Source organism: Lutra lutra, chromosome 2 (genome assembly GCF_902655055.1).
Source record: "Lutra lutra chromosome 2, mLutLut1.2, whole genome shotgun sequence".
Lineage (NCBI taxonomy): Eukaryota > Metazoa > Chordata > Mammalia > Carnivora > Mustelidae > Lutra > Lutra lutra.
Genome location: NC_062279.1, coordinates 29,510,934 through 29,583,022, shown reverse-complemented (window position 1 = coordinate 29,583,022; position 72,089 = coordinate 29,510,934).

Here is a 72,089-nt window from a genome sequence, read left to right as displayed (position 1 = left end):
AAGAGACCCAGGGTCCAGAACAATTTAGACACAATTAACAAGAAGCCAGGCTTGAGCAAAGAGCAAGTCAAATGAAATGGTGAATTCTCCACCCATAGAAGCCACCCAGGGGAAGCAATGTGGCGAAATTGAAGAGTGGCTAGAAAATTAAGTTTCATTAAGTGCCAGGTGCAAAATGAGTCTTCAAGACCTGGGGCAAACACCGTGAGTCACAGGCACTGGGGGGCCCTGGTCACCTCTACCCACTCATCCATCCATCATCCTTCTATCTGTGTATTTAATTCCATAATTTAAAAATGGCAATACTATGTGGCCATGAAAATTTCTGCTCTGAAAAAACTCAGAACTCAGGGCATATATATTTTTTTTAATTTGCATACTTTGGTCTGACAGGAAATCCTATAGGTTTCACATAGTTCAGCCCAGTTGAGAGGAAAGAAAGAGAATGAAACCAAGAGGATTTTCTGATTGCTTTTTTGTGATTCAAGACAACCAGGGAACTCTGTGTCAGGTATGCAATCCGGAAGTCCCATTTAGGTTCACTTCCTTACCCCAAAGAAGCAACAGCCTTCCCTAGGCAACCAAGAGATGAACATTTCTTGGACATTTGCCTTGGGCAATATATGTAAAGTCTGGAGACATATTCCAATTCTTCTGTTTATCAGCCCTATAACTTTATGACAATTCATGAATTTTCTGAGCCTATTTTCTTATTTACTAAATAAGCATAGTGTGCTTTATTTCACAGGACACTTGCAAGAATTAAAGCAGCTTAGGGTGCCTGGGTGGCTCAGTGGGTTAAGCATCAGACTCTTGAATCTGACTCAGGTCATGATCCCAGGGTCATGAGATCAAGCTCAGCACAGAGCCTGCTTAAAATTCTTTCTCTCCCTCCCCCTCTGCCCTCCCCTTCCCCCTTCCTGCCCCTTATGCCCTCTCTCTTTCAAAAAAATAAAAAATAAAATGGCTTAGTACACATGAAAATCTTTAAAATTTCATTTATGCAAAATACAAAGTGATCAAATGATATCTTGCTCTCTAGAATCTTCCAAACTAGTAATGAAGGTGGCACATTTTGGAAATTGCCTTTAAGTTGGTTATATGTCTACTTAAATGCCTTTATTGTCAGAAGCTCATGATTTCCCAGGGACACTTATTCCTTTATTAGACATATCTGACCATTTGAAAGTGCTTTTCTATAATAGGCTGTAAGACACTTATTTAAAACCTAGTCATATAATGCAAACTTCAATTCTCTGGTGTGCACATTTGTTATACCACTGTTTGTCTAGACTGAGTCAGCCATGACTGCTGCTCTGGGGCTGGCAATCCTGTCCGATTGTCCGATCATCTCTCCCACGTGTTTGCATGAGTTCCTGATTTTTTTTTTTTTTTGACCGGGGCAGGGTTGGGGGGAGGTATTACCTTTTTTTGTTGGGGTGTGTGTGTTTGTGTGTTCTGAAGGACAAAGGAGGGACCTGGGGAAGAAACAGAGAAGGGAGGAGGATGGAAAACAGGATGGTATGAGATGTATTTATTCCCCAGGCTAGCTCAAAACAGGGGCTCCTCTTCACAGGGACAGAATCAAAAGTAAAAGTTGAAATGGTCATCGTGATAAAGAGCACGGTAGAACTCAAAGGCACACACTGTGCATGTCACTTTAAAACGCAAGTGAAAAAGGAAAAAAAGTAATGTGGGAAGGGAGACTGCTTTCTGTTTCTCCGAAGAAGGAGCACCAAGGTAATGGAAAACAGCCAGCTATGGGAATGTCATTGCACTTGTCAGAGAAGTGGGGGAACAGCACCTCTTTACAGAAGATAGGACAGAAGAATAGCAGATTTAGTTCCCATGGGAGAGCAGCAGCCCTCCTGGTGGGAATTCCCAGCCATTACCATAGCACACTTTGGAAGAGCTGGTGGGGCCATGTGGATATTAGGCTATAACCCTGTAATTATACCCATGGGCGCTAATGAGCTAGAAATATAGGAATCAATGTTAATATGACTTCCTCGGTACCCTCCTTGGGGTACTTTACATAAATTTCTAATTGGCAGTGTTGATAAAAGTCTCAGAATGGAAGAAAGCCTGCTGCTAGGATGAGGAGTGTAGGAGCCTAAAAACTAAGAACAGGTAATAAAAGAGATCAGAGCAAGAGAAGTCATTAACTTCATGCCCTACTGGTAGGTTCTACATCCGTTTTTTACTAGATCTACTCATGAAAGAGTGGTAGAAATAAATATTTTATTACTCACTCCCTAACCTGGGGTGCCATGTTAGAACATCATAAACTTTCTCTTTTAGATTATGCTCTGAATCAGAAACACATCAAAATGTTAGGAAAGAATTCTGGATATCTAACCCAAAGTTCTTAATTTTATAAATGGTGAGAAGGTTCAGAAAAAAGTTTTCCTTTCCCAGGATCATTAAGTTGGTTGCTTTCAGAAGTAGGTTTAGAACTGAGGGTCCGGCTCTTCCAACTCTGTGCTTTGCCTATGGGCCTCCACAGTTTTTACCAAAAGCCCGGTCAAGCCTTCTTAAAAAGCTGGTAGCCTAGACTTTTAAAACCATTTCTGAAAGTGAGAGCATGCCAAACCTTAGCGCCTTAGAAGTGCTGCGTCTCAGCACCCAGAATGTGAAGTTCACCATCACAAAGGTTTCCTCTTACAGACGCAGGAGGTCAGCCACTAAGCCAGCATGAAGCAGCCTCCCCTGTCACTTCTCCTAAGAATAGTATTCCCCCAAAATAAGACGTAGCTTTCTATTTGTTGTCCCTGTTTATTGAATGTGTCATTTTTCCACAGCTAAGATCTCCCCTGTTGGAAGAAGCAAGCCCAATTTTGGATATAAAAGTTAAAGTCTTTTCTATCATCTTTTCCTGGAATGCCTTCATGATGGTCCAAAACCATACGAGTTTTCTCGGGGTAAAATCCAGAACTGGCCCCTATATGTGCAGGGAAAAGAGAGACTACAGAAAGACTACAGAAAGAGGCATACCACTACACACTGGGAAGTGGCAATTTTAAAAAGCAAGGGAACTCACACAGGAGGCTTGTCTTGGGCAGCCACAAGACAAGTAGATTTCTGCACCCACCTACCATAATCTTGAGAGTTAATTCATTTTAAGATTTTATTTATTTATTTGACAGAGAGAGCACAAGCAGGAGTGGAAGGCAAAGAGAGAGGGAGAAGCAAACTCCCCACTGAGCCCCTTATCAGGCTCCATCCCAGGACCCTAGGATCATGACTTGAGCAGAAGGCGGACGTTTAACCAACTGAGCCAACCAGGCACCCCTCTTGAGAGTTTACATAGAGGCCTTAACTGGGTCCAGTCACATATACAGCCAAGATGGTCTCAATAATACATGACTCTCTCAAGGCTGGGTCCTTTAGGTGGCTCCTAGTGCAGGAACAGTAAGCCGAATATACAATCCAAGGTCAGAGGAAGGGGTGGGGAGCCTCTGATTGCCCACATCAGCTCACTGGTCAACCAGTGGTCACATCTTCTCCATCACCTCCATCACCTCCAACAATCAGAAGACAAATACACAATGACTCACCAAAAATATGAAATATAATTACAGATAGATATAAAGTCTAAATGAAGTCATAATGCCTGATCCAAAATAAAAATAAACGAGTCTGTTAAGCTGTGTATTTTATTGTATAGGATATGTTCTCTGAGTGATAAGGCCGAAGATATTATTGTGGATATTGCTAATCTTTAAGTGAGACTAATGAGCCCTTGCATGCCAAGTATATCTACTATTCATGGCCAGATCTCCAGTGGCACTGGAACACATGAATTTGAAGCCTTTTCCAATGTTTACAAGCCACATTAATTCTTCTCCCTGGAATTCTATTTCTAAACTTAGTCATATTCTCATTAGAATCTATAATAAAGGAAACACCCTGTGGAACAACAGTAGTTTTAAACATAAACTCTATAGCCAAATTTTCAAGGTTCAACCCCCCTACTAGCTACTTAACCTTAGACAAGTTGGTTAACCTCTTCATACCTCAGTTTCAATACCTATAAAATAAAGACAATAACAATAGCTACCTTATAATTACTAAGTTAATTCAGTTAATGTGCAAGAAACATGCAGAAAAGTGCCTAGCACTTTTATACTTATATACCATATACTTATATACCACTAGTAAGTGGTATATAAGTTACTACCATTTTATTCTTACTTTTGAGCACAATGACAACTACCTTTGAGTACCTTTGTATATGTGCAGGACAAAGACAATGTTTGAATAAATGATGCACAAATGAAGATCATATTAATGACTTAAAAAAACATGGATTTTGATTGCATGGAGCACTGGGTGTGGTGCAAAAATAATGAATACTGTTATGCTGAAAAAATAAAAAAATTAAAAAAAAAAAACATGGATTTTAGTATAGATAGTAAGTCATTCCCAATAGACTGAAACCCAAACATTGATTCTTCAGGGAAGGAACCCACCAACTCCTTAACATCATGCTCTGGGCACCATATCCTCAAAGAGCTCCTTTAAGAGTCAGCAAAATAACCCTAATTCATAACCTGTTCCCGTGTACTCAGTTTATTGAACAGTCTGAACCTGGTGGAAATGACTTTATTTTTCTCCAGTCATTGCCTTTAAGCAAGCATGTGCTGCTGAATCTCCATCTCTTGGTCCTTATTTCAGACAGACCCCATAGTCTCGAGAGTCTTTGAGGTGTACGAAAAAGCCCCATTTCCTTCATGGTGACTCCCATACAGGGATTAAAAGTGCCTAGTCCAATCTAAATCTGATCTCATATCGAATTTGAAGCCTCACCCAAATTGCCTTCACTCAGGGCTGAGTGGGGGTAAGGAGACTAGCCTACCCCCACCCCAACAACTTCTTTTCTCCCCATCATTCCCCTCCTACTTCTGGCTTTTCCAGAGTCTGAGTTGAGAAGATGAGATTAAATGAAAGGTATAGATATGTTTTTCTTTGCTTCATTACTTTGCATTTTGATTCTCCCTTGATTAATACTGGCTGGCCATCGGTGACCTTCTTGGGGCAGATGCCCAAATGCGAGCACTTTTGTGAGGTTCAGGGGAAGCTTCTTTGGGATTTTTTGTAGGTGCTCCATGGTGCACAGTTCCCGGACAAAAGTAATCCAGGTTTTGGCTCTCTCTTAAAATTCTCCCTATCCCTAAGGGAATATTTCCTCCCATCCTAATCTATTGCTGCAGTGTTCTCTTGCCTCAGCAAGGTACCTCTTGGGGCAAGGTGCTTTTGAGATAGCTTCTACCTTTCGCAGCATTCTCTTAAACCATGGCACATGCAAACATCTTCTCCATGCCAGATGAGGGCAAGGCAGGCTCGTCCCTGGTGCCTGCTCATTTTGTTCTGTTATTATGAGCACTCCATGTGTCGGCCTGCCTTCAAAATCCTCCAGGTAACAAGTGAGCCCCAGTCCCCACTTCCATGGATACCTCAGAGGTCAGGGAGAACCAGGCTACTCTCTCAAGCTCTCCTGCCCTTCTACCGCTCTGGCAGTCCCAGAGAAGGCATAAGAGCTTGTCATTCAGCCAACTTCTAGCTAACAAGAGAGATGCCAATTTCCTCTGATTTCAGATACGCTCAATATCTCCTTGCAGATTCCTTGCAGCCCTCCCAGTTGGCTTGAAGGAGGTGTTGCCCCCGTACCTGATGAATGGGGAATTGCCATGGTCCTCCCCACGAAGCCAACAGCTCACTACCTGTATGCCTTCCCCGTTTCCTCTGGGGCCTGGGATGAGTCACAAGGTGATGAAGCCAAGGAGTAAAGATCCCAGGACAAGACTGGCCACAGTTTAGTAAGTGCACAAAGTATCTCACTGCTTATATTGTCTCTGTGCCAGGCATGAAATTGGGGCAACATCACATAATCAGCAAGGTTAGTATCTGAAATGTTCTATAAAGGAAAGGAGCCTTTACAGGAAAGGACCTCTTTACAGAGGTCAGTAATACAATACGAAAGCTGAGCCAAAAACTCATTCTGGTAAATAGGATTGAACATGTCTATGAACCCCTTTCATCCACAGCAAAAGTCAATCTGCCAAGAATAAACATTTGGGAAAATACTGAAGCAGTAAGTGATTTTACCTTGATATTAAAGATACGGATACAATGCATATTTAATTAATTAAAATTGAGTTTGATAGACTGACCTTTACTATATTATTATGAGCATTCAATTATATGCACTATTACTTCTGGAATTTTAGAGAATGGTCAGCTCTTCAGTTATTTTTCTCTTCATTAAGTTAAATTAATATACAATTCTTAGGTTTCTTCCTCTGCCCCAAGGCAAAAATTCTTAATTATTAAGAATTTTAATTTAGAAAGTTACAGCATAGGGGAATATAGTCAGTAGTATTGTAATAGTGTTGTATGGTAATGGATGGGAGCGACACTTGCGGGGAACACAGCATAATGCACAGACTTGTCAAATCACCACATTGTACACCTGAAACTAATGTAACATTGTGTGTCAACTATACTTCAATAAAAAATATTAATAAAAAAACTTTTTTTTTTATTTTTAATTTTTTTATTTTTTTCAGCATAACAGTATTCATTATTTTTGCACCACACCCAGTGCTCCATGCAATCCGTGCCCTCTACAATACCCACCACCTGGTGCCCCCAACCTCCCACCCCCCACCCCTTCAAAATTCTCAGATCGTTTTTCAGAGTCCATAGTCTCTCATGGTTCACCTCCCCTTCCAATTTCCCTCAACTCCCTTCTCCTCTCCATCTCCCCTTGTCCTCCATGCTATTTGTTATGCTCCACAAATAAGTGAAACCATATGATAATTGACTCTCTCTGCTTGACTTATTTCACTCAGCATAATCTCTTCCAGTCCCGTCCATGTTGCTACAAAACTTGGGGATTCATCCTTTCTTTCTTTCTTTCTTTTTTTTTTTTTTTTTTTTTTTTACAGCTTTATAAACATATATTTTTATCCCCAGGGGTACAGGTCTGCGAATCGCCAGGTTTACACACTTCACAACACTCACCATAGCACATACCCTCCCCAATATCCATAACCCCACCCCCTCTCCCAACCCCCTCCCCCCATCAACCCTCAGTTTGTTTTGTGAGATTAAGAGTCACTTATGGTTTGTCTCCCTCCCAATCCCATCTTGTTTCATTTACTCTTCTCCTACCCCCTCGACCCCCCATGTTGCATCTCCTCTCCCTCATCTCAGGGAGATCATATGATAGTTGTCTTTCTCCGATTGACTTATTTCGCTAAGCATGATACCCTCTAGTTCCATCCACGTCGTCGCAAATGGCAAGATTTCATTTCTTTTGATGGCTGCATAGTATTCCATTGTGTATATATACCACATCTTCTTTATCCATTCGTCTGTAGATGGACATCTAGGTTCTTTCCATAGTTTGGCTATTGTAGACATTGCTGCTATAAACATTCGGGTGCACGTGCCCCTTCGGATCACTATGTTTGTATCTTTAGGGTAAATACCCAGCAGTGCAATTGCTGGGTCATAGGGTAGTTCTATTTTCAACATTTTGAGGAACCTCCATGCTGTTTTCCAGAGTGGTTGCACCAGCTTGCATTCCCACCAACAGTGTAGGAGGGTTCCCCTTTCTCCACATCCTCGCCAGCATCTGTCATTTCCTGACTTGTTAATTTTAGCCATTCTGACTGGTGTGAGGTGATATCTCATGGTGGTTTTGATTTGTATTTCCCTGATGCCGAGTGATATGGAGCACTTTTTCATGTGTCTGTTGGCCATCTGGATGTCTTCTTTGCAGAAATGTCTGTTCATGTCCTCTGCCCATTTCTTGTCCTAGCCTCAGCAATCAGACAACAAAAGGAAATTAAAGGCATCCAAATCGGCAAAGAAGAAGTCAAACTATCACTCTTTGCAGATGATATGATAGTATATGTGGAAAACCCAAAAGACTCCACTCCAAAACTGCTAGAACTTGTACAGGAATTCAGTAAAGTGTCAGGATATAAAATCAATGCACAGAAATCAGTTGCATTTCTCTACACCAACAACAAGACAGAAGAAAGAGAAATTAAGGAGTCCATCCCATTTACAATTGCACCCAAAACTATAAGATACCTAGGAATAAACCTAACCAAAGAGACTAAGAATCTATACTCAGAAAACTATAAAGTACTCATGAAAGAAATTGAGGAAGACACAAAGAAATGGAAAAATGTTCCATGCTCCTGGATTGGAAGAATAAATATTGTGAAAATGTCTATGTTACCTAAAGCAATCTACACATTTAATGCAATTCCTATCAAAGTACCATCCATTTTTTTCAAAGAAATGGAACAAATAATCCTAAAATTTATATGGAACCAGAAAAGACCTCGAATAGCCAAAGGAATATTGAAAAAGAAAGCCAAAGTTGGTGGCATCACAATTCCGGACTTCAAGCTCTATTACAAAGCTGTCATCATCAAGACAGCATGGTACTGGCACAAAAACAGACACATAGATCAATGGAACAGAATAGAGAGCCCAGAAATGGACCCTCAACTCTATGGTCAACTCATCTTCGACAAAGCAGGAAAGAATGTCCAATGGAACAAAGACAGCCTCTTCAATAAATGGTGTTGGGAAAATTGGACAGCCACATGCAGAAAAATGAAATTGGATCATTTCCTTACACCACACACGAAAATAGACTCAAAATGGATGAAGGATCTCAATGTGAGAAAGGAATCCATCAAAATCCTCGAGGAAAACACAGGCAGCAACCTCTTCGACGTCAGCCGCAGCAACATCTTCCTAGGAACATCACCAAAGGCAAGGGAAGCAAGGGCAAAAATGAACTTTTGGGATTTTATCAAGATCAAAAGCTTTTGCACAGCAAAGGAAACAGTGAACAAAACCAAAAGACAACTGACAGAATGGGAGAAGATATTTGCAAATGACATATCAGATAAAGGGCTAGTGTCCAAAATCTATAAAGAACTTAGCAAACTCAACACCCAAAGAACAAATAATCCAATAAAAAAACTTTTGAAAAGAATTTTAGAAATTATATTTTTACCACCTCAACTTTACGTTATTCTCTCATTACCAATGAAATTTCAAAACATTCATTGATAAAAGTTTTTGTTACATTGACCAGATATCAAAATGATATATAGGCAGTTTCTGATTTATATAAGCTCAATGTATTTGTAGAAGCTCAAAATATTGTTAAGCCAAATGCCATGCCAAGTGACCAAAGAACTCTCTTTCTTCTTCTTCTTCTTTATTTTTTAATCTCTTTCCTTCTGATTTCCTTTTGGAGATTCCATTTTCCTGATCTCTTCAAAATGTTGCTGCCTAGAAATGCTCCTAATTGTATCTTTATTCTCTTTTCACCTAGGAACTAGATAAAATAAGATTCAAAATGGGGTCTAGATCCCATAGTTTTTCTACAGGAGGCATTAAAAGAAAAGTGAATTTCCACTGCTACAATTTATTCTTAATAGCAATATCTGGGTGTTATACATAACTAATGAATTATTGAACACTACATATGAAACTAATGATATATTATATGTTGGCTAATTGAATTAAAATTTTAAAAAAATTAAAAATAACTAGCCATACTCTTCTGCCCTTAAAAACATCTCTATCCCTGAGCCTACCTCCTCATCACCCCTTTGTAATTTCTGGTACAAAAGTATGATCACAAATATTCCTGATGGCCCAATATGAATGCATATTTGAATTTTTCCATGGAAACACTGTTCAGTTCAGTGCTGTTGTGGAGACCAGAGACATCGGGGTGGGGGGAGGCCTTGTGGATTCAACCACTTGTAATTATTTCTATAGGAAGCAGAATAAAGATACAGTTAGGAGCATTTCTCCCACATACATGCACACTCCTCCAACCCTAGTAGTGTTAAATCAAACTTTTGGTTTTTTTGTAGTCTTTTCATTCTAAAAAAGTATATCCTTATGTTTTAAGAAGTAATCTTGAATTGTTTGGTTGATGAATTCCTCCTTGCCACTTCTCTGGAATCTGTTTCTGAAACTCCGTGACTTTCAACTAGTGTTCTGATGCTTTCACCTTTTCTCTCTTATTTTCCACTTCTGTTTTTTTGGCTTGGTTTGGTATAATGGTTTTAGAGTATTTATAGAAAGAAATTCCTTAATTTTATATCCAAATCTTATTTTGAATATTTATGTTTTCTACCATTTTTTTCTTCTTAAATTTCAAGTTCTGCTTTGTTTTTTTGGACATTGATTTTGAAGCATCTTGGTTTTTTTTAATACATAAAATATTTTCTTCCTTTTCTTTCTGGGGATTTTGATGATAATTTTTTAAAATGTTTTTCCACCAAACCACTTTTGTATTGGTGTCTTCCATTTAGAAACTTTCCTCAACTATCTGGTAATGTTTTGTGTCTTCCACATTTACAAAAGGTAGCTAAAAAGCAGATGCAACTGTATGGTGACTAACATAACATAATAAAAAAATTAATTATTTTTTTTAAAAAGCAGATGGAAGTTGTAAGCTTAAAGGCAGAACTTTGGTATCAAGAATGTTATGGTGGAAAGAAATGGAGGGCTGTTTATTCAGCATGTTCAATAGTCTCTTTAGGTCTTTTCCCTCTTAAATTGGTCAGATTCCGTAGAGATTCTTCCTGGTTCATGCCTGGAAGGTAAAAGCCTGACCACCTTTGTTTCTGGAGCCCATGAAGGAAGTAGCCATGAGGAAGCAACAGTGTACATATATGCAATTAGCTCCCTGTTTTTAGGATGCCTCAACTCTCCAATAGGCTGTTCCCCCAGGCCAGAGACCATCTATTTTACTCTCTCCAAGGAATAAACCTCCAGTATTACATGTGGAGAAGGAACAGAAATATGAGATCAAGGTGTGGGATGGGTGGATCTAGATATCTACTTCTAAACAGGTTTCAAATAGTTCTTCTATTTAACTCTTACTATAGTATTTATGATAGTATTTATAATAGTATTTCTATAACATCCTTTTTAGGGCTATCTAGTATTCCATTTATACCATAATTTATTTAATCATTCTTCTGTTTATGGATATTTAGGTTTTTTAGTTTTTGTGATATTGGGAACAAACATATAAAGAACAGCCTAATAAGCTAAATCTCTGTGTATACTCTCAATTATTTACTAAGTATAAATTCCCAGTGAGGAATTACTAGATTTATATATACATATATTTACATATTTATATGTATGTGTATGTCTGTGTGTATGTGTGCGTGTGTGTGTGTGTGTGTGTATACACACGTATATATATGTGTGTATATATATATATAAAATCAGGTCCACTACTATATTTGTGAGAAAGCAAACTACTTTTGATGTTATCCAAGACCAAACATGATCTGTATCTGAACCCCCTTAACTCTTTGAACACTTTCCAACATTTCCTGTTCTCACACCTTATTCTGGCCTTGGTATGTACCATTGTTTTCCATCTCAGGGTATTTGCACATTCTGTTTCTTCTATTTTCTGCCCCCCTCCTCTGTCTGATACTTGCCTATTCATCTTTTCAGTCTCAGCTCAAGTGTCTCCCCTGTGAAAACTTCCCTGATTCAACCAATCTGTGTCAATCATTCCCTTTTATCATGCCACTGCTGTCTCGTATTTCTATTATGGATCATATAACACTATATTGCATTATCTGCCTCATTTACAAAATTATATGAGCTATTCAAACTCAAAGACAATGTTTCATTTCACTACTAAATATTCTTCTGATCCACAGAGGAACTGACTTCTTATATTATTCTGAATGCTTTATATACTCTCATTAAACCTTACAATCCAATGAGAAATGCGTCATAATTTCTATTCTGCAGATGAGGAAACCTATCCTTAGAGAGGTTGAAGTATTTCTGCAGGACACACAGTTGATCAGCAGCAGAGCTGGGATTCAACCCCAGGCCTACCAGTTTTCAAAGATAGTGTCCTTTCTTCTTTGCTTTTAAATAAATCAATGTGCCCATCCTCCATGCACATTTCTTCCCATATCTCCTATATTGGTTTTCTATGACTGCTGTAACAAATTACAACAAATCTGGTGGGTGAAAAAAACAGAAATTAATTCTCACATCATTCTGGATGCCAGAAGTCTGAAATTAAAGTATCCATGGGGCACCACTCCCTTCCTAGGTTCTAGGGACAATCTCTTCCTTGCTTCTTCCAGCTTCTGGTAGCCAGGTACCTGGCTATGGCTGCATCATTCATATCTCTGTCTCTACCTCACAAGGCCTTCTCTCCTTCTCTATCTCCCCTGTGTGTCTCTTATAAGGACACTTGTTGTCAGATTGAGGACCCATTCAGATAATCGAGGATGATCTCATTTTTAGATTATTAATTACATCTGCAAAGACCCTTTTTACAAATAAATTCACATTCACCAGTTCTAGGACTTGGACATATCTTGTCGGGACAACCGTTCAATCTACTACAACTCTACCCTCTTATTACTCCTTTGAAAGGGACAGGATTGTTTGGAAGAAAGACCTTGGGTTTGAAACAGATGGACTTGGATTCTAATTCTAGCTCTGCCTCCTACTGCCTTGTGACCTTTGATCAGTAACCGAAAACCATGAGGCTTTTCTTCACCTTTAAAATGGAAATACTATTTGTTGCATAGACTGGCTTGAAGATTAAGTGAAGTAAATCACCTAACACATATTGGAGAGAAATAACTGCTCATTCTCTCTCCACCTTTATATATAACCCCCCTCAGAGGCCAAATCACCAATTGATATGAAACTTTATTAAAAATCACTGAAAACGAAAGTTCATTTTTTAAACACGACCATTGTTTGAACTCCATGCTCTGCACTTGGTTAGTTTCTGTTTTCAATTTCCTTAGATCTGGTTCTTATTTTTATATAGGTAAAGATCACGAGGCTATGCAGTCAAAATATGAATTTTAAAGTATTCTTGCTTTTTTCTCAAATAAAACTAACGAATACTTAAGAGATTTGTATTATGTGCCAGTTTATAAGCCTCAAAAAAAAAGTGTTACTTTATAGATATACCTCGTTTTTAAACTTTTTAAGTTGTTTATGTACCTCACCCAGTGTTCCGTGCAATACGTGCCCTCCTTAATACCCACCATCAGCTCACCCAACCCCCAGCCCTTTCCCCTCCGAAACCCTCAGTTTGTTTCTCAGAGTCCACAGTCTCTCATGGTTTGTCTCCCCCTCTGATTTCCCCCAACTCACTTCTCCTCCCCATCTCCCAATGTCCTCCATGTTATTCCTTATACCTCATTTCTTAAAATCCCAAATAGCATTATCTAACTTGCTCAACAACTATATTCACCACATTTAATACTGGATTTCTTTTGGTTATTTCCAAACTGGAACTTATCTTCAAAGAATGAATATTTGCCACTCCTGAGTATTTTCAAAAGAATGTGATAAGCAGCATAGTTGGGCAAAAAAACAATTAGCAAGTGAATCGGAAGAACTCACTTCACATTCAATGTGTTATTGCCAACTATCGGACCTAAGGAAAGTCATAATCTCACTGAACTTATTTTATCTTCTACAAAATAATGATGCCAGTATCTGCCTTGTTAACTTTTAGAGTTGCTGTTAATACATGCTCCATGTAACAAAATATCACAAATCCTGGACTGGGCTAGAAATAAAATTTGAGTCTGAAGAACAGAGGCCCTGACCCTTCCAAGTGGACAGAATCAAAATAATACTGTCTTTAAAAGCATTTAAACATTGTTTAAAGTGTTATATGTTTCTGAACCCTTGTGCTCCCAGTAATGATGGCCACCCTAGAATCATGGGAAAACACAGAACCCAATCTTAAGACTCTTTCTTAACCTTATGATTAATCATGGGAGTGGGCAATGCAGCACACCTGTCTGCTCAAAAGTTAGTAAGAACTAAACCTCCCAATTCATTGCCTATGTTTCAAAATTCATTCCTAGTTCAGCAAGCCACACCCTGCATGACACCTTACTTATTAATAAATAATAATTATATTTACTTAATAAATCCTTATTATAGTGTGTAAGGGACTATCTGGAGGATATGTCTGAAGCTATTGCTCTCCTTCCAGACCTCAGTGTTTTCTGGTGGTCTGGTGGGAAACAGTGAGTTTTGCAATCAGACAGGCCTGACTCTGAGTCCCTGTTTACCACTTGCTAGATTCACGATGTTGTTTAAGTTTCTCTAAGCCTCAGGGGTTTTTTTTAATGTACAACATTGGGATATTAATAGGATCTATATCATAGTATCGCTGTTTATCTCAGTATGTAGTACATAATAAGTGCTCAATAAAAGTTAGCTGTCATTCAGTGTATATCCTTCTAGGTAAGTTTTTAAAGTTAAACTGTAAGAGTCATCATGCTGTAATGAAGTCATTCTGATTTTGCCTCCAGATAAAGGATGAGATTGTACTTCCCTTCACATCCCTTAGACTTATATGTACATACATGATTTATTCTGACCAATGGACTGTAAGTGGAAATGACATATATCATTTCCAGGTGGAAGCTTTATGAGTCAGCAGACTTTATTTAAGATGCTATCTCTTGGGGCGCCTGGGTGGTTCAGTGGGTTAAGTGTCTGACTCGGTTTCATCTCAGGTCATGATCTCAAGGTTATGGGATCAAGCCTGTCTTGGGCTCCATGCTCAGCACAGAGTCTGCTTGTCCCTCTCCCTCTGTTCCTCCCCCGACTTGTGCACATGCGCACACGTTCTCTCTCCCTCTCTGAAAAATAAACAAATAAAATTAAAAAATAAATAAACAAGTACAAATAAAATGTTCTCTCTCTCTCTTTCTCTCTCTCTTTTATTCTGCCATACCAGTGGCAGTAATCCAGCTAGTGGCTACTCTGTCAGCTTGGGTCATAGAATGAGGAAAACACCAGCCAACTCATGCTGTATATCTAGCATGACTAAGAAATAGATCCTTGTTTTAAGCAACTAGAGGTTTGAGGTTTTATTTATTACTAGCCCCTCCTGTCCTTTATGGGAACAAATATTCATATGGGTAAGTTAGTTTTTAAAACAGTTTCATTATTTTATAGCAACCTCTAATAATAATAGTTGACAATCACTGAGTACTCAATATTCCAAGAACTTCTATGTCCTTTTATGTGTTAACTCATCCATTTCCACAATAACCCAGTGAGATACCTGCAGTTTTCTTATCCCTACTTAGAATGGACAGAAGAGTTAAGTAACTTGCCCAAGGACACACAGCCAGTATATGCTGGAAGCCAGTTATTAAGACAGCCTATCTGAGTCTTGTGGCTATACTGCATCCATTGCTGCTTGAAGTGGATGATGTGGTATGCCTCCCAGGTCTGGGCTTCAGGACCTACGTTCATGCTGACAACCAGAAGCACTGACTGTCAATGGGCTAGCTCAGAACACAGTCCTTCCCTGGAAATTGCCCTCAGGCAATGAGGGTTGCCCATCCTCAGCACACCCCCTAACCAAGTGAGCTGCCCTGAAGGACTGGCAGGAAGTGCTGTCATTTGCTTGGCCATTCAATTTCCCACTTTTCTTTTTCCTCCCTTCTTCACCCCCACTGTTCCCTAAAGCATTCCCCAATAACCTTCCTCAACTGAATCTGTCTTGGTATGTTTCCCAGGGAACCAGAACAATCTTCCCTCTCTATTCCTACATGTGTACTGAAATATACACTGATTATGTATTAACTCAGTGCACAATTAATTGCCAAATGACTGTCACAGACCACGTGAATTTGGGGAAAGTGAAGATCATTAGGCTGTCAGGAATGGACTAGTATGATGAAACCTCTCCCAAGTTAATGGAGATACAGAATCTTCTACTTTCTCTATTGAATTCAGTACACTTCATTTCTCATAAATGTCACCTGTGGTTATTTAGGTCCAGGAAAAAAAAAGTCAAAAAAAAAAAAGAAACCCACATACTTTGTATATAACAAATGATAGTTGGTCTTTATTATGACATTTATTCATCCTTGTAAGTAGAAATGGAATATTGTCTCAAGGTTACATAACTCATGAGTGGGTACTCTTCATCTCTTTCATGAAGACAGATGTCTCGAGAGAGTAGAAGCCATGTATCTTTATTGTACCAAATACTACGTATCTCTGTTTCAGTTATACGTAAGAATACTGCTGAAAATGGATGTCTTAAATTGCTTCTGATTTCTAGTAATGAGTAGTATTTCTAGTATTTCTAGTAATGAGTAAAATTTAAATCATAACCCATCAGCTCTCCCCAGCACATCTTAATTTACTTGATGCCTAATTCCAATAAAAATTTAAAGTGAGCCGAGTACTACTTCTGGTGTATTTCTTTTACCACAATTGAATTTTTGTCACAATTTAAGCTCTATTACAATATCTGTGGTCTGCATTTTGTCAAAGGAGAAATGCATGTTGTAAAACTTGAAATAAATAAGCAGTTCACAGAGGTAGTTATAAAACAGGCCAAATTATAAAACCAAAAAAGTCTAAGTGGATATATGCAATTTAAGATAAACACTGTCTACTTTACTTCAGTAAATGTGTCTTATGCATTGTACATTCTGCTTAAATATTTTTACTACATATGGACATAGATTAAGGACTAATGTTATAGAAAATTCAGGAGATATTAAATTATTATATTTTCTTGTCTATTGATGATCTTAGTCTGTTCAGGCTACTGTGCATACCATTGACTAAATAGCTTAAATAATAGAAATTTACTTCTCACCATTCTGGAGATGGAAGTCCAAGATCAGGATACCAGTGTGGTCGGGTTCTGGTGAGCGCTCTCTTCCTGGTTTGCTGACGGGCATCTTCTCTGTGGATCTTCACATGGCAGAGAGAGAGAGAGAGAAAGCAAACTCTTTTGTGTCTCTTCTAAAAGGGCTCAAATCCCATGATGAAGGTTCCATCCTTATGACTTAATTACCACTCAAAGTTTCCACCTCTGAATACCATTATATGGGTATTAAAAAGGCTTCAACACATGAATTTGGGAGAGGAGAGACACACAAATACTGAGCCCTTAGACAGTATTTATTCTTATTCTTCACTTAACCAAAGAAGCTTGAATTCACCAGTGAAAACTTTAAATAGAGTTGCTTATAGGGTCCATACAATTTTAAAAGAGTAAATCAGTGTGAAGCTTATATTTACAAAACAGGCAACAAAATCCTTTGTTACCAACAGTTCAAAATGTAAATAAGAATTATATTCCTTATAGGCTGCTTTAATTTTGCTGAATGTACATTAAATTATGTTAATGCTTCAGTGGGGACATATTTTGGCATTCATATTACTACCCATTGAACAACTGCTTTATTTTCACAGAATTACAGGTAGAAATAGAAAATATGCACCCTGCAAATTAGACAAGTACATGGGAGTAACCCCTTAGAGGAAGCAAGGAAAGAATAGTCAGAAAGAGTGGAAATACTAAACTATAGGATATTTTCAGAGAAATACAATCTTCGAAAAAAATTCCAAGTGCCTGAGACAATTCAAACTAATCAAAGAACCACCAGAGTAGGGGTTCTTATAAGATTTGGTTTAATGCCTAGAAAAGAATGATCTGAAATTAGCGTATCAATTATTTTCAGGTAAACTGTTGTTTTTTCACCAGCTGAAGGGTGCACAAAAATAATTTGTTTACTGAAATAATTTATAAATCTCCCCCTCAGCAAATTTATTTTATGTTTTAACTCAGACATATTAGAGCAAAGTTTGCTAGCTTCTTATTCCCAGGTGATATGCCTTCCACCGAGCTAAGCCACAGTTCTGTACGTTTGTGGTATCGACAGCTAAACTTCCACAGCATGTTTTTTTATCTGAAAGACATTTTATTCAGTTAATGCTTCTTCTATCAAATAAATTTTGTCATTCACATGCCTAAGCATCAATATAAAAATGTCCAATTTAAAACAAGGGTTTGTAAGACCATCAACCTGAATGGATAAATATGTGGTTCATATATACGATAGAATATTACTCAGCCATCAGAAAGGATGAATACCCAACATTTACATCGACGTGGATGGGACTGGCGGTATTACGCTGAGAGAAACAAGTCAATCAGAAAAAGACATTTATCATATGGTTTCACTCATATGGAATATAAGAAACAGTGCAGAGGACCACAGAAGAAGGGAGGAAATGCTGAATCGGAATTCATCAGAGGGAGAAAAAATCATGAGAGACTCTTAACTAAAGGAAACAAACTGAGGGTTGCTGGAGGAGACATGGGTAGGGGGATGGAGTAATTGGGTGATGGGCATTAAGGAGGGCAAGTGATGTGATGAGCACTGGGTGTTATTCACAACTGATGAATCACTGTACACTACATCTAAAAATAATGATATACTATATATGTTGGCTAACTGAATTTAAATAAAATAAATAAAATAAAATACCATCTACCTAAATAGAATAGGTATTTTCCTTACCATATTTTACATATCATTAATAATAATTACATCTTAATCTAATCCTGGGGTTGCCCAAGACAGAGTAGTTCAAATGCAGTGCAATGGACTTCTAACAGAGAATATCTCAAAACACGTTCTTGACTCTCAACCAGGTACATTCACCAATAATGAACGCCGAGACAGAACGATTGAAAGTAAGAATAGTAAGAATGACTATAGGAAATATTTTTGGTTGAAAGGAGGTATTAAACAGAAAAGTGATTTATTCTGAAAAAAAAAAGTGACAAAATAGTTTCTTCTAAAAAGAGTTATTAGCAGTGTTAAAGTTTATTAATTTTTTCAAATTGTTATAAATTCTCAATAAAAAGGGTGAATCTTCAAGATTGTATTGCAGTACACAGTATAGAAAACATGGCAATAATCAGGTGTACATCTTATTTCCTATAATAAAGTTACTCTACATAATTATTTCAGAGGATGATACGGCATATTGGTTCAGAATATAGGCTCTGGAGCCAGATAATCTGAATTCAAAACTTTTTTTTTTTAAAAAGATTTACTTATTTGAGAGACAAACCGTGTGGTAACACACATGAGTGGTGAGGGAGAGGTAGAGGAAGAGGGAAAGAATCCACTTAGTGTGGAGCCTGAGGCAGGGCTCCATCCCCTGACCCTGAGTTCATTACCTGAGCTAAAATCAAGAGTCCAGTGCTTAACTAACTGAGCCACCCAGGTGCCTCCTAAATTTCAGTCTTGACTTCACTTTCTAGCTGTGTGGCCTTGAGCCATTTACCTAACTCCCTGGAGTTAGGTAATAATTTTAGATTCCTCATCTAATAAATGGAGACGATCATAATTATAAATACCCCATAGGTATTTATACCCATAGGATTGTTACAACATTTAATGTAGTCATACTTAGAAAGCAATCGAACAGTAGTTAGCACATGGTAATTACTCAAAAAGCATTAACTACCCAGGTTTGCCAGTTAATTTTTCCATGTTGAACTTGACTTATAAATTCCCCAGATTGTGTGTCCTAGTTTAGGCAGTAATATAATCTATTATGTGTACGTGTAATGTTTTTAAAGCTTCCTACCATTGAAAAAATGTGTATATAATATCTGGACATCAAAAGAAAAAATGAGGTGATTTTTTTTTTTTGAAAGCTGGTATTATAAAGAATTGTGACCTACTTACTTTTGGTCTTTGAATAACCCAGGCTTTCATACCTGAAGTTTAGAACATAAGAAATGCCACACTGAGTTGTACCCTTGGCTCATCATTTTCAGCTCATCATTTTTTCTTTGACAATGGTACCTAGAAGAAGCCTCCAGGGAAAATAAGGCTACCCTCCATATAACCAAACTAAAACATTCAGGAAGGTATACAAACAACATTGTACTCCACTTCTTGGACACAGCAAGGATCTATCATTCATTAATTTGTGCCAGTCCTTCTTGAATCATGTTCCATTTCTAATCTATTCCATTCTATGAGGATGGCAAGCTAAATAAATGTATAGTTCTTTTTAACAATTATCCTGAAAACTCTACCCACAATCTTCACTAAGTACCTTTTCTTTCTAGAATTCCACAAATAAGGAAATTAACATTAGAGTGATAAAAGAAGAGTCATATGCGAAACATTTGAGTTGAAAGACATTCTGGATATTTTGACTTAATTCATAGAGAATTTAACTAATCTGATGAAGCCTATTGAAAAGTTTGTTATAAGACCCAGTTATAGTCACAATCCTCCTTATTCAGATCAATGAATTCTCTATCTAGCCAATAAAAATACAAGACATTTGCAGTTTATAGAAGCAGTGGATTTTTCCTGAACATTGTTTCTTATTTTATTTGCTCTAAATTCTCTATCTGCTCATCAATATATACTAATTAGCTTTATGTTTCTGTACTTGAGAGATGTTACACTAATAAATACATAAAATGGTTTTTTATTTTTACTTCCTTAAGTAAATCCATAAATCCAAACTTTTAAAAGGTTTTATTTATTTGAGAGAGCAAGAGTGACAGAGAGTTGGGGTGGGGGGGAGGCAGATGTAGAGGGACAGGCAGACTCCTGGCTGAGCAGGAAGCCTGATGTAGGGTTCAATCCCAAGAGGCTGGGATCATGACCTAAGTTGAAGGCAGATGCTCAACTGACTGAGTCACCCAGGCACCACCATAAATCTAAGTTTTTAAAATTAGTTGCAACATAGGTTCAAATATTCCTAGAAATAAATAATGTTGGGTGATAATTAGTGTTTAATGCCTATAGTTGTACTTGACATTAGTAATGGACTAGAGTATTATATAATCTGTCAAATTTAATGTGTGCTCCTTTTTTATATTTTATAAACCAAAATAAGCAGGCCATCTTCTACTTTTCCTTTGTTTTTGTAAGAGTTTATTATTTATTTGACAGACAGAGATTACAAGTAGGACAGAGAGGCAGGCAGAGAGAGAGGAGGAAGCAGGCTCCCTGCTAAGCAGAGAGTCCGATGTGGGGCTTCGATCCGGGACACTGGGATCATGACCCGAGCCTAAGGCAGAGGCCTTAACCCCTGAGCCACCCCAGGCGCCCCCATCTTCTACTTTTTTTTCCAAGTACATAAATCAAGAAAGTAGACCTTTAATAAATACTATTTATAAAGAACACTGTTAGGCCCTAATTTTTTTTTCCCAAAATCTTTCTTAAGACCGTGGGACAAAAGTTAACTTAAATTTATCATATGACCTTGCACTTATACCACCACCAGGAATTACTCAAGAGAAATGAATACATGTCCACTTAAGATTTGAACATTCATGACAAGCATTACTTTATTAAACAAAAAGTGGAAACAAGCCAAATGTTGGCCAACTGGTGAACAGTGATACAGCCATACACTGGCACACTGTTCAGCAATAAATAGGAATAACTAGCAATACATGCTACAAACATGAATGAGCCTCAAAAAATATGAGGCTAAGTAAAAAAAAAAAAAATACACAAAAGATCATATATCCAAATGATTCCATACTCACATGACTCCATTTACATGAAATGCCCATAAAAGGGAAATCTACAAGCTAGAAATTGATTAGTGATCTATTATCTGGGGTAGGGGTGAAAGTGAGGAATGACTATAAATGGACACTGAAGGGTCTTTATGGGGTATTGGGAATATTCTGAAAACTGAATTGTGGTGTTAGTTGCTCAAACCTATATATAAATTTAGCTGAAAAATCACTGAATTACATATTTAAGTAAATTTATGGTATATGGATTACATCTCTATAAAGTTATTTTTTTAGAAAAAGGTAACACGTAACACACCTGAAAATGTAAAAAGGTCTAGTTGACTTTGTCCTCAACAGCTTATGCCTGGATAGGTCTCAAAACTGCCTTCAAAGACAGGACAACGCACTAGTTGCTTTTGGTTACATGCTTGATTGAATAGGAAGAAATACAATTGGGTTTCAAGTCCAGAATGACCTAGTACTACTCTTTTCCCTGATACCGTGATAATAATCAGTTACAGCAGTCCAACCTCGGGAAATAGCCCTACCACTTCTCATCTCTGAATTTATCAAACTCCAAACACCTACATGCAAACCTTTCAATTTAGTATAAATAGCCCAATTAGTTCAACACAGGTGCAAACTACGGGTGCATTCCCAAAGGGAAACTTTCCCTCCCTGTCTCCCTCCCTTCCTTTCTTCTTTACTTCCTGTGAATATTTATTGAACACCTCTGTATTCCGGACACATTCTCAGGTTCTGGGGATACAGACAAAGTTATTTGCAGTCACGGAACTTACATTTTAGTAAATCCTTTTACTAGTTATCTATTGCTGTGCAACAGTATTACCCCACACTTAGCACCATTAGAAAACACCCATTTATCATGTCACAGATTCTTTGGGTCAGGAATGTGAGCAGAGCTTAGCTGGGTGTTCTGCCAAGCTGCAAACAAGGCGGTGGTCAAGGCTGTACTCTCATCTGAGAGTCAAGTGGGGAAGGATGTGCTTCCTTGTCCCTGGGTTGGTGGGCAGCATGCAATTCCTTGTTGACCGCTGGACTGAGGGCCTCTGTATCTCATCGTCTGTTGGCCAGAGGCTGCACTCAGTTTCTTGCCATGTGAACTCCTTCATGGGTGGCAACAGCATGGCAGCTTGTTTCTTCAAAACCAGTAAAGGTGAGAGAATTTCCTCACAGCATAAGATTGCAATCTTATATAATCACATCCATGCAATCCCCTCCATTCCATCCCTTTGCCATATTCCATTGAATAGAAGCAAGTCACAGATCCCACCCACACTTAAGGGTAAGTGACTACATAAAAGTCATAGAACTGGGGAGGTGAGGATCATGGGGGGGTACCCGACAATCTATCCACATTCCACCCTCTGGTCCCAGTGTTTTATGTTTTTTTTCCATGCATAAAATACACTATCCTATCATAAAGTCCCTCTAGAATCCCATCCCATCTGCACAAAGTTTAGACTCTCATCATCTAAATCTAGTTTAAGTGATGCTGAGGCTCTACAGGTTCATCTCTCAATCCATAAAACTAAACAGATAAGCCATCTGCCTTCCCTATATATACAACATACAATGGTTGAATAGGTATTAAAAAATTTATATACATATGAATGTTTCTGTTCAAACACAGGGCAATAGCAGGAATGAAAGTCAGTGGTCCATAGCAACTCTGAAATTCAGTCGGCCAAATGTTCAGAGTCCCCTAACCAGGTGTACAAAGTCTCTTTCACTTTGTACTCTCTCTGGCATTCCAGCCCAAACTACTCTTGTCCTGTTGTTTGGCTAACACAATTCTCTCAAACATTTTGTGGGTGGTCTGTGAATTTCATTGAAGTTCAATACACCAAGAAAAGGACATGCACTTAAGCTTCTTGGAGGCTCATGGGTTGATCAAAAAATTCCATGACACACAACTTTAACGTCTTGAAAGGCCCTTTAGTCACTGAAGATAACTTGAGTCCTCTGGTCTTTCTGAGGTTTTAGTGAAAGACTGTACAATCACATCCTTATCTTTTCTTCTAGATCTTGCATTTGTGACAGGCTTTGAGCCATTTCTCAAATATAGTGTCTTTTGCCTCTGCAGAGGCTGAACACTTCCCAAATCATCAAGCCCTGGTCCTACTTAATAGTTCTTCCCTCAGTTTATCTCCCACCTCTTTTATAATCATAAGCAGCAAGAAGAAACAAGTGATATTTTTTAAAAAATTTCTTAGTTGGATAACTAAGGGCATCTTACACTTACAAGCTCTTTTTATGACGTAATTGCAGGAGAAAATTTTGCTCCAGTTTTTGCCATTACACAACAAGGATTCCTCTTGCTCCAGTTTCTAGTAAACATACTCCCCACTTCCTGAATGAACTCTTAACCAGCAGAATTATTAAAGTCCAAATGTCTATGAACAATCAGTTGCAGGTAATTCAGGCTTTTGAGACCATGCTCCTCAACTTCTTTCCAGCCTCTACCCACTGTTCAGTTCTAAAGTCACTCCTACATTTTCAGGTTTTTTCTTTGGCATCACCCCACTCCTAGTACTAAAATCTGTTTTAATCATCTACCTATTACCAAAACCTCAATACCTTAAAAGGAAGATTATCTCACAGTTTCTGTGGGTCAGGAGTCGGGGGACAGCTTAGCTGAGTATACTGCAAGGCTACACTCAAGCTATCAGCCTGGTAATCTCATCTGGAGTTTGCATGGGGAAGGATCCACTTCTTTGCTCACATGGCTACTAGTGGTTTTCAGTAGCTTCTGTGTTGCCACCCTGAGGTCCCAGTTTCTTGCCATGTGAACTTCTTACAACAGTGTGGCTTGCCTCTTCAAAGTTAACAAGATAGAAGAGTATCTTCACAAGATAGGCATTACAAAATTATGTAATGCATGAACATGCACATAATCACATATATCCCACCACAGTTTCCATATTCCATTGGTTAGAAACAAGTCATGAGGGGCGCCTGGGTGGCTCAGTCATTAAGCATCTGCCTTCCACTCAGATCATGATCCCAGGGTCCTGGGATTGAGCCATGCATCAGGCTCTCTGCTCTGCAAGAAGCCTGCTTTTCCCTCTCCCACTCCCCCTGCTTGTGTTTCCTCTCTTGCTGTTTCTCTCTCTGTCAGATAAATAAATAACTCAATAAATAAATCTTTGTTTTTAAAAAGGAAACAAACAAACAAGTCACAGGTTATGCCCACACTCAAGGGGAGGAGACTTGGTATTCTTGATAAATACCAAGAGGTAGGTATCTTGGAATGGCTCTAGAATCTGTTCCCCACATACCAGAAGAAGGCTGGCCCAACAGAATCAATGAAACTTTAACCAGAATCTACTTTCCATTTCTTCTCAGTCCTCATTCAGTGGGGTTTCGCATGTTATTTAAAATTTCTTACATCAGTTCCCATGTTTGTGAAATAACCCTTCTCATTTTCACCTCACAGATACATCAAGGAGGATAATAAGAATAGCAAAAACTGCAATAATATTGTAAAAATTAAAAACTACCCCAAAATATCACATATTATAATTCAGAGACTTGAACCCAAGGAGAATGGGAAGAAATTCACCAGGATGAAGCAGGTATAAAAAATGGGCTAAGGACATGTATATGTAAAAGTGTCATATTGGCTTTCTTTATTTTAAAATCAATTCAATTGAGAAAATTATTAAGATAACAATAGGCAAAAAGATATTTGATGTAATTATCTTGGAAGTATATTGATTTAAAAAGAATGTTTAATATTAGTAAAATTATAAATGATAAAATAGATACTATGATAATGATGCCTATATACTTGTGCTTTCACTATTTTATTATTCATGCCTTTCCATGCTGCCTGAGGAAAAATGTTTTAATTAAACAATTTCCTACAGTTGAGATAATGCAGGTAACATCCAGCATGATTTAAGTCCGTTATACCACTGCATTAAATAGTAATGACTTTAGTGTGGTATTTTACTGTTAACTATTAAACTAAATTGCTTCTTAGTGTCCTTTTTAATGTTAAAAATATTAAATACCATGAGATAAATTTCGCTTGAGTTTGGTTTTAAAAATTATTTACCAACCATAAATAATAACTGCGTCCCATGCACTATTCTAATTGCTTTACATATATCAGCTCATTTAATCCCCACAACAACTAGATAAAGGGACATGCTATTTAATTGCCATTTTCCAGATGAGGTAACCACATACAGAGGGATTAAGGAACACGCTTAATTTCACACAGCTGATAGTGGTGAATTTGGACTCAAACCCAGGCATCTCATTTCAAAGTCCATGCTCTTAACCATGTCATAGCTGTCACTCTTAACAGGGGTTGCATAAGGATTGATTAATATTTGACGTATGTTAGGAAGATAAAAAGTGCTATACATATCCACATAGTTTTGTATTATCTATTCAGTTTCAAATGAATGAGTGAACCAGGGCACAAGTGCAGTGATTTATTTAAATAAGCCAGAAAAACAATATAAAATATTATTCACTGAAACACTGAGAAAAGGTTGCTTAAATTGGGGATCTTAGATTGCAGTCCTAGAGAACACTTGGAAGGAAAAATAATGACTAAGACAAGCTTACTCTTGGGGAGAGGAGGAATCCCACCACACAAAAAGAAAAGATCATTATCTGGTTAAGAATTTTTAATACCAAGATTTATTTTTTATAAGATTTTATTTATTTATTTGACACAAAGAGAGAGAGAAAGATCACAAGTAGGCAGAGAGGCAGGCTGAGAGAGGGGGAAGCAGGCTCCCCGCTGAGCAGATAGTCCCACATGGGGCTTGATTCCAGGACCCTGAAATCATGACCTGAGCCGAAACCAGAGGTTCAACCCACTGAGCCACCAAGGCTCCCCTAATACCAACATTTAACTTAGGACATGCTCAAAGAAATATCTAATAGAAGCATTACATTAAGAAAATATACATCTTTTTACTTTTAAAGATTTTTATTTATTTTTTGACAGAGAGCAAGAGAACAGAAGCAGGGGGAGGCGGCTGGCAAAGGGAGAAGCAGGCTCTCCACTGAGCAGGGAGCCCAATGCGGGACTTGATCCCAGGACCCTGGGATCATGACCTGAGCTGAACGCAGATGTTTAACCAACTGAGCCACTCAGGTGTCCCTGAAAATATACATTTTAAGTGGTATTTCTTAAAGTGGGATTGCATTATTTCAACTTAACTTAGAGTAAGATGGAAACTTTCTTTAATCTCATTATGTTGACTGTCTATCGATAACTTCAACAGAAGAATGAACACAAGAGTACCTGGGGGCAGACACAATGATGGTTCCCAGAATCTAGCAAATACCACAGGTTGCTTTACCTCCTGCTGCTGTGGCTAGACCCTATATCCTGCTACAATGAGTTACTCTCTTTGTTCCTCAATTTCTCAGTCTTCTTATACCAATAAGATTATTTGCAAAACCTACAACATACTCGTTATGAATTAAAAACACCTTGTAAGAATCCTACTTGCTATGTGCAAAGATTTCTACCCACCTGCACATATAACCCCCCCAAATATGAAAAAAGGAAAAAAAGAAGAAAGAAAAACAAAAAAAAAAGCAATCTAGCAGTGTCTATTTCTTACCAGGGCATTAACTGCCAACTTGACAATGTAGTAAGTTAATACGTCAGAGCTATTGAGATTAACTACAAAAATATTTTTTGTCATCTTATTCATTTTTATTTTATTTTTATTTTTATTCAGGTATAGTTAACAGAGTGTTATATTAGTTTCAGGGTACAGTATAATGATTCATCAATTCTATACATTACTCAGTGCCCATCAATATAAGTGTGCTCTTAATCCCCATTATCTATTTCACCCGTCCCCCCTCCTCTCTGGAAACCACCAGTTTGTTCTCCATATTTAACAGTCTGTTTTTCTGTTTGTCTCTTTTTTTCTTTGTTCAGTTGTTTAGTTTCTTATATTCCACATATGAGTCAAATCACAAGATATTTGTCTTTGTTTGTCTGACTTATTTCACTTAGCCTTATACCCTCTAGGTCCGTCCATGTTGTTGCAAATAACAACATCTCATTCTTTTTTAGGGCTGAGTAATATTCCATTGTTTATATACATCTTATCTTCAACCTGAAATGGTGAAACAAAAAAGGAAAACTAGTATAAAAGTCATTTAAATTAAATGTCCCTAAATTTTCCAGCCGCCTTCATAGAATCCCCCATTCCTTTAGGTTTTAGTCCCCATTTCACCTTCCACGGTTAAGTCCAGTGTCCTAATATTGCTGAGGATTCTTAGAGCAGAGCAGAATGGGAATCTGTAAGAACAGTAAAACTGCCCTACCTCTCCTTTTAGATTGCTGCCTCTGCTTAATTCGTAATTGCTACTCAGTCTCTAGGCTACATCTAGTTAGACTTTTTCCTTAAAATATTGCCCTACCTTCGACATTACCCAAATTAAAAGCAACACAAGGATATTATGTGCAAAAAATTTAACTGAATATTTAAAAATAAAAACAATAATTATAACATAGAATAGAAAACAACCTTAAATTTTATACCATACATTACTGTTCAAAAAAATTCACCTCCAATGCTGACCACAGGATATCTCTTACTAACAAACTCATCCTTACTTAGACTTTCCTTCCATTCTTCCAGGGCCCTCCTTTTAGGAAAACTTGATTCTCTTTTTCTAGTTACAATGACAACCAAAGAAACAAGCACACATTTTTAAAATATGGTTCTCTCTAAACTGTCAAAGATCAAATTCTTAGACCTCTATCCCCCACCAATTTTTGCAAACAGAATACTGGAAAGTATAAAATAATGATTTCAACTCATTAAAATCTATTTTCTTTCCTTTTCAAAACAAATGTAAGTTATGTGGGTGTTTTTCTTTACATTAGAATGTAAGAATGAAAATCCTCTCCAGATGCTCATGTGCTCATACATGTATAAACACATAAACACACACACACACGCACACACACACACACAGAGTATCCTATGATGGGAAAAAAAAATCTTCCTCCTGTAGAAAAGAAGCACAATATCTGGGAAAAGATAAATCTGGGTCCAAACCCAGCCTTTGTTACTTGCTAACTATATGGCCTTGTTTAAATTCCTAATATAATTGACTCTCACATAGAAAAACTTCTCCCTCATAGTGTTGGCTTGAAGATTATAAAAGACAATGTATGATAAGTGATTTTCCTAAGGTATTTGAGCAATAAATATCAGTCTCCTTCAGCTTTTAGGAGAAAAAGTATTAAAATATGTGTTGTCTTTGTATTACTTTTGAAGTGATTTTCCTTTCTTCTCTATTTTTTCTAAGTTCGTTTGACCAAGCCCATTGCAAAATACTATAAAAAATTTCTTAGTAATCCTAAACCTTGCTTTTGAAAACATTATGCCTCACCATAGGATGGATATCAATTTAAAAAAAAAAAAAACATGAAATTCACAAGTAAGGATAATTATAGATCCAAATATTTTTGCAATGTATGGTCACCAGACCAGAACCCATTTGTGGTATTCATTTATGTCAAACTACTGGATAACACCAGCCAAATATGAATTGAAATGTTCTTCTAAGACATCTACAGGGCAATGCAGTGAGGCTGAAAAAACATATTTCCTTGGTTCTGGGCTATTCTCTGCCAAGAGAAGCTGCTATAGAGGCTGCTTTTGTGGACTTTTTAAAGCCTTCACACTTTATCTTGACCAAAATTTATGATCTATATGTGCCAACTGGAATGGCCAAAAATTCCAGAACATTTAGTAAATAAAATAAAAACCCAAAAGTATTCACAGATGTTTAATATCAAATATAAAATAAGTGTGACCGATACTAATATTTTTAGTTGGACAAAGAATTCTATTTAAAACTTCAACTTCAAGGGTGCTGATTACATAAATTATAAAACCTGAACATTAAGGAATATTTTGCATCAATTAAAAAGAGCATTAGAAATATAAAAGCTAATAGAGAAATTTCTTCAAAATACATTAATAAAAAAGCAAGTGCAAATGGGTATAATACTCTCATACAAATTTTCCAAAATTTAGTTAAATATATAATTTGAAAGAGAGAATTTTATAATGTTTGAAATTTTATCTTGTGCCACTATTTTAAAGTAAAATAAAAATTCATCACAAATGAACTATTATGGTTACAGATATTATTACACAATAAATCAAATGGGATTTCTCATTCTGGAAACTAAGAGTAATGAGGAGTTGGATAATTTGTGGAAACTACTGATTCAGTATTTTTCAAAAAGAATTTGTGTAATTCATAAGGTTGGGCCCTTCTAGAATCAACTGAAAAGAAATATTAGGAACTTAGATTTAAATTATAGAACTCTCATAATTATCACCAAACTATCCAGAAACAAATTAAAATCCAATTTACATATTCAATATTTTCCAGAAGTAAATGCTTCGATATGTTCCCTTTTTTAAAAAAAAAAATTATTTATTTGAAAGAGAGCATGAGTCGAGGGGCAGGCAGAGGTAGAGGGAGAGGAAGAAGCAGACTCCCTACTGGGTAGGGATCCAGTTGCAGGGCTCTATCCCAGAACTCTAGGATTACAACCTGAGCAGAAGGCAGACACTTAACCAACTGAGCCCCCCCCCAGGGTGCCCCTATTTACATTTGTTTTATAATGTAAATAAAATTTCCTTAACACTCTAAAAAATATTTTTTAAAAAATGTTCTACTTTCTGTTCTGCAAACCGAGGAGACCTTTTCCATACCACTAGAAACAGTAGACAAATATCAATAAAGAACTTCTAAATCTTTGGAAAAGAGCTACAAAGATTAACATGGAACAATTATAAATCAAGATAACTTGACAACCGATTATAAAAAGCTTCCAGATTTCCATGTTCATTGTCATCTTTTCCTTTAGCTCATACCCTTCATTTATTTATTCATTCACACATGTTCAATAAAAAGTGAACAAAATAGAAAACCTGATGTCAAAGAGAGAGAAAATAAATATATATCTAAAGCCAGAGACTGAGAAGTAATGTCAAGTAAATTAAAAAGAGTGCAATATATACAAATATTAACTCATTACATTGTATACCTGTAACTATTTATAATGTTATATGTCAATTACATCTCAATTTTAAAAAACAGGAAAAAAATTTAAAAGATCAATGAAATTGCTTCTACTTCCACTGAAGAAGGGACCAGGCTTACCCTCAAATCTCTAACTTAAAACAACAGGAAAAAAAAAAAAAACAGACAAAATATATGCAATGATGGTTCTCAAAATACTGGACATCAGGTGAAGAAGGACAGTGGTCCTAGAGAGACAAAAAACAAACTAAGTAATTAATATGATTGTCCCAGATATATGACCTTAAGAGAATTTCCAGACCACAGAACAAAGAGGAAGAACCCAAGCAGAGGCTGGTGGATAACCTGGCTAGTTATGGAGCCGAGAATCCAGGGATATCAAGTAGTCTATAGTCTGTAGGATAGAGTAGTGGAGAAGGAAATGCTGAACAGAGAGAGACTCTGAGAACCTGCAGAGGATTCTCTTTTAGTACTGATCAGTATATGTGTGGATGGAAACTATCTGAGTCTAAAGAAAGCACCATTGCAAAAAATTACAAGAAATAGGTTCCAGCATGTACACAGTCCTGGAAATAGTGTCTGTCACAACCAGCCAGACTTAAAAACCTCATAATTCATGAAACACTGTGTAGGGTTTTCAAAAGGAATTCACCTCATTGTTCAGAAATAAAATAGCCCTCCCTAAATTCTATGCTGGCCCCGAATTACAAATCTTAAAAGCAAGATGCAAAAAGATCAGGTTGCTTCCAAGTAATTTAACTGCTCCCACAACAAAACTCAAGAACACTGACAGGAACATAAAAATATCCAGCACCCAACAATATAAAATTGCTATGTCTAGCATCCAATCAAACATTACCAAATATGCAAAGGAGCAGGAAAATAGGAAGCATGATGGTAAGAAAAATCCTTCAAAGTCAACCCAGAACTGGCCCACATGTCAGAATTAGCAAACAAAAACATTAAAACAGGTACTATAATTGCATTTCAGACACACAAAAGTTAAGTAAAGACACGGAAGATTAAAAAAAAACAAACCCAAATCAAATATCAAGAAGAAAACACAGTGTCTAAGATAAAATAAACCCTAGATGGGATTCATGAGAAATTAGACACTGCAGAGGAAGAGTGATGAATTTAATATAAATCATAGTAGACACTATCCAAAATGAAGTACACAAAGAAAAAAATAATTTAGAAAATAGTAAGAATAGTAGTGATCTGTGGGACTATGTTACATGCCTTATGCATGCAATTAAATTTTCTGAAGAAGAGAGTACAGGACACAAAAAATAATGGCTGAAAGTTTTTAACCCACTGAGCCACCAGGTGCCCCAATGGCTGAAAGTTTTTAAAATTAATGAAAATTAAAATCCAACAGATTCAAGAAGCTCAACAAACTATAAGCACAAGAAACATGAAGAAAACTTCACAAAGGTACATCAAATTCAAATTCCTAAAAACCAGTGATAAAAAGAAAACCTTAAAGGAGCAGGAAGAAAATAACTCATTATATAAATTGGAACAAAAATAATGATGATAGATTTCCCTTAGTAAATAATGCAAGCCAGAAGACAATGGGATAACTAGTATAAAAGAGAAAATCAAATTGTCAAATTAGAAATCTCTACCTAGAAAAAAAATTTGTTAAGTGACAACAAAAACAATGACATTTTTAGACATAAAAAAGCAGAAAGAATTCATTGCCAGCAGACCTACAGTATCAGAACGGTTAAAGGAAGTCCTTCAGGTAGAAGAAAAGTAATTACAGGTGGAAATATGGATCTACACAAAGGAAAGAACACTGGAAATGGCAATATGTGGGTAAATTAATGAAATATTTTTCCTAATATGTAAATATCTGGCTTAAATGTTTAAATATTAAATACTATTTAAGCCAAAATAACAATAATGTATTGTGCTGTTTATAACAGATGCATAAAAAAATGCATGACATCCGGGGCACTTGAGTGGCTCAGTCAGTTAAGCTTCTGCCCTTGACTCAGGTCATGATCCCAGGTTCTGGGATCAAGTCCTGCATCAGGCTCCCTGCTCAGCATGGAGCCTGCTTCTCCCTCTCCCTCTGCCTCTTCCCTCTGCTCATTCTCTCTTGTCTCTCACACAAATATAAATAAATTTTAAAAATGCATGACATCCAAAAGTATAAAGATGGAAGAAGTAGAAATAATTTTTTGTAAAGTTCTTATACTATATATACATTAAGTGGTATGATATCACTCAGACTATGATAATGTAAAATCTATAAAATAAACCCTAAGGCAACCACTAAAAAGAAAATTGTAGCTAACAAGTTAAGAAAGAATATAAAGTTAAATCATAAGAGATGTTCAGTTAATTCAAAAGAAGGTTGAAGATGTGCAAAAGGGGAATAAAGAACAGATAGGACCAGAAAACAAATGTCAAGAAGTAAGATAGAAACCTAACAATATCAGGGCACCAGGGTGGCTCAGAGGGTTAAAGCCTCTGCCTTCAGCTCAGGTCGTGGTCCCAGGGTCCTGGGATCAAGCCCCGCATCAGGCTCTCTGCTTAGCAGGGAGCCTGCTTCCCTCTCTCTCTCTGTCTGCCTCTCTGCCTACTTGTGATCTCTCTCTCTGTCAAATAAATAAATAAAATCTTAAAAAAAAAAAAGAAACCTAACAATATCAATAATCACATTAAATGTAAAGGATCTAAAAACCCCAATCAAAAGGTAGATAATCAAACTGGATTAAAATACATGACTCAGCTCTATACCATTCACAAAAAAAAAAAAAAATACTTTTAGATATAAAGACAAAAGAGGTTAAAAGTAAAAGGATGGAAGTGGATATATACTATCAAAAAAATGCTGGAGTGTCTGTGAATATAAGACAAAATATATTTTAGAGATAAAAATATCAGCAGGGATAAAGAGGGTTATTTCATAAGGTTAAAGAATATACTATTTCAGGAAGACACAGCAATCCTAAATGTTTCTGCATGCAATAACAGCTTCAAAACACATGAAGAGAAAACTTAGAGAGGTGTAAAGGGAAGTAAACAAGTCATAATTATAGTTGGATAACCTTCTTATATATTGATAGAGAAAGTGAGAAAATCATTAAGGATATAAAAGACTTGAACAACATTGTCAACCAACTAGACCTAACTGAAATTGATAAAATACTGCCAAGTCAAAAGCAGAATATGCATTCTTCTCAGGTACACATGAAATATTTACCAAAATGAACCAGTGTGGGTGATAAAACAAATCCCAATAAATTTGAAGAGTTCAAATTATACAAATAATGTTCTGACTACAATGGAATTCAATTCAAAATACATAATGGAAAGATGACTGGAAAACCCTCAAAGATTTGGAGTCTAAATAACATCCTTTTAAAGAAATACTTAAAAGAAGAAATGTTTTAAATTGTAGAAACTTCTTAACTGAATAAAATGCAAACAAAACATTAAAAAATTTGTAGGATTCCACTAAAGCATAATTAGGGGGTAAATTATACCCTAAACATCTATATTACAACAGAAGAAAGGGCTCAAATCAACCTCAGTTTCCACCTTAAGAAATGAGAAAAAGAGGGGGCCTGGGTGGCTCAGTGGGTTAAGCCTCTGCCTTCGGCTTAGGTCATGGTGTCAGGGTCCTGGGATCAAGCCCCACATCAGGCTCCCTCGCACAGCAGGGAGCCTACTTCTCCCCCCCTCTCTGCCTGCCTCTCTACCTCCTTCGGAGCTCTCTCTCTTTCAAATAAATAAAATCTTTAAAAAAGAATTTAAATAAAGGGTAAACAGAAGAAAGAAAATAATATAAATAAGAGCAGAACTCAAAGAAATACAAAACAATAAAATAAAGAAAATCAATAAAATAAAATACAAAACAATAAAATATAGAAAACCAATGAAATCAAAAGATGATTCCTTGAGAGAACCAATAAAATCAATAAAACTCTAGCCAGATTTATCAGAAAAGGAAGAAAGAAGATACTAATTGCCAAGATCAAAGATGAGGGACATGATATCACTAGAGATTCTACACATAGTAAAAGGAAAAATTATGTAAAATTATGTAAGGAAAAATTATGAATAACTATATGCCCAGAAATTGGACAATGTTGATGAAATAGACAAATGCCATGTATGGTACCAACTACAAAATTCACCCAAGAAAAATAAATAAGGCTTATAGATCTGAAGACTCAACATTGTGAAGATATTTACCCTCCCCAAATTAATCTATATATTCACTGCACTCCAGTAAAAATTATAGCAGGTTTAAAAAAAAAAGAAATTGGCAAGCTATTTCTAAAATTCATATAGAAATATAAAGAATACAGAATATCCAAAAAAAAAAAAAAAAAACCTTTGAAAAGGAAGAATAAAGTAGAAATACTAACTTTACCGGATTTTGCCTTCAAAACATATTATATTGCTACTACTGGGGCCAGCTTCATGGAGTTTGCACAGGCCCCAGTCTTAGAAGGGCCCTGTTCTGGGTATAATGTTCAGCTGTCACTGTAGTGAAATTCTTAATAATTTTTAAACAAAGAGACCCATATTTTCATTTTATACTGAATTCCACAAATATGGCTGGTCCACCTACAGAAATCAAAACAGTGTGGTATTTATGTAAAAATAAAGAAATAGGTCATTAGATCTGTGTAGAGTCGAGAAATAAACCCCATCCACAACTATTTTTTGACAAAGGTGGAAAATTACTTTAGTAAGGAAAGGATAATCTTTTTAAGCAAAGAATGCTAAAAAATTGAATATTTGTATGCCAAAAAATGAATTCTGATCCAACTCATACTACATACAAAATTAACACAAATAAGCATAGTCATAATGTAAAACCTAAAACCATAAAACCTCTAGAAAGAAATTCAGACAAAATCTGTATAACCTTGAATCAAGCAAAGATTTCTCAGCAATGACACAAAAACCAGATCCATAAAAGAAAAAAGATTGATAAAGAAAACTTAATCAAACTAAACATTTTACTCTTTGAAAAAAAAAAAAAAAAAAAAAAAAAAAAAAGAAGAGTCCAGATGAGTAATGATGGCAGACTAGTAGGGGGACACTGGGCTTGCCTTGTCCCTCAAACTCAGCTAGATCAATGTCAAATCATTTTGAACAACTAAGAAATCTATCTGAGGATTAAGAAAACAATGTGCACAACTGGAGGGAGAGAACATGGCAGATACGAAGGTTCAGAGATGGGAATTAGGGAAGAGAAAAGCCATGGTGCCATGGAGAGGAGGGAGCCCTTTTTGGGGAGAGAAGTCAGGGAAAGAGGGAGAGAGTGGGTGAGAGAGCAGCACATAGGGTTCACAAGGGAGCCATGGTGTGGGGCTCCCCTGTGTTGCACAGGGAGAAAACATTCCCCTTCCTGGAGTACATTCGGGAAAGGCTATATTTCCTCTCCAAGGACAGAAGTCCTGCAAGGTGCCACTGAGCATGTGTTCAACAGGAGGGGACAGAGGCGCACACACAAGGCAGATATTCTGGCCACAGCTTTTCACTATGCTTTCCCACAGATGCCAGGCACCTGCACAGGTATGCAATGCTTTCCTGGGACAGAATGGTGCAGGGCACAGTGCTGGGAGACTCTGTTCCAGTTGAGGGGAGTAGGTCCACACATTGCCAAGTCCTTTATGATTCAATTTTGAATCCCAGCCACTGGCCAGAAATAAACACAGGAGAACTGTTGCACTGGGGACACCAATGGCCTTGGCACAATCAGGGTGAGGACAGGGATCTAACAAAACCTGGGACAGAGGATGGGAGACTGTTCACTTTTCTGTGAGGGTTTTCTGAGCACCTGTGGCTGCCTGTTCCTCTCCCCAGGGATTACAGGGCAGGTGACACCATCTTCCACCCTCCACCCACCAGCCCCATGGGATTTCCAAGACACACAGCCCTCCAGTGGAGGCTGGAGTTGCCTACACCAAACGTCCTTCTCCCCCGCACCCCAACCCCTGCACTGACCCAGCACCCAGCAAGGACATCTTTACCAGGGCAGGTCTGACTGTGAGCCAGTGCAGCAGGCCTCTCCCTCGGAAGACCAACACAACGAAGTCTACTAATCAGAGAGTCCCCCAAAGCATCAGCTTCAGGTCAGGTGGAAATAGGACCACACTTAAAATTTTTTATTCATTTTATTTTATTATTTTTTCTTTTTTCTTTGGAATCAGGTATATAGTTTTTCGTTCACTTGTTGGTTTGTTTCCTTTTCAAGTTTTCTGAATCAGGCTTTTTTTTTTCTTTTATTTTTTTCCTTACATCTTTTTCTTTGGAGCCAGGTTTATAGTTTTTTGTCTATTTACTTGCTTTTTGTTCCATTTCCTTTTTTCTTGGACCAGGCTTTTTTTTTTTTTTTTAATCTGGCATATCTTAACAAACAAACTGAATCATACCTAGTTAAAGGTCTAAAAACTCCCTACTGTAAGCAAGGAGGAACTCTGGAGAGGACTATCCTGTGAGAAAGAGCAAACAAAACACAAGAACAGAGTGCATATGGCATACACCAGAAACACTTCCTGAAGCTTCAGGCCCTGGACAGTGTATGACTTTTTCTTAATACAGTACTATTCTTGGGGGCAGGAAACATAACAAGTTTTCATAACATGCAAAAGACAGAAACCTAGACATAATGACAAGATGGAGGAATTCTCCCCAAAAGAAAGATCAAGAAGAAACCACAGCCATGCTCAAAACAGATATAAGCAATACATCTGAACAAGGATTTAGAACAATAGTCAAAAGAATACTAGTTGGGCATGAAAGAAGCTCAGAAGACACCAGAGAAACCCCAGATGCAGAGATAAAAGACCTAAAAACTAGTCAGGCTGAAATAAAAAATGCTAGGACTGAGATGCAAAACTGACTGTACATAATCACAATGAGAATGGAAGAAGCAGAAGAACAAATAGGTACTATAGAAGATAAAATTGTGGTAAATAATGAAACTAAAAAGAAGAGGAAAAGAAAACTATTAGATCATGAATATAGACTTAAGGAACTCAGAGATTCCATGCAGCACAGTATTTATCCATATCACAGGACTTCCAGAAGAAGAAGGGCAGGAAAAAGCAGCAGAATAGGAGAGATAAAGAGTTTCTAAGACAAGCAAAAACTAAAGCAGTTCATGAATACTAAACCAGATCTGCAAGAAATATTAAAGGGGACCTTAGAGCAGGAAAGATAGCACAGAAGCAACAAAGACTAGAAAGGAACAGAGATAATCTACAGGATCAGCAACTTTGCAGGTAATACAATAGCACTAAATTCATATCTAGCAATAATTACTCTGAATGTAAATGGACTAAATGCTCCAGTTAAAAGACAGAGGGTATCAGAATGAATTAAAAAACAAGACCTATTGATATGCTGCTTAGAGACTTTGTCGTCACCCCAGGATACCTTCCAGATTGAAAGTGAAGGGGTGGAAAACCATCCGTCATGCTAATGGACAGCAAAAGAAAGCTGAAGCAGCCATCTGTATATCAGACAAACTAGATTTTAAACCAAAGACTTTAATAAGAGATGAAGAAGGGCACTATATCATAATAAAGTGGTCTATCCAACAAGAAGATCTAACAATTATAAATATTTATGCCCCCAACTTGGGAACAGCCAAATATATGAATCGATTAATAACAAACTTAAAGAAATTCATTGTTAATAATACAATAATAGTAAGGAACTTTAATACCCCTTTTGCAGCAATAGACAGATCATCTAAGCAGAAGATTAACAAAGAAACAATGGCTTTGAATGATATATTGGACCAGATAGACTTACCAGATATATTCAGAACATATCATCCTAAAGCAGCAGAATATACATTCTTTTCAAGTACACATGGAACAGTCTCCAGAATGGATCACATACTGGGTCACAAATCAAGCCCCAATGAGTACAAAGAGACCGAGATCACACCATGTATATTATCAGACCACAACGCTATGAAACTTGATAAGAAAAAATCTGGAAAGACCATAAACATATATGGAGGTTAAAGAACATCCTACTAAAGAATTAACCAGGAGTTAACCAGGAAATTAAAGAATAAATTAAAAAATACATGGACGCAAATAAAAATGAGAACATGATAGTCCAAAACCAAAGGAAGTCATAACACGAAGTATAAAGCAATACAAAGCTACCTCAAAATGCAAGAAAAGTCTCAAATATACAACCTAATCTTACACCTAATGGTGCTGGAAAAAGAACAGCAAATAAAGCCTAAAATCAGCAGAAGAAGGGAAATAAGACTACAGTAGAAATAAAATATAGAAGGGCTCCTGGGTAGCTCAATCTGTTAAGCAACTGACTCTTGGTTCAGCTCAGGTCCTGAGATCAGGGTCATGAGATCAAGACCTATATCAGGTTCTGTGCTTATCACGGAGTGCCCTTGGAACTCTTTCTCCCTCACCCTTGGCCCCCCATTCTCTATCTCTTTTTTAAAAAATAACAATAAAATCTCTTCTTTTAAAAAGAGAAATGATATAGAAATTAAAAGAAAAAACAGTATTCTCCTCTACATTCTGATGGATTCCTGTCTCACGTTGAGGTCTTTTATCCATTTTGAGTTTATCTTTGTGTATGGTGTAAGAGAATGGTCAAGAATCCACCAGAATCCTAGAGGAGAATATAGGCAGTAACCTCTTCGATATCAGCCACAGCAACTTCTTTCAAGATATGTCTCCAAAGGCAAAGGAAACAAAAGCAAAAATGAACTTTTGGGACTTCATCAAAATCAAAAACTTCTGCACAGCAAACGAAATAGTCAACAAAACAAAGAGGCAACCCATGGAATGGGAGAAGGTATTTGCAAATGACAGTGCAGACAAAAGGTTGATATCCAGGATTTATAAAGAACTCCTCAAACTCAACACACACAAAACAGACAATCATATCAAAAAATGGGCAGAAGATATGAACAGACACTTCTCCAATGAAGACATACAAATGGCTATCAGACACATGAAAAAATGTTCATCATCACTAGCCATCAGGGAGATTCAAATTAAAACCACATTGAGAGTGGTAACCTTACACCACTTAGAATGGCCAAAATTAGCAAGACAGGAAACAACATGTGTTGGAGGGGATGTGGAGAAAGGGGAACCCTCTTACACTGTTGGTGGGAATGCAAGTTGGTGCAGCCACTTTGGAGAACAGTGTGGAGATTCCTCAAGAAATTAAAAATAGAGCTTCCCTATGACCCTGCAACTGCACTACTGGGTATTTACCCCAAAGATACAGATGTAGAGAAAAGAAGGGCCTTCTGTACCCCAATGTTTATAGCAGCAATGGCCACAGTCGCCAAACTGTGGAAAGAACCAAGATGCCCTTCAACGGACGAATGGATAAGGAAGATGTGGTCCATATATACTATGGAGAATTATGCCTCCATCAGAAAGGATGAATACCCAACTTTTGTAGCAACATGGACGGGACTGGAAGAGATTATGCTGAGTGAAATAAGTCAAGCAGAGAGAGTCAATTATCATATGGTTTCACTTATTTGTGGAGCATAACAAATAGCATGGAGGACATGGGGAGATGGAGAGGAGAAGGGAGTTGAGGGAAATTGGAAGGGAAGGTGAACCACGAGAGACTACGGACTCTGAAAAACAACCTGAGGGTTTTGAAGGGGTGGGGGGGTGCGAGGTTGGGGGAACCAGGTGGTGGGTATTAGAGAGGGCACGGATTGCATGGAGCACTGGGTGTGGTGCAAAAACAATGAATACTGTTACGCTGAAAATAAATTAAAAAAAAAAAAACAATAGAACAGATCAATGAAACTAGGAGCTGGTTCTTTGAAAGAATTAACAAAATTGATAAACCCCTAGCCAGACTTATCAAAAAGAAAAGAGAAAGAACCCAAGTAAATAAAATCACGATTGAAAGAGGAGAGATCACAACAAACGCTGCATAAATTCAAACAATTATAAGAGAATACTATGAAAAATCACATGTCAACAAAGTGGATAATCTGGGAGAAATGGATAAATTCCTAGAAACACATAAACTACCAAAACTAAAAAGGAAGCAATAGAAATCCTGAACAGACCTATAATAAGCAAAGAAACTCAATCAAAGAAAAAAAAAAATCCCCAACAAAAAGGAATCCAGGGCCAGATGGCTTCCCGGGGAATTCTACCAAACATTTAAAGAAGAATTAATACCTATTCTTCTGAAGCTCTTCCAAAAAATAGAAATGAAAGGAAAACTTCCAAACTCATTCTATGAGGCCAGCAATACCTTGATTCCAAAACCAGACAAAGACCCCAATGAAAAGAATTACAGACCTGTATATCTGATGAACATGGATGCAAAAATTCTCACCAAGATGTTATCTAATCGAATCCAACAGTACATTAAAGGATTATTCACCATGACCAAGTGGGATTTATTCCTGGGCTGCAGGTACAGTTCAGTATCTGCAAATCAATCAATGTGATAAAAGACATTAATAAAAGAAGTGTAGGAGCCATTTGATCCTCTCAATAGAGGGAGAAAAGGCATTGCTGACAAAATACAGCATCCCTTCTTGATAAAAACCTTCATGAAAGTATGGATAGAAGGAATATACGTCAACATCATAAAGGCCGTATACAAAAGACCCACATCTAAAATCATCTTCAATGGGGAAAAACTGAGAGCTTTCTCCCTAAGTCAGGAACATGACGGGGTGTCCACTCCCACTGCTATTGTTCAGCAAAGCACTGGAAGTCCTAGCCTCAGCAATCAGACCACAAAAAGAAATAAAAGGCATCCAAATCAGCAAGGAGGAAGTCCAACTTTCACTCTTCGCAGATAACGTGATACTCTGTGTAGAAAACCCAAAAGACTCCACCAAAAAATTGCTAGTACTGATATAAAAGTTCAACAAAGTTACAGGATATAAAATCAGTGCACAGAAATTTGTTGAATTTCTATACACCAATAATGCAGACACAGAAAGAGAAATCAAGGAATCGATCCTATTTACAATTGATTGCACAAAAAACCATGAGATGCCTAGGAATAAACCTAACGAAAGAGGTGAAAATTTCTGTATACTGAAAATTATAGAACACTTGAGAAAGAAATTGAAGAAGACACAAAGAAATGGAAAAATATTCCATGCTTATGGACTGGAAGAACAGATATGGTTAAAATGTCTATAGTACCCAATGCAGTCTACCCATCCAATGCAGTCCCAATCAAAATAATATCAGAATTTTTCTCAGAACTAGAATGAACAATCCTAAGATTAGGGGAATAGGAAAGACCCTCAAATAGGCAAAGTCATATTGAAAAAGAAAACCAAAACTGGAGGCCTCACAATTGCAAACTTCAAGGTGTATTACAAAGCTGTAATCATTAAGACAGTATAGTACTGGGGGAAAAAAATACACATAGATCAGTGGAACAGAAGAGAGAATCCAGAAATGGACCCACAACTATATGGGTCAACTAATCTTCAACAAAACAGGAAAGAATATCCAATGGAAAAAAGACAGTCTCTTCAACACATGGTGTTGGGAAAACTGGACAGCAGTATGCATAAGAATGAAACTGGACCACTTTCTTACACCATAGACAAAAACTCAAAATGGATGAAAGACCTAAATGTGAGACAGGAAACCATCAAAATCCTGGAGAAAATAGGCAGCAACCTCTGTGACCTCAGCCACAGTAACTTCTTACTAGACAGATCTCCAAAGGCAAGGGTAACAAAAGCAAAAATGAACTATTGGAACTTCATCAAGATAAAGAGCTTATGCACAGTGAAAAACAATCAACAAAACTAAAAGGCAACTGATGGATTAGGAGAAGATATTTGCAAATGACATAACAGATAAAGGGTTGTATCCAGAATCTATAAAGAAGTCATCAGTATCTGGGGTGCCTGGGTGGCTCAGTGGGTTAAAGCCTCTGCCTTCGGCTCAGGTCATGATCCCAGCGTCCTGCAATCAAGCCCCCCATCAGGCTCTCTGCTCAGCGGGGAGCCTGCTTCTCCCACTCTCTCTGCCTGCCTCTCTGCCTACTTGTGATCTCTATCTCTCTGTGTCAAATAAATAAATAAAATCTTAAAAAAAAAAAGAAGTCATCAGTATCAATACCCCAAAAATAAATAATCCAGTTAAGAAATGGACAAAAGAGGGCGCCTGGGTGGCTCAGTGGATTAAAGCCTCTGCCTTCGCTCAGGTCATGATCCCAGGGTCCTGGGATCGAGCCCCGCATCGTGCTCTCTGCTCCGCGGGAAGCCTGCCTCCTCCTCCTCTCTCTCTCTCTGCCTACTTGTGATCTGTCTGTCAAATAAATAAATAAAATCTTTAAAAAAAAATAAAAAAAAAAAGAAATGGACAAAAGACACGTACAGACATTTCACCAAAGAAGACATACAAATAGCTAATAGGCACATGAAAAAATGCACATCGCCATCATCAGGGAAATACAAATCAAAACCACAGTTGAGATACCACCTTATGCCAGTCAGAATGGCTAAAATTAACAACCCAGGAAACAACAAATATTGGCAAGGATGTAAGAAAGAGGAACTCTTTTGCCATCTTTGTGGGAATGCAAACTGGTCCAGCCACTCTGGAAAACAGTATGGAGGTTCCTCAAAAAATTAAAATAGAGCTACTCTACAACCCAGCAACTGCACTACTAGGTATTTATCCAAAGGATATAAAAATGCTGATCTGAAGGGGGACATGCACTGCGACATTTACAACAGCACTATCAACAATAGCCAAATTATGGAAAGAGCCCAAATGTTCATCAACTGATGAATGGATAAAGAAACTGTGGTATCTATTTACAGTGGAATATTACTCGGGCATAAAAAGAAATGGAAGCTTACCATTTGCAACAATGTGGATGGAGCCTGAGTGTATGATGCTAAGCAAAATAAGTCGGTCAGAGAAAGACAAGTATCATATGATTTCACTCATGTGTGGAATTTAAGAAACCAAACAGAAGAACATAGGGCAAAGGAAGGAAAAAAGAAATAAGATAAAAACAGAGAAGGAGGCACACCATAGCTGACTCTTAACTACAGAGAACAAATAGAGGGTTGCTGGAGGGGAGGTAGACTGGTAGGATGGGCTAAATGGATGATTGGCATTAAGGAGGTCACTTGTTGAGTTATATGTAAGTGATGAATCACTAAATTCTACCATTATATTAAAAAGATGAATATGAAGCCACAGACTGGGAGAAAATATTTGCAAAGTATAAATCTGATAAAGGATTTGTATCATTATATATAAAAAACTCTCAAAATCCAGTAAGAAAACATTACCCAATTTAAAAATTGGCCAACTATTTGAATGAAAGTGTCTCCAGAAAATCCCTATGGATGTCACAGAAACGCATGAAAAGATACAACATACCATTAGTCATTAGGGAGTTGCAAATTAAGGCCTCTATGCATGGCTAAAATGAAAAAGACTCACTATACCAAGTATTGGTAAAGTCTGGAGGATTTGGAATTTTCTTTTTTTTTTTTTCAAGATGGTATGTATTTATTAGAGAGAAAGCATGAGCACGAAGTGGAGTCGGGGGAGAGGCAGATGGAGAAATGGGCTTTCCGCTGAGCATGGAGCCAGATGCAAGACTCCATCCCAGAACCCTGGGATCAGGACCAGAGCCAAAGGCAGACGCTTAACCGACTGAGCCACCCAGGCTACCCAAGGATTTGGAATATTCATGCCCTATTTGTGGTAATGTAAAAGGGCACAGCTAGGGACACCTGGGTGGTTCATTTTGTTACACATCTGCCTTTGGCTCAGGTCATGATCTCAGGGTCCTGGGATCGAGCCTGGAATTGGGCTCCATGCTCAGCAGGGAGCCTCCTTCTCCCTTTCTTTCTGCCCCTCCCCCTGCTCGTGCTCTCTCTCTCTCTCAAATAAATAAATAAAATCTTTTTAAAAAATTAAAAATAAATAAAATGGTACAACCACTTCAGAAAATATTGCAACACTTTTTCTTTTTAATTAAATATATGCCTACTATATGTTCTAGCTATTCTACACTCAGGTATTTACCCAAGAAAAAAGAAAAGCCTATATCCATACGAAGACTTGCATAAGAATCTTCACTGTAGGTTTATTTATAATTTCCAAAAACTAGAAAGAAACCAAATGTTCATCAACTTGTGACTATAAACCAAATTGAGATATACTCATATATTAGAATACCATCCTGTAATAAAAAGAAATAAACTGTTAATACAACACACAACATGTAGGAATTCTCAAAACCACTGTGAAAAGTTAAAAAAAAGTTGGCTGTAGAGGATGAATATAAAATTCTAGAGAAGGTAAAAGTATAGTCACAGAAAACAGGACAGTGGTTGCTAGGGTCCAGGATATGGTACAAAGGAGGCATGAAAGAACTTTTTTCTAATAGAAACGTTCTATAACATGATTTTGGTGATGGTTACATGACTGTATACATTCCTTGAAATTCATCATATTGTACATTTCAAATTAGCTAGTTTCAATTCATGTAAACTATATCTCAGTGAAACCGATCATTTTTAAAGTAAGCTCTACACCTACCTAATGTGGGGCTTGAACTCACAGCCCCAAAATCAAGAGTGGCATGCTCTACCAAATGAGCCAGTCAGGTACCCCAAAGCTAATAGCTTTTAAAAACTGCTTATTAGAATGCTTCTCTCAGGAGATGATGCTATTGGTTCATGAGAAAAATACAAATAAAATTCCTTTTAGGTATGTGCGTGAAAAGCTTATCTTCATAGCCTTACCTGATTTCTGATTGGAAGAGCAAAGTCTCATCCAGGCAAGAGGTAATACACAAGCTCCAGAATTTCATTTGAGTCTCCCTTGGTGTTATTTTTTATTACATTTTAAACAAAACAAAAACAGTGCCAGTATCCTTTAATTACTATCCTTCCACAGATAGTTCCAGGTTAGTGAGTGGCATGTAGAAAAATGTCCCTCTGCAAATCTTTATTACTGTCCTCCCTTGGGAGATCCAGAAGATGTTCTGCTATACTGAATATCTTAGAATCTGGACCTTTAAGGCCTGGAAGGGAAGGGGAAACAACAGGTGGGTTGGCAGGTGGAGGGAGGGGGCAGTTGTACCTGTTCCTTAATGTTATCTTGTAACACCTCCTGGTGTTTAGATACTGAAGGTTTAAATCTTGGATGCCCAAATCTATTTTTCTCTAAAACCAGAGAAACTCAGATAATTCTTTATGGTGAAAAATAAAAATATACAACAAGTGAATTTATAAACTTACAAATTATTTACAGTGCAATAAATGGAGAGATTCTTGATTTGAATCTGCCCCTTGTCTTCCAAAAGAAATAAAAATAATGCCTACTTAGAGGATATTCCTAACTTATAAAACAGCAGGAGGAACATCAAAATAAATTTTTTAACAGAGTTTTTTTAGCCATGCAGCTACCTTTAACCCCGCATGGAATGCTTTACGCAGAAAGAACTGAGCATTGTATGGAAACACAAATGTGGCCTTGCCAACAAGAACCTGGACTAACAGCCCCCAAAGAGAGATGTGAGGGCCTGTCTTATGTAAGTCGCTGTTTGGCTAGGTGCCAAATTTTCAGGTATTTTGTCATGTTTTCATTCTCTGAAAGTGATAGAATGAACCACCAAAACACAGCCTCTTTCAGCCTCCACTCGGCAACAAAATTTGGTAAAAATAACCCTTGAGTCTGAAAGAGTTGATAATGGGGGTGCCTGGGGGGCCCAGTCGGTTAAGCGGCTGCCTTCATCTCAGGTCATGATCCCAGTGTCCTGGAATCAAGCCCTACCTTGGGCTCCTTGTTCAATGGGGAGCCTGCTTCTCCCCTGCCTGCTTTTCCCCCTGCTTGTGCTCTCTCTCTCTCTCGCTCGCTCTGTGTCAAATCAATAAATAAAATATTTAAAAAAAAAGAAAAAAGAAAAACAGAGTTCATAATGATGGATGGGACATCTGTTCCCAAGTGTAGGTAATCCAGCACTGACAATAATGCTAACCCTGCCTGAGCCCGCAAGCTGGCGTCTGCAGCAGATGGACCCTCCATCTCAGACAGGTTCTGAGCAGTTATTAGGCATGGAAAAGGCTCAGGATGAGGAGGCTAACAATGATGGTTTGCAAGGAAAAGAGCATGGCAAACTCAGGCATGCTTACTTTAATGATGAGAAGCTAAATTCAATGCCTCTTTCCTCATGCCTATACACTGAGCATTCCATTTTCACTAGACTTCTGTTAAGGTCATCAACCAAAGTAGGAAATGGAAAAAAACGCACTCAGTGCATTTGCTGCATCTCAGTGACTTTGAAATAATTTGGAGATAGGGGAGATTGGAGGGATGAAAGCTAAAATGTCCCGAGATTATCTGCGGATATCATTTATCCACGCTGGCCATTACCCCAAGTCCATAGGTAATCCAAGGAGTCAACCAGAGTTCACATCTCCCCATATGGATATTGAATGGCCAGATCAAGGTGGGGAGGGGGATGGCATTTATCATTGTTACATAAAAAATAATATAGCTAATTTATTGCTAATATCTGCAGCTGTTAGGTAGCATCCTTGGTATAAACATGATAATAAGCTTGAAATTTGAAAATTAAGAAATCAGTTAAAGAGATCCTTCTACTCCAGTCGTTTCTTTTTCAGTTTCTGCTGTTTGTGTGTTATTAAAATACTTTTTTACTCTACTGGAGAAAATCAGCAGGTGCTTTTTAATTATTCAAACTCCTCTGGAAATCAAATTACTTAATGTAATTACATCTAGAATTTAAAAAAATAGTAATAAAAGCTATTTACAGTTATGAGGGAATCTGACTGACATATATATTTACCATTTTGTAAAGGAAAAAAATTGCTTTTTTGTTTTTGATCTATTTTGATTTTGTTTTTCATAAGAATTGCAGAGCAACAATCAGGAAAAGATGGTAATATTTATCTCAGATAAAATGTGCTGTTTTCCAATATGCAGATTTTATTCATAAAAAAAACATTTTGTTTTGCTGTAGTTTCACCTAGTTGCATAGATAATGAGGATTCCCATGTCACCTCTGGTATAATGAAAAAGGGAAGAATTCGTTCTTACTGGAGTAAAAGAGTATTTTAGAAGTGAAACAAAAAAGACGTAGATATCAAACATAAAAACAGCCAAGCAGGGCATGAAAGAATGTACAACTACTACTGTGCAAGAGAGAAAAGCCACAATAAGCAATAGAATTTGCATGTCTTAACTTTATTTCCTTTTTAAAAGGCCAGAGTCTTATGAAGCTGCTTTTCCAATTATCCCCTGATTTTGAATCAAAGGGTAGGTGTTCGGGATGGAAAGTTTAAGTGCAGCCGTTCGGATACGAAAACCTCCATTTTCAAACTTGAGCCAACCCATAAAGTACCCGTCAACCTTTTACAACTGTAGAAAAAACCTCGAGCTAGCATTTATGCCCGCCTCGATATGTAAAGGCTGCACTTGCCTGGGATTTGACTCTGGGGAAATTACTCTGAAAGGAGCAAGTTAGGGAGGTATAAGCACACAGACTTGTAACGCAGCAAAATCATTTGCTTTCCTGGTGCAGCGAAGCAGCAGCTGCACATTTCTCATGGCCCTCACTTCTGATCTATGCACACCAACACGACACATGAATTCTGCTTTTTATATTAGTGTTCCTACCATTGACAACCAAATCTTGTTTCAAGCAAGTAAGACCGGGCAGAAAGGAGAAATCCCATGATGCAAACAGCTAGCACAGAGGTGACCATAAAGATAAACTGTCCTTCCCAACATGGGCCTTTTTGAAAAGAATTAATTTTTAATATAAATCTTGTAGGGCTTATCATCAGTTGAACTCTTTATTCTAAGCAATTAACCCCTATTCTTAGAAATGTTATTTATTTCGAATGAGACACTTATACTGATTAAACATCCTTATGTTTCATTTAAGACTGAAATTTGCTTGCCCCAAGCACTGGTATTTTATTTTTCAACCAGTTTAGCCATTTATTCTGATGGGAGCCAATTAGAGGTTCTTCTGGATCCCTCTAGCTTATCTTTAAGAAATGGTATGTATGACTCTTGTCATACTTCTGTGAAGCTGTGTGGGAATGTTTGGGTCACAGTGCTTAAAAGTCTCAGGCACAGACATCAGACCCAGACACTGGCCCCCAAGCCAATGCCATCATGACAAATCTGACGCTGCTCTCTTGCAAAATGGAAAAAAAAAAAAAAAAAAAAGAAAACAAACAAACAAGCAAACAAACAAAAACCAAGGGGAGAAAGCACAGCTTTTTATAATACTGAATTTATTCCCTTGGGAGATCATGCTGCCTGAGAGCATGTCTTTCAATTGTTTCTACGGTTCAAAATCTGGTTCAAAGTAACGGTGATTGTAAAAGGTAATGAGTGTGAAGGTCCCTACCTGGCATGGTCAAAAGCTTTTTAAATTTCCAGATCCTGTGAATTTCTGCTGGTTATTTAAAAATCTGAACTAATCTAAACCAACAGATGTTTGACTCTCTGGGGGATGTCAATAACACAGTCACAACAGTGGTAAGTCGTGTCAGAGGTAGCTGTGCCCAAGCAGAAATGCTTCCAAGTTAGCCTGCAGATAGGAACTGCTTGAACTGACAACACTCAGTTCAACATTATGTGCTAATTACTTTTCTGATCTTAAAACTTCATTCAAGTAGCCTAAAATAATCACCTACTCTTTCAGTCTCCAAAATCTTGTGTACACTATTAGTTTGGTCATCAAACTTTAATTATAAGTAACAGGTTGCACCTCAGATACTCCCAAAACACTGTCTATCAGTGGGGTTAGAAGAAATGAATTCAGTTGGACTGGCCAAGCTTGGTTCAGGCAGGGGGACCTTAATTTCCTCAGAGAACCACTGGTCCTCACTGCAGTCCTTCCACTGGGTGACACTGAGCATCTCCTCACCTCCCTCACCTCAGATGCCTCCTGCTCTCAGCGGAGGCTACAGGAATAATGCTGACCTCCTAAGAGAATGCGAGCAGAGTTTACCTTACAAAACTGCAGTGATGTTTCTAAGGCAGAGGTCAACGTGCACAATTTAAATGGTAAAAAGGAAGAATAAGCACATCCAGGGATGGAATTCCAAAGGCAGAAGCCAGCTTAGTGCTTTGATGACTGTAGGTAGCAGGATCATGAGGGAATTTGGAAACTATTGAATGGTGACAATGAACATGGGTTTCTCCATAATCTACACTTCAAGGTGATGTAATTGATGTACTTCTACATCAGCCCACACTGTTTCTGCAAAGCCAAAAACACAACAGGAAAAACTTACATCATCAGTATTTTATTACATCTGTGGATATTTCTGTTTGCTTTGCCTCATGAGAGAGCGTTGTTGCTTTTGGATCCAAGTGTTACACATTCACTAGCAGGATTTCCTATGTTCTGCAACTCCCTGAGTAACCTCCGTTAATCTAGATTTCTCAAGAGGCTCGAAGGCCATTAGATCCTTTAAATTGGAGAGTTGTTCTTTTATGAGCCTCACAGAGAACACACATTGAATTTCTATCCATGGATTGGAGAAAAATGTTGATTTAAAACACGTGTCTTTATAGGTTATTTGGGTTTCCTCAATGCTTTGGTGTTTTTATCAGTTTACCTCTAAAGAGCAGTATCTAGACTTTTTCTTTCTCAAAACTTCCTCCGTAAGGGACAATAGCCCTCATTCTGTACTACTAGGAAAGAGTAGATAACACAGCGTTAGGAAACATACAGCCATAAATATAGTAGAGCAAATATACCTAACATTACCTCCAATGAATTGTTTAATTTTATTTTTTTTAAAGATTTTATTTATTTGAAAGAGAGAGGCACAGCGAGAGAGGGAACACAAGCAGGGGGAGTAGGAGAGGGAGAAGCAGGCTTCCCACGGAGCAGGGCACCCCGTGGGGGGCTCGATCCCAGGATCCTGGGATCATGACCTGAGAGGAAGGCAGCCGCTTAATGATTGAGCTACCCAGGTGCCCCTGTCTAATTTTAAAGTACCTGAATGCAAACTGGCTAAAAATAGGACTAATATTTTTTTTATTATTTATATTCCACACTATAATTCTAAATATTAAGAATGCCAAAATACTCCCAAACAGGTGGCAAAAATACCTAAAATCTTCATCAGTGCAGGGGCCAAGGTTTTGCAGAGGTTTTTATTACTCCCGCATTTTCCTCCCCAAATCTAAGTAAAATCACATCTTATTATGCAAAATACAGCTTCAAAACCAGTACTTGAGCCACCTCCCTGCCAGTCCTCCCCCATACTGCCTCTCCTAAGCCTCCCCGAAGAGAAACAACACTGTTTTTAAATGTAAATATAAATAAATATAAATATTTATAAATAAATATAAAACCAATTCATCTTCTCTCTCAAAATAAATGAGAGTCAGCCTCATAAACTAGAAAGAGGACGAGCCTACCATATGGAAATTTCCTTCCATATGGTCTGGCTAGGCCCCTAACAAGCTGGGGAAAGTCCTTCTACCTGTTTGGGTATCAGCTATGTGCTCACTGTAATCTAGGGCAATTAGCATGGGTAGAAAGACTCTGTGAGTCCATACCCGTCTGTTTAACTTCAGTCAGTGGCAAACCGTGAGGACACAAGCTGAACTTTACGAATCAGTATACGAAGTTTAATACCCCGGAAGACGAATAATTTCAGTGAATACTACTTACTGACTGATATCATTCAATGATGTCAGAGCATTTTAGCACTTTACACTGAAATGCTCCATAACTCATTATTTCTGCATTATTCTCTTCAAGAATATAATTTCTCTTTACTGATATTGTTATCTCTCTCTTATTAGGATAATATTTGGTCTGGCTGCTATTCCTGGTTCTGTTGCTAACTAGCTATATGCTCCTTAGCAAACCACTTAGTTTCTCAGAACTACATGTTTCTCTCACTATAAACACAGGGTTTGGGATTACATAATTTTAAAATATTTTTAACCTTTTTCATTGTAAAATAGAGTGAATGGAGAAAATCCACATTATAAAATATGTAGCTTAGTGAATCACTATAAGATTATCACCCTTGTGGGGCACCTGGGTGGCTCAGTGGGTTAAAGCCTCTGCCTTCAGCTCAGGTCATGATCCCAAGGTCCTGGGATCCAGCCCGCACCGTATCCCATTAGGCTCTCTGCTCAGCAGGGAGCCTGCTTCCCCTCCTCTCTGCCTGCCTCTCTGCCTACTTGTGATCTCTGTTTGTCAAATAAATAAATAAAATAAAAATTAAAAAAAAAAGGATTATCACCCTTGTAACCACAGCCTAGGTCAAGAACTAGAACTTTTCCAGCCACTCCTCCTGCTGCTGGAACATGGAACATATAAAAAGCAGAGGGTGTATGTGTAAAATGAATATAACTTCATGAGTTCGCACCCATAAAACCATTACCACAATCAAAACCATAAACATACCAACATGTTTCCTTCCACATTATTTACTTATTTATTCACTTATTTTATGATTAAAAACATTTAACATAAGATTTCCCCTCTTAGCAAAATTTTAGTATACAATATTGGTAAGTGTTGACACTATGCTATATAGTGTGAATAGCAGGATATATTTATAGGATATATTTATGTGTAACTGAATCTCATGTCTTTGGACCGGATCTCCCACTTCCCCTTCCCCTGGGCTTCTATGAGTCTAATTTAGATTCCCCGGACAAGTGGAATCATGTAATATTTGTTCTGCATCTGGCCTATTTCTTAGCATAATGTTCTCTAGGTTAATCCATGTTGTATCAAATGGCAGGATTTCCTTCTTTTTTTAAGGCTAAATAATATTCTACTATATGTAAACTCCACATTTTATCCAGTTATCCATTGATGGACATGTTAGGTTGTTTCCATGACTTGACCATTGTGAATAATGCTGCCATGAGGATGTAGAGAAAAGGGAATCCTTTTGCACGTTGATGATAATGTAAATTGTTGCAGCTGTTGTGGAAAACACTATGGAGGCTTCTTGAAAAATTAGTATGGAACTATCATATGACTCAGCAATCCTACTTCTGGGTATATATCCAAAGGAACTGAAATCAGTATCATGAAAAGTTATCTAAATGGCTATGTTCATGGTAATTCCTATTAAAAGGGAAAAACTGAAGTGACAGAGTTTCTAAAAAAATAATAATGATAATACAAAGATATATAGAAATAAACATTTAGTGGAAAATTCATAGACTAATCATTTTTGTGAGTCAAGAAAATGAAAGAATCTAAATAAATTGAAACCAGCACAAAAATTTATAAAAAGAATAAAAAAGTAAAAACAAAGAAAGAAAAAAAAAGGTGGAAATTAATGAGGTAGAGAATAGAAAAATAGTAGACAACAGATAAAATTCCTATAGGTTTATTTTAAAGAAACTAATAAAATAAGGGATACATCATAAATATGAAAAATAAGAAATGAGTGCAAATAACCACTCAAACATAAAAATTAAAAAAATAAGAGATTAAACTGCTGACTTCTATTCAAATAACTTTGAACACCTACATGAAATGGATTATTTCCTAGGGTAATTCAGACTAATGATATTTGACTCTATTATAGATAGGTAATATCTTCCAAAGAAGATAAAGTTATTAAGAAACCACACCACTTAAAAAGCACTTTGCACAGATAATTTTAGAAGAAATTTTTATCAAACTTTTCAAGAGTCAGAACTTCCAATGCTTTATAAATTATTCTAGAATATTGAAGATAAAGGGAAAATTCCTAATTTTTAAAGGTGTACTGCACTGATACCTAAATCTGAATTTTTTAAGCAAAAAACCCCCCACAAAACCCTATAGAGTTATACACTTATAAATATCAGTGTAAAAATACTAAAAACAACATTAGTAAAACACAATTCCACACAACACTAAGAAATAAATATGTGAAGATAACAAAAATATGAGAGAATTACTGTTTGGTGAAGTTCAAATGATTTTTTAGTATCTCTACTAATTGTTTCTCCTTTCCCTAAAATTTAAGTATTAACTCTAAAAAATATGTTTCAGAATTATCTCAAATTAATCTTTATTTCCCTTTTAAAATTTAAAGTATGTTATCATATAAATTACTACTTACAAAAGAAAATTACTTCAAAATTAATGCCAATGTTGTTTTCTAAAATGATTAAAAAAGTAATAAGGGCACATTTCCAATAACTATTGCATGAGGTCATTATATTTTATGCTATTTTTAATTATATAAAACTCACAGAATAATTTAGTTTCTCCTTGTTTCTTGTTTTTTAAAATCAAACTTCTCTTAGTTTCCCCATTTCATTAGAATCATGTTCTTACTCTATTAAATTAAATCCATGAGCGATTCCTTGCTTTAATTACTCAGACTTCAAGGCCATATTCTAAAAAATCAATGTGAAATCTTTTGGAAAAAAATATATCTCAATCTAGACTTAAAAGGACCTCAGGACACCTGGGTGGCTCAGTTGGTTAAGCACCTGCCTTTGGTTCAGGTAATGATCTCAAGGTACTGGGATCAAGGAGTCCTACGTTGGGCTCCTTGCTCAGTGGAGAGCTTGCTTCTTCCTTTGCCTGCCGCTCCCCCTGCCTGTGTGTGCCCACCCTCTCTCTCTCTCTGATAAATGAATAAAATCTTTTTTTTTTAAAGATTTTATTTATTTATTTGACAGAGAGAAATCACAAGTAAGCAGAGAGGCAGGCAGAGAGAGAGGAGGAAGCAGGCTCCCTGCTGAGCAGAAAGCCCGATGTGGGGCTCGAACCCAGGACCTGGGATCATGACCTGAGCCGAAGGCAGCGGCTTAACCCACTGAGCCACCCAGGCGCCCGATAAATGAATAAAATCTTTAAAAAAAAAAAAAAAAAAAGAACCTTTTGGGAGCTAGAAACAATCTGCAGTTGCACAGCAACGTTATTAATATGACTATCTTTTAGACTACCCAAATAGTAATCTTCTTGATTTTCCTAAGTCTAATTATAGTAGAAAGTTTTACCAACTCTACTCAATCAAATAAAATTTTTATATATTCCCTGTGTAAAAGTAACCATGTGAGTTTCAAAAACTCTCAAACAAAAAGCACTTCAAAATTTTTGCTTTTGCTTCTTTTGGATACCTTGAAAATCTTATTAACAACTATGAATATGAAAAATACAATAGAAAACAATAATAAAGCCCTTTAAACATAAATATCTAACTGAGGTCATTGTTAAACATCCAAACCCCAAACTACTGTATTTCAATGTCTGTTCTGAAAGCCTGCGCACTGTTATTATTAAATGTTACACATCATCCATTCACTGTAATCACTGACTAAAGGTATTTGTCTATGTTTCTTCTCACAGTTGTACAGATCAGATAATTTTTTCCCAAAGAGCCATGTGTCATGTAACATTGAACTACTTTGATATTGAGATTTTAATTTGCAGCCTCGTTACTATTTACTAGTAATAACATAGTAGTTTAGTAATATAGCTCTGAATTATCATCAAAATTGTTGCATCCCTTTTTACAGAATGTTTATCTTTCCATAAAGATTAAGTATTCTAGTCTCCCTTCCTATATGCCATAATGAAGCAATGTTTTTGTGCTTTTTCTATATTACTGGCCCTTTATTCCAAGCACTTTATGTTGTCTCTAATGGAATCTATTTTTGCACTGGAATATATGAGAATTGCAAAACTGGACAAAAGTTTCAGAATAGATCTGTAAATTAAATAATTTTCATTAAAAGGAAAATACCTGTACTGTCAATAACTTTATATGAAATATTTTAAAAGGTATATTTCTATGTTATAATATGTGATGAAATAAAGCTGTGACAGTTCAGATAAAGAAGAAAGAAATAAGCACATGACCAAATAGGATTTATTCTAGGAATGCAAGTTTGGTTCAATATAAAATAATCCATTAATATCATCCTCTGTGTTAACAAATCTAAGGAAAAATTTATATCTGAAAATTCCTTTAACAAAAATTCAACATCTAGTCCTGGTGAAAATATTCAAGAAAATAGAAACTGAGATTTGCTTTCTTATCATAATAAAAAATATATAGTATATATACACACATATATAATTATACTATTATTTTATAATAATTATATAATTATGTGATATCTGTGATACAATTATAATAGTATTACCTCAGAGAGGTAATAATAAATGATATTATGATAAAAGAATGATAAAATGATTCAGTTCAACCCTACTCTGTGCTGAGTGGGGAACCCAATGTGGGGCTCAATCTCATGACCCTCAGTTCATTACTTGAGCTGAAACCAAGATTCAGAAGCTTAACTGATAAAAGAATGATAAAAGAAGCTTAACCAACAGAAGAATTTAATAAAGTAAGAAGACACAAAAATAAAATGAAGAAATCAATGGCCTTCATAAAAACAAGCTAACCAGTTAAAGGTTGTGATGAGAAAACCATATTTGCAATAGCAACAAAGAAGAATCAATAAGTAGGAGTATACTTAATGAGTCCATGCACAAAACTTATATGAAGAACACTTTAAAATATCATAAAAATCTCCAAGTTCAGCCCTGAAATGTAGAGCAGAGAAGGCATCATTCCTGTCTATACAAAAAGGAAAACTGGACAATCTGAAAAAATCAATGACTATTCCTGGTCCCATAACAGAATTGAGGTTGCAAAGTAAATCAATACTCCCAAATCTTGAGAGACAGGCATGTACAGAGAGTCACAGCTAAGATTGGCCTACCTGTAATACAAGCTTCTGGAGCCATAAATTAGGAACACTTAAATGGTAAGTCTTAATTGCCAAAGACTGGGTATGCAGTAGTGTGAAAGTAAGAAATTCTTTGGGGACTAAGGTCTTAAGAGGAAGGTTTTACTTCCAGGAACCCAACCAGGTTCTCAAAAGGAGAACTGGAGAAAGATTTCCTCCTAGCATTCACAGGGAGAGGGTCAAGAGTAATCACTGTGAAATAATCCCAAGCCTTCTCCACAACAAAGGTCTACTATCACAAAATGCATTTTTTAGCCTTATCTCAGATGAGAGAAGTTCATTCCTCTAGACCCCTCTGGCCTTCCTGTCTAACCTAAGAGAAAAAAGAATATTAACAGGAGTCAGGGCTTCTGGAAATCAATCAGGAACACTGAAACCAAGGAAGGAAGCATGAGGCAAGGGGAAAACAACAACAACGACAAACCAACCACGGCACAGGACAAACAAATTGTGAAGCTTACAAAGACAAAGAGTCACAATAAGACTGAGATTTAATTTTAGGATTATAGACTGTTCCCCTTACCCACCTTCTACCATCACACCAACAGAGCTCTAGTATCGAAACAATAGACTTGCTGGAAAGAACTGCAAGCCACAAACTTTCTCTGAGGAGTATATAAAAACCCAAAGTCAAAAGAGAAACCAAAATAAGGGCACTGGAGGGATCTGAAGTCTCTGGCACCATAGCCACAACAAACATTAAACCCACATTAACATAAATTTTCTTCCTAAGGCCATTTATCAGCCTCTGGTACTCAATACAGGTTCAGTTTTCCACAAAATATTATGAGATACACCAAAAGTCAAGAAAAACAAAAATCTAAAGAGACAAAGCAATCATCAGAGTCAAACTCAGATGTGACACAGATAATGGAATTATCAGGCCAGAAACTTAAAATAACTTTGGTTAATATGTTAAGAGCTCTAGTGGAAAAAATAGACAATACACAGGAGCAAATACATAATATAAGGAGACAGATGGAAACTTCAAGAAAGACTCAAAAGGAGATGCTGGAAATAAAAAACATGGTAACAGAAGTAAAAAATGCCTCCGATGAGTTCCTCAGTAAACTTGACACAGCCAAGAAAAGAATTAGTGAGCTTGATATGCAATAGAAACTTCCCAAATTTAAATGCAAAGAGGAAAAACAAAACAAAACAAAACCAGAGAACAGAATATCCAAGAACTGTGGGACAAGGTGTAACAGATGTATAACTGCAATACCAGTAGAAGAAAGAGAATGGAGCAGAGAAAGTGTTTGATGTAAAAATGGTTGAGGTTGTTACAAATTTAATCACAGAAAGTAAAACACAGATCCAGAAAGGACAGAGAACACCAACTAGGATAAATACCAAGATAAAATTTAGAAACTTCCACACCTAGGCCTATCATATTCAAACTGTAGAAAACCAAAGACAAAGAGAAACCTTGAAGACATGCAGAAGCCAGAGAGGAAAACAAACAAACAAACAAACAAACACCTTGCCTATGCCTATAGAGAATTACAGGGACTGCTAATCAGAAACCACACAAGTAAGAAAAGAGTGGAGTGAAATATTTAAAGTGTTGAAAGAAAAGAAAAAATCCATCAACCTAGAATTCTATGTCCAGAAAAGTTATACCTTAAAATTGAATGAGAAATAAAATTTTATCAGACAAATAAACACTGAAGTAATTCATCACCATCAGACATAACGTCTAAGAAATTTTTTAAAAAGATTTTATTTAGTTATTTGACAGAGAGAGACACAGTGAGAGAGGGAAGACAAGCAGGGGGACTGGGGGAGGGAGAAGCAGGCTTCCCACTGAGCAAGGAGCTCAATGTGGGGCTTGATCCCAGGACCCTGGGATCATGACCAGGGCTGAAGGCAAATGCTTAATGACTGCGCTACCCAGGCGGCCCACTTCTAAAAATTTTAAGACAAGTTTTTTAGGCAGAAGGGCAGTTATATAGATCAGAAACCTAGGTCTTCAATAAAAGTTGGTTGGAGGAAGGATTGTATCAAGGAAGAAATAAATGAAAGTAAATTAAAATATCTTCTTGTTCTTATTCTTAGCTAAGCTAAAAGATGATGGTTTAAATTAATAAAAATAACATTTTGGGTAATTATAGCATGTGAATAACTGAAATGAATGACATCATTATAAGGGACAGGAAAGAAAAATGGAGAAAGTACTCTGTTATAAGGCAATGCTACACATGCAGTAGTTTAGCATTATGTGAAGGTGGAATCAGATTAGTTAAAAAATGAATATTGTAAACTCTAGAACTACTAAAAAATTTTTTTAAAAAAGTATAACTGATACACTAAGAGAGGAAATAAAATGGAATCATATAAATGCCTCTTTAAAAACAGAGAAGGCTGAGGGCATCTGGGTGGCTCAGTGGGTTAAGCCTCTGCCCTCAGCTCAGGTCATGGTCTCAGGGTCCTAGGATCAAGCCCCACACTGGGCTCTCTGCTTAGGAGGGAGTCTGCTTCTCCCTCTCCCCTGCTTGTCCTCTCTCTATCTTGCTCTCTCTCTGTGTCTCAAATAAGAAAATAAAAATCTTAAAACAAAAACAGAAGGCCGGGGTGCATGTGTGGCTCAGCTTCTGAATCTTGGTTTCAGCTCAGGTCATGAACTGAGGGTCATGAGATTGAGCCCCACATTGGGCTCTCCACTCAGCACAGAATAGGGTTGAGATTCTCTCCCTTTGCCCCTCCCTCCACTTGTGCATACTCTTTCTCCCTCTATCTCTCTCAAATAAATTTTAAAATCCTTAAAAAAGAAACAGAGAAGGCATAAAAAAGAGAAAAAAAGAAACAGAATATATAACAAACAAAACCATTACAAACATGGAGACATTAATCTAATTGTATCAGTAACCACTTTAAACATAAATGGTTAAAATATATCAATTAAAATACGAATTGTCAGAGTGAATAAATATCAAGACACAACCATATGCTGTCTTCAAGAAAATTGCTTTAAGTATAAAGATTCAGATAGGTTAAAAGTAAAGGGATAGAAAAGGAGATACCATACTAACATCTATCAGTTGAAAGCTGGAATAGCCACATTAATGTCAGACAATGCAAACTTCCAAACAAGGAAAATAATCAAAGATTTTAAAAAGCACTATAAAATTATAAAGGAGTCAATTTTCCAAGAAGATATGACAACCCTGAATGGGTGGTGTGCACCTAATACCAGAGTATCAAAATACATGAGTCAATAGAACTGAAAGAACTGAAGGGATAAATAGACAAAAATAGTTTATATTTGCAGACTTCAATACCCCTCTCATGTAATTGGGAGATCGAGCAGACAGAAAATTAGTGAAAATATAGATGACCTGAATTGTCAATTATTACCAATCAACTGGATCTAATTCACATTTATAAAATATTCCATGAAACACAACATAACACATATTCCTCTAAAACTTGGAACATTCACTAAGAAAGACCACATTGTGAGCCATGAAATATGCATTAACAAATGTAAAAGAGAGAAATCACAAAAAGTATATTTTCAGATCATAATGAAATTAAGTTAAAAAATCAATTAACAGAAAGCTAACTAGAAAATCCCCAGATATTTGGAATTTAAACAACACACTTATGAATAATCCATGAGTCATAGATGATACCTCAATAAAAATTTAAACACAGTTTGAAATAAATGAAAATATAATTTATCACAATTTGTGGAATGCAGTGAAGGCAGTGCTTAGAGGAAAACTTTAGCATTAAATGCATATATTAGAAAACAAGAAAGATAAAAAATCAATAACCTAATAAGTAAGTTTCTGCCTTAGGAATCTGGGGAAAAATTACTTTGTACCTAAAGCAAGCAGAAAGAAAGAAATAATAAAAATAAGAGCATAAATCAATGACTAAAAACAGGAAAACAATAAATGAAATTAGAAAATCAATAGAACCAAAAGCTAGATTTTTGTTCTTTGAAAATATCAATACAATAAGTAAATATCCAGGAAACCAAGAAAAGAAGACATTACCTATATCAAAATTAAATTATCAATATCAAAACCATAATATCACCAGATAATGCCATGGACATTAAGCGATAATAAAGAATACTAAAGAAAAGTGTATGCTCACAAACTGGATAACTTAGATGACCAATAAATTACACAAACTAACAAAATTCATGGAGAAATAGATAATCTAAAAAGCCTTGCTATCTATTAAAGAAATTAACTTGATAAAAAACAAACTTCCAAAAAAAGAAAAAAGAAGTCAGGGACAGATGGATTCACTGGTGAATTCTACTATCTATTTAAAGAAGAAATAATCCCAATCCTCCACAATTTTTTCCAGAAAATAGAAGCAGAGAGAAAAGTTCCTAACATATTCTATGAAGTCAACACTATCTTGCTAATACCCAAACCAAAGACATTACAAGATGGAAATATCTCCCATGAATATTGACTTAAAAATCCTCAACAAAATATTAGCAAATCGAATCTAACAATGTACAAAAAAGAATTATACTCCACAACCAAGTGGGATTTATTCCAGATATGCATGGCCAATTCAACATTTGAAAATCAATCATTGCTACCATATCAGCATACTAAAGAAGCAAAATCACATATTTTAAACTGAAGCAGAAAAAGCATCTGACAAAATCCAATCCCCACTCATGATAAAACCCTGAGCAAGGTAGGAATAAAAGGGAACTGCCTCATCATAGTAAAGAACATGCATAAGACCCTATACTAACATAATACTTAATGATAATGAACTGGAGACTGAGAACTCCTCCTGAGACTGTGAAGAAGGATGTCCTCCCCCACCATTCCTATTCAACATTATACTGGAAGTTCCAGCTAGTACAGTAAGACAAGAGAAAGAAATAAAGAGTGTATACATTGGGAAGCAAAAAAAAAAAAAAAAGACTTTATTCACAGATAATATGATTATCTCTGCAGAAAGTCCCAAAGAATCTAGAAAAAAGACTATTATAACCATTAAGTAAATGTAGAAAGTTCTAGGACACCAGATCAATATAAAATAGAAAGTTGCTTCTCTATATACCATCAATGAATAATAGGAATTTGAAATTTGAAAACAATACAATTTACCATAGTAGCAAAAATAATAACAAAAATACTTAGGCTTAATACTTCAGCTTAAAAAATATGTACAGGTGGAAACCTACAAAACACCAATGACAGAAATTTTTAAAAATCTAAATAAACAAAGAGATATTTCTTGTTTGTGGATTGGAAGGCTCAATATTGTCAAGATGTCAATTTTCCAGTTTTATCTATGGAGTCAATGCATTCCCAATCAAAATCCCAGCAACCTATTTTACAGATATCAACAAACTGATTCTAATTGATTGGCCTTTTTTTATGGAAAAGCAAAAGGCCTAGAATGGCCAACACAATACTGAAAAAGAGGAACAAACTTGGAGATTCACCCTACCCAATTTTAATACTTACTCTAACTACAGTATTGCTGAAAGAATAAACCTACACCAATGGAACAAAATAAACAGGTTAGAAACAGAACCATACAAATATAGTCAACTGATTTTCTTCAAAAGCATGAGGATAATTCAATGGACAAAGGAAAGTGCTTTCAAAAAAGATGGTGCTGGAAAAAGAAACTGGATACCATATGCAAACAAATCGGCCTAGATACAGACCTTACATGTTTTAAAAAAAATAACCCAAAATTGATCATAGACCTAATTGTAAAATTCAAAGTTATAAAACTACCAGATACACAGAAGAATATCTTTGTGGCTAGGGGTTTGATGAGGACTTTGATACACCGAAAGCATAATCCATGAAAGAAAAAGTTAACAACCTTAATATATCAAAATGTAAAACTTCTACTCTATGAAATACACTAAGATAATGAAAAGATAAGCCACAAACTGGGAGAAAATATACATATTTATTAAAGAATTATATCTAAAATATGTGAGCATACTTATAACTTTAAAAAAAACCTCACACAACTCAATTTAAAAATGGGCAAAAGATCTGAACATATACCTCACCAAAGAAGACACACAGATGGAAGATAAGCATATGAAAAGATATTCAATGTTAAATGTCATTAAAGAAATGAAAATTATAAATTTTGGATACTAACCCTTTATCAGAGATGTCATTTGCAAATATCTTCTCCCATTCTGTAGGTTGCCTTTTAGTTTTGTTGATTGTTTCCTTTGCTGTGCAGAAGCTTTTTATCTTGATGAAGTCCCAATAGTTCATTTTTGCTAAAGTGCATTATGCTAAGTGAAACAAGTCAGTCAGAGAAAGACAAATACCATATGATCTCACTCATATGTGGAATTTAAGAAACAAAGCAGATGAACATAGGGGAGGGGGGGGGAAGAGCAAAGCAAACCATCAGAGACTCTTAACTATAGAGAACAGAGTTGATGGAGGGGAGCTGGGCTGGGATGAGCTAAATGGGTGATGGATTAAGGAAGGTACTTGTGATGACCGCTGGGTATTAAATGTAAGTGATGAATCACTAAATTCTACTCCTAAAACCACTATTACTATATATCAACTAACTAGAATTTAAATAAAATTTGAGGGGAAAATAAAAGACAGCACAACATACCTAGTAGAGTGACTAAAATACAAAAAAATTGATGATATCAATTGCTGATGTGAAATAGCGAGAACTCTCATTCTTCGCTGGTGGGAATGGAAAGTTGTACAGACACTTTCAAAGACACTGTGACACCTTTTTGCAAAGCTGACCCTAGTTTTACCATGTAATCCTGCAATTGAACTACTAGGTATTTACTTCCTCAACTGATTTGAAAACATGTGCACACAAAACCTATGGTCTCAGAGCATCTAAAACTGCTTCCGTTTGGCTTTGGGATGCTTGTGCTGCTCACAAAAACAAATGTGTTCCATGTTCTAGAAATGTTCTCCAAACTAATGATAAATTTACCCTGCAAAGGCCTGGCCCCAGGTTGTGAGATCAAGCCTCACATCGGGCTCCACACTCAGCACAAAGTCTGCTTGGGATTCTCTTCTTTTCCCCTCTCCCTCCCTCTCTGCCCCTCTCTGGTTCACACACAGGCAACCTCATGCTCTTCATCTCTCTTTCTAATAAATAAATAAAATCTTTTTAAAAATGAAGTATTAAAAAAAGTAAAAAAGAAGATCTATTCATGATCACCCAAACCAGAAGCAACCAAGGTGTCCTTCAATGGATAAATGGCTAAATAAACTATGTATAATAGTCCTGCATTTGGAATACTATTCAGGGATAAAAAAGAATGGGCTATAAGGCCACACAAAAGCATGAATGAGATTTAAATACATAGTGGTTAAGTACAAGAAAACAGTTTGAAAAGGTTACCAATGCATGATCCCATTGATATGATCTACTGGAAAAATAAATACTGGGTAGACAGTAAACAGATCAGTTAGGGGTTTAGGAGAGAGGGAAGATTAGGTAGGTGAAGCACAGAGCATTTTTAGGGCAAGAACACTATTCTGTATGGTACTATAAGGGTAAATATGACACCATGCACTTGTTGAAACCCACAGAATTTTAAAGAACAAAGAGTGTATTTTAATATATGCAAATTTTAAAAAGTCATTTAGGAATTCAGGGGATCCCAATATGGAGTACACAATATGACAAAAGAATCTAACTGTATTTATAAATGCCTGGAACAACCTCACTGAAGGGGGAGGGAGAAGTGCTCACTTCAGCCATTTTGCAAATGAATGGAGTCCATAAGAATTCATATAAAAAATTAATTTAAAAAAAGAACTCATATAAAATCTGTACTCCACTTGACAAAGTTATTTCCGTTGGGGAATGGGTTAACATTTCTGAGACCATCTTTCATGTACACTAAAACGGAACTACTAAGTAAACTGATGGCAAGTGGTAGGAGCCAGGTTTCTCAGTCAAATTAGGAGGTTACAGGCAAACAAGAGGAAAAGGCTAGAATGATCCATGTAGTAATAGATTAGAGTTGGAGACATCACTATAAACTTGTGTTTTAGCTTAATTTAGATATAGATAGTTACATACAGAAATATTTGTAGGTATATCTATAGAGGAAGTTAGTATCTCTTTGCTCTGTCCGCTGAGAAGGCCTAGAAATAAAGATTATCCCTGTAGCAATGACCATACCTGGTGCCCAGAACTTGGTCTCTCATATCATTCTCCAGTAAAAGGAAGCAGAGCTTTTTGGGGCAAAGTGGCTTAGGCTATTATAGAAAAAATACAACATGAGCCCAGAGTGTCTTTTAGTGCTAGACAGTAAGGAAGTATTAAAACTAGCAAAAACCCACATACAATGATGGGAGAAATGTTAAGATACACATGGGCCAACTGAAGGGGCTCCGATGGCTAGAGCTGGAACAATCTCAGCAACAAAATAGAGTTGAATTAAATAACCCACATGTGGGTTATTTAATTAATACCCACACATACCCACAGTATGAGAGTATGAGTCCATATTGATATTAATAAATGACAGAATAATTAATAGGAAAAAACAGACAAATATCCCATGCAGAAGAATTCCAAATAATTTGTACAGACGTTCTGCTTTGAGTTGGGAAAGCAAAACTTCTCACTCCTCAAGGAGTGGCTTTCCATGATGACTCTTTCCAAAGAGTATAGTATGAAAAAGGACGGGAGTAATTAAATAGCAGAAAAACCTGACCAACACTACCTCAGTTGGGTTACCAAGGTCAATACCAATAGTGACATCATGTTGATAGTATGTACCTTTGGTCCAGATGGTCACCTTCCTCCCAAAACCCATACTCTCAAGCTAATCATGAGAAAAATATCAAAATAAACCCCAGTGGAGGAACATTCTACGAAATACCTGACTAGTACTCCTCTAATCTGTCAAGTTCATCAAAAACAATAAAAGGGAATATCTGCCTGGCTCAGTCAGTAGAGCATCCAACTCTTGATTTCAGGGGTCATGAGTTCAAGCCCCACACTGGGTGTAGAGATTACTCAAAAACAAGGCAAGTCTGAGAAACTGCCACAATGAAGAGGAGCCTAAGGACACATAATAATTACGTGTAACAGGGTTTCCTGAATGGAACCCTAGAACAGAAAACTATATTAGGTAAAAACTAAGGAAATCTAATTATGGGCATTAGTTCATAATGTGTAAGTATTGGTTAATTATTCATAATAAATATGATATCAGCATTAAGAGAAATCAAGTGTGTCTAAGCCCAATGTCAAGGAGTGGAACAGGTAACCCTCCCCCCTGAAGAAGACTGTAAAGTTTGGTGACAAAATTCACGGATACAAAGAGGAGAAGGCATAACCTCCTTTCAATAGGATATGTACCTTACTTAATTCATAGGTTTCCCTCCCATCTCTTTCATTTATCCTTAAAATTTACTTGATAAGGGTTGTGTTTTTGTTTTGTTTTGTTTTTTTCCTGTAAAGACCCTTAGAGTACAGATTTTGCTGGCTGAAGCCTTATGGAGTAGCTTAACATATCTGTGACTGCTGGATTACCTGTGAAATGAATGTGGCATCCAGATGCTTGATCCAATGGGGTTCCTGCCTTTGATGTGACTCTCAGTAGTGGTATGTTCTTTCAGCAGAAGGCATAGTGCCTCATCTCTCTTTTGGATACAGCAGCCACTGTTGATGCTCATTAGATCTCAAGGGGTGGCATAGTGGTGGAATTTTTGTTTGTTTGTTTTATCTTAACTCCAAAATTTTCTAAAATCAACTTTATTGAGGTATAATTTACATACAACAAAAATTAACCATTTTAAGCTGCAGGAAAAAAAAACTCTGCTAAAATAAAAATGAATGGGTTTAACAGCAACTTGGATTTCTACTATTCTATATGCAATGAAAGCATTGCATATACTCTCTCATTCTTTCCCCTTCATTTCCAAAGAACCAAATAATGACCATAAGATTTCAAGGAATCAATAAAACTAGGGGAAAATGTATCTGTTTTCATGTTCATTAACATCACTGGTAATCCTCACATAAGTAAAAGTGACCTTAACCTTCAGGTTAAAATATATATATTTCTAGATCTCTTTGACATGCATGGCTTATCACAGTTTGCAAAACCTTTTTACATTCGTTCTTCTCACTTAGTACAAATAACCACATCATAAGAAGGTCCACTGATAGTAATGCCATGAGCTATATTGAATTTGGACATAAGGGAGCTAGGGAAGAGGGAAGAAAAAGATAAGAAATAGCCATGGAAATAAAATAAACATGTATGTTAGAGAGAAGATGAAGGAGACATTCTGGCAAAGCTGATAATCTCAGAAGTTGTCAATATCAGCTCGAAAAAGCATTCAGTATTTTAAGCCTTGAAAACAGTCACATCGCCAGGACCAATAAGAACATGTGGAAGCCTATTCACAAACAAACAACAACAAACTCTCTCCATGAAAATCAGATGGAGAAATAAAAAAAAAATGAGAGAGATTTATTTTCCCAAGTGAGACTTTTACATATTTTCAGATTTATCTGCATTGGCTGAGAATAGAAAGAACACAGGCTCTTAAAGAAAAAAGATCTGGCTTTAAGTCCCAATTCTACCATGTACCTATGTGACCTTGGGTGATCTGCAAGCTTCTATGCTCTAATTACCTCATTTGAATAATGAGGAAATAATGTCTATTTCCTAGGACTGTAGAAGAGATAAAATGAAATGATACACAGAATATTCTGGGACAAGTATTATTTGTAGTGAAAGCTCAGCACCTACAATACTGTGGGGCCACAAGGGCCTAATCATTAAGGTCCTTGGGAGTGTTTTCCCTCCAGAGTTTAGAAACTGTTACCGAGCAGAGAAAAAACTCAGATTTTGATTCAACTTCAGTAACTTCTTACAAAAACAAATTAGCCAATGGGTCATGCAACTATTTGCATTTCACACTGCTATGAAATTTGACACTGGATACAATTCAGAAAAACTTACCCAATTAAAACAGGGAAAAAAATTCTTTATCATTAAAAAAAGAAGTTCCTCCTTTCTGCCAATGTTTTTCTTAGTTTGGGCTCCAAACAGGACTGCAGTGCCATCATTTTGATGTAAAGTTTATAAATGCCTTTGATTATCAAATGTTATTTATACAAGTTATACAGAAGAGATTAGTATTATAGTTATATTTTAATATAATTATACATTTTCTTTTTTTTTTAATTTACTTATTTGACAGAGATCACAAGTAGGCAGAGAGACAGGCAGAGAGAGAGAGGGGGAAGCAGGCTCCCCGCTGAGCAGAGAGCCTGATGTGGGGCTTGATCCCAGGACCCTGAGATCATGACCTGAGCAGAAGGCAGAGGCTTAACCCATTGAACCACCCAGACACCCCCAATTATACATTTTCTATAAATAAGTACCAATAGCAATAAATCATAATTTTTATTTTGGGGATCCAAAACCTCTCCCCAAAATATAACATTAAGCAGTAAAAGGAAATTATCAAATGATATGGAGGGCATAATTTCATTTACCTCCAGTTTTTTAATTTTTAAAAAATACTAGTTAGTTGTTTACCATTCATATTATATACACACACACACACAAGACAAACACCAATCTCTTCTGGGGAGGGACAGGAATAGGAATAGGAAGAGGCTTTAAATATATGTGTAATATATGTGTAATTAGGAACAAAGATGTTTATTATATTATTCACTGTGCTTTGCTGTTATGTTAATAATGTTTTAAATTATTATAATTAAAACAATGGATACACATTAAAACCACTTAAGAAATCATAAAGGATGTCTAATATAAAAATATGGAGTTTCCCAATCCATCTCTACCAGGCTCACTTGCTGAAAGTTATCACTTATGATCAAAATATGTTCTAGTTCTTCTATAGTTACCACAATAAATCTCAAACATATACCACTAGTCCTAATTTTAGACAACATCCATTAATATCCTCCCATAAAAGACAAAAGAATTAGCTCCCTGACATGACCCCTCATCCCTCTCCTCCCTCCCAATCTGTTGGTCTTTACTCAGTTACTCAGTTACCCTTTAAAAGTTTAACTGATATTACTTTTACAAGATAGTCATCAATTACGTGGCCCATCTCTACACTTCACCCTAGTTCTTGGCATTTAAAATCTTTTCTGTACTTTTTTTTTTTTTTTTTTTTTTTTACAACAATACAAATAGGAGGGTGCCTGGGTGGCTCAGAGTAAGATTAAGCCTTTGCCTTTGGCTCAAGTCATGATCTCAGGGTCCTGGATCCAGTCCCACATCTGGCTCTCTGCTCAGCAGGGAGCCTGCCCCCACCCCACCCCCGCCTGCCTCTCTGCCTACTTGTGATCATCTCTCTCTCTGTGTGTCAAATAAATAAATAAAATCTTTTTAAAAAAACAATACGAATAGGATTGGGGGAGGGAAGGAAAGTAAGTGAGCTGGAAGTTAACAGTTAACCTCTTATTATTTTTTTAAAACTGTGGTAAAATGCACATCAAATTGATCAGTGTAACCGTTTTTAAATGTATAGTTCAGTGGATGTCAAGTACCTCCACAGTGGTGTGCAACCATCCCTGCCATCCATTTCCAGAATTCGTTTCATCTTGCAAAACTGAACCCTGAAATGATTGTTAAAAAGAAAACTCAGGCCCAGAGTGGTATCACTTCAGTTAAGGCCCAAGTCAGTAAACCAAAACTTAATACCTAAACTAATTGCAGTTTCAACCTCCTAGGTTGTCCTCCTAAGAATGTCACCTTTGACCGTTAACCAGTCAACAGCGGAATTTCTGGGTCGGCCTAAGAAATTTACTGATGGACCTTTTTATGTTCTCCTATGAGGGCAGTCTTGCCTAAAACAATGAACTCTTTGCTAATAATTTCCATTTTTCCCCTCCCTCTCTACTTTTAAAAACCTTTCCTTTTCTGTAGCCCTTTGGAGCTCCCTTCTTAGATAGGATGCTGCCAGATTCAATGAATTGATGAATAAAGCAAATTAATTTTTTAAAAATTTACTTGGCTGAATTTCTGTTATTTAACACCAGTAAACAATAACTTACTTTTTCTCTCATACCCCAAGCCCCTGGCAACCAACATTCTACTTTCTGCACCTGTGAATCTGACCCACTCTAGATACTCATATAAGTGGAATCATGCAGTATTTGCCTTTTATAGCTGGCTTATGTCACTCAGGTCTTCAAGGTTCATCTACATGTGGAGCATGTGTCAGAATCTCCTTCATTTCTTCTTCTTTTTTTAAAAAAATATTTATTTATTTGAGAGAGAGAGAGAGAGAATGTGCACACACGCACCCTCACACATGTAGGGGAAGCAGCAGAGGGAGACAGAGAGAATCTACAGCAGACTCCCTGCTGAGCACAGAGCCCCAACCAGGGCTCCATCCCAACCCTGAGATCACAACCTGAGCCAAAACCAAGAGTTGGATGCTTAATCAACTGAGCCACCCAGGCACCCCAAGAATCTCCTTCATTTCTAAAACTGAGTAACATTCCATTGTATATACATATCACATTTTGCTTATCCATTCATCTGTCAGTGGACACTTGGGTACTATGAATAATGTTGTGTGTACAGAAGTCTCTCTGAGACCCGACTATCAATTCTTTAGCATAGAATATACCCACAAGTAAAACTGCTGGACCATGCAGTAACCATATTTTTAATTTCTATAGTAGCTGCACTATTTTACACTCCCACCAACAGTACACAAGGGTGCCAATTTCTCCACAATCTCACCAACACTTGTTATTTTCTGGTTCTATAGTAGCCATCATCTTAATGGATGTGAGACGGTATCTCAGTTGGTCTGGATTTGCATTTCCCTAGTGGTTAGTCACTTGGAGCATTTTTTTGTGTGCTTGTTGTCCACTTGAGTATCTTTTTTGGAGAAATTTCATCAAGTCCTTTGGCCATTGTTTAATCAGGCTGGTTTTTTTCTTGTTGAGTTGCAGGACTTCTTTATATATTCTAGGTATTAACTCCTTATCAAATGCATGATTTGAAAATATTTTCTCCCATTCTCTGCATTGCCTTTTCACTCAATTGATTTTTTTTTTCCTTTGGTGCACAGAAATTTTTAACTTTGATGTAGTTTTTATCTATTTTTTCTTTTGTTGCCTATCTTTTTGGTATTGTATACAAGATAGCTTTTCCAAATCCAATGTTATGAAGCTTCCTCTTCATTTTTTATTTGTTTGTTGGGTTCTTTTGCCTAAGAATTTTATAGTTTTAGTTTTCACATTTAGGTTTTTGATCCATTCTGGTTTTGTTGTTGTTTTGTTTTGTTTTGTTTTTACACAGAGAGAGCAGGCATGAGCATGGGGGAAGGACAGCAGGAAAGGGAGAGAGAGAATCTCAAGCAGGCTCCATCCTTAGTATGGAGCTCAATGTGAGACTTGAACCCAGGATCCTGAAATCATGACCTAAGCCAAAATTGAGCTGGATGCCTAACTGCCTGAGCCTCCCATGTGCCCCAAGTGTTTGATCCATTTTGAACTAGTTTTTGTATATGGTGTAAGATAAAAGTCCAACTCCATTATTTATTTGCGCCTGGATATCCAGTTTCCCCAAACACCTTTTCTTTAAAAGACTGCCCTTTCCTCCCTCAATGGTCTTGATACCCTTGTCAAAATCATTTCATTTCCACATATGTAAGAGGTTATCTCTGGACTTTGTATTCTATTCCATTGGTCTAAATGTCTATCTTTATGTCAGTTCCCCATTATTTTGGTTAGTGTAGCTATGTAGTAAGTTTTGAAATCAAGAAGTGTAAGACCTCATATTTTGTTCTTTTTCAAGATCATTTTGGCCATTTAGGGTTCCCTAATACTTCATATGAATTTAAGGAAGGGTTTTTCTATTTGTGTAAAAAAAACCTTCAAGGTTTTGAGGCATCGAATCTGTAGACTGCTTTGGGTTGTATCAACGTCTTAATAATATTAAGTCTTCCAATCCAAGAACATGGGCATCTTTTCATTTATTTATCTTAATTTTTTCAGCAATATTTTGTCATTTTTGGTGTCAAAACTTTCACATCCTTGGATAATTCGTTAGTAGGTGTTTTTCTTGATACTATTTTAAATGTAATTTTTTCTTAATTTCCTTTGCAAATTGTTCACTGTCAGTATATAGAAAAATCCGACTGATTTTTGTGTTAGTTTTGTATCCTGTAACTCTGCTGAATTGGCTAGAACTTCTAGTACTATGTTGAACAAAAATGGTTACAGAGGGCATCCTTCTCTTCTTCCTAATCTTATAAGAAAATATTTCAGTCTTTCACCATACAGTTTGATGTTAGTTGTGTGCTTTTCATGTATGGCTTTTATTATGTTGCATTAGTTTCCTTTTATTATTAGTGTTTTTAAGTGTTTTCATTATGAAAGATGCATTGAATTTTGTCAAACTTTTTTCTGCATCAATTGAGATAATTGTGTGGGTTTTTTCCTACATTCTGTTAATGTAGAGTATTACATTGATCCATTTTTCTATGTTAAACATATGTTTCACATATTCTTGCATTCCAGGAATAAATCCTACTACATCATGGTGTATAATCCTTTTAATAGGCTGTTCAATTCTGTTTGCTTAAATTTTGTTAAGGATTTTTGCATCAATATTCATCAGGGATATTAGCCTATAGTTTTTTCTCTTGTTGTCTTTGTCTGGTTTGGATAATCAGGATATGCTAACCTTACAAAATGAGTTTGAAAGTGTTCCTTCCTCTTCTTTTTTGGAAGAGTTTGAGAAAGATTGGTATTAATTCTTCTTTAAATTTTTGGGAGAATTCACCAACGAAACCATATGGTTCTGGACTTTTCCTTGATGAAGGGTTTTTGATTATTGATTC